At 44.7% G+C, this 53953-nt stretch overlaps 1 protein-coding gene across 1 annotated transcript; it reads right to left on the reverse strand.

The window, feature by feature from the left end:
* Positions 1-1244: 1244 nt before the first annotated feature.
* TFCP2L1 (transcription factor CP2 like 1) lies at positions 1245-39045 on the reverse strand. Its single transcript, XM_005017516.5, has 15 exons — positions 38841-39045; positions 34212-34363; positions 20273-20349; positions 18572-18677; positions 18186-18292; positions 17444-17596; positions 16118-16228; positions 14287-14378; positions 13128-13176; positions 12938-13031; positions 11979-12069; positions 11203-11303; positions 10081-10223; positions 7936-7987; positions 1245-7520 (listed from the first exon to the last, which is right to left on the reverse strand). Exons 1-15 carry the CDS (start codon positions 38900-38902, stop codon positions 7483-7485), a joined length of 1428 nt encoding a protein of 475 aa, XP_005017573.1. The 5' UTR covers positions 38903-39045; the 3' UTR covers positions 1245-7482.
* Positions 39046-53953: the final 14908 nt, after the last annotated feature.

Consider the following 53953-nt stretch of genomic DNA (forward strand, 5'->3'; position numbering starts at 1 on the left):
GCAGCTCCAGTGTTAGGCCTTGGCTCTCCTCACTCATGACCAGCTATTTTCAGCTCCTGTCCAGCCATAAACACGGCTGCTGCTGACTTCTGAGTGTGTTCCCAAGATCTTTTCCGTATAAGCTTCTGTATTGCTGTCTGTACTACAGTAATTAAAATGTGCAGCATTACCTCTTTCTCTGCCATTAATGTCCCTTTATCAGGCAATTCTAGATAATCTTCTGACCATTTTTGCATTTAACAATGCCTGCCAGCACATGGGTTAAGCTTACAGTAGAGGGACGATTTTGCATGGAGCTCAGTTGGAAGCACCCATGCCAGCAGCTGGTGTGTGCAATCCTCAGGTGCACCTCACGTGGGGTGTCAGGGAGGGATTCACCTCTGTAGTCCCACAATCCCTGGGGATGGCTCCTGCAGGGGATAGCCCTCCTGAAAAATACTCATCCACCTGCCTCTAGAAACATTGTCCTTGCTGTTACACTTCGCATATGAACTTACGTTACACAGAGGCACATGCTACATTTTCTAGTTTCGTGATTCAAATATTCCAGCAAAATAAAGGAGCCAAAATTTCTCTTGAAGTCAAGAAGCACCCTGATGTGGTAGAATATCCATTCCCTCTCCTTTACCTTAATGGCAAGTTTGGCTGCTGGAAGATAACATTTTCCAGGTGGGCTCCATCTTCTCCAAGTGGAGACAGCAGACATCTATCTCAATTTCTTGAATGTGTGTATTATTAGAGCTATGTCTTGCCTTTAGAGGATGCTGAAATGCTTTCACCCAAACCTCTGGGAATGTCCAGACCTCACTACCTCTTCTCCGGCATATCTAACAGCATCTAAATAGCACAGAGCATTGCTATCAGGAAGGACATTTTGCTCATCTTTCCTGTCACCAGTCTCTGAAATACCTGTGTCCTCTGCTTAGCAAGCCCACAGCCAGCTGCTACCTAACCCAGTTTGTGTTCTCTCTGTTGCTGCTTCAGTAAGAATTAGGCACTTCTCCCCATGCCCGGACTCAGATTAAATGTGATCTGCTCTCTGCATTGTGTTGCTGAGAAATGAATTCAGTCCCAATGAGAAGAGAATAGCTGCAGGACATTTGGCTGTTGCTGACATTCTCGCACCAGCACTTTGCAAACTGCACTCCCGCTGATTCTGAGAGGGCACTCAGCACCTTACAGCTGCCGATGCACGGCTTTCCTGCACCCATCCATGCCGAGCAGTGCAGAGATGAAACACACACTTCTTACAAACGGGTTTATTTGCATTTTGACTGGAGCACAGATTCTAGATACAGATTTCTTCTGCACAACAGTACAATAGCCAGTGCAAAATATGCTTTTTTTTTTTTTTTAATTCATGTACAAAAAAACGAACAAACAAAAAGACAAAAAGTGTGGCAGTATTTACTCACAACTGGTACGCCTCAGCCTCCAATCTACCCACCTCCACTCACCCTCGCCCATCACGCCAACTTTGGGGTCAGCATCGCCCATCTCGAATGGCTGCATTGTCAGTGAACAGAGGTAACTCCCATAGCCCTTTGAAAGATAAACGCTCACCCCAAGCAAACTGGGAAAACAGCAGGCTACTTAAGAAAAAGTTAGGCACACCAGATGCTTACCAACACATCCCCCCACAGGGAGCAGAAGAATTTTGAGGGAATGGCCAAAAAAAAGAAAAAAAAGTACAAATCGGAAATGCACAAAAAGCTAGGCACCAGCTTAACCCCTTTTTTAAAGAGAGACAAGGATGTTAGCATACACCTCCAGTCTGCCTTCTGCTATTCACCTACAGTAGCTATGATCAACACCAAACACACACTCCCCACTTTGAGTACCCTGTGCTGTCAAGCAGATTATAATCTTAAGAAAATATCTGTAGTACTACCATAAAGTAAAACCATTTAATAATTGGAGGAGAAAGACAAGCTACAGTCTGAATACAAGTATTTCTCTGAGAACAGTCAAAAACAAAAACAGAGACAAAAAAAAACTGTCCCAGTCATCCACCAGATGATTGCTAGAATTACAGCCAATGCTTAAGCAATACAACATCAAGCTAGGAAAGTCACCGTATGGCTATTCAGCTTAGGAAGTAGCTTTGACTAATTTACAAAGCTTTGAGCTATCTATTTCTCTTTAACTTATTTTCAGAAGCCGCACTATAGAGCTGCAGTGCCAGTGCAAGAATATACTCGTCTTCACCAAGGCCTGGAATTTATATTGCAGAAGGTCATCAAATTTACATCACTCCAAGTGGACCATCTCCAAATCACCTAGAGCTGCTATTATGGACTTTTACATTTCTGCTCAAGGAATGACTGGGTTTCAAAGCTTGACCAACAAGAGTTCTTTACATTGAAATGCAATTAAACAAAGCAGAGTACCAATTAAAGCCAAAGGACACAAGTACTCAGCACATATATGTGTTGATACAGTACAGTATGTATGTGTATATATATATATGCATAAATATGTTTATGTTACATTACAAGGAGAGTGCCATTCAGGACTTCTCAACTGCAATAATCCTTTTACTACCTGCAATTCCTGAAAGTTCTGTCCATTAAATTTCACACCAGGACAATTAAGAATTTCAGTGTTTTCCAGATTGGATTATTATTTAGATTTTAGCCAATTAACCAAGCAGGGTGCTGAAAGAACAGGAGCATTAATTTTACAAACACCAGTCCTGCCACCTCAGGCACATGGCACAGATTTCTGTCACCAAATTATTTGTGCCTTTCCTCCCCTGCCCTGAGGTGACATACAATGGTCATTTCATTGTCATAGTCATACTAACTGATCTGTATCAATTTACTTAGTTTTCAGAGAAAATGTAACAATCAGTGAAATAATTCCAAGGAGCCAGTATGGATCTGATAAGAACCCGGGCTTGAGCTTTGCAGCACTGCTTGGAGTCATACTGCTTTTAATCATGTAACAATTCTCCTGCTATTTCATCCCCAGCAAGCCCACTTTTACTTGTAGGTTCCATGCATGATGACAGTTTGGGGTACCACACTACTTAAGTAAGGCTTAGTTAAGATTCCTAAAACCCAGAGCTGATAAAGGTCTGTCCTACAAATTTAACATACAGAGATAAAGTCTAATTTAAATTACTTTGAACAGAAGGTTTCATTTGTTACCTAAAAAAATAATAGGGGGGAAAAAAAGACATAAAATGTAACAGGCACTTAAGAGCACTGTAAATGCAAGATTCTTCTGGGACATTCACATGGGAGGGGGGTAGGGGGGGGGAGGAAGCTACTTATTTCCCTTGCCTTTAGCCCGTCTAGAACTTAGACATCTAGCCCAGATTACTCATTTGTGCTTCCTTTATTCTTGAAGAATGAAAAGCTTCCTTCTGGAGGCTGTCAGATTTTCAAATAGGGTGAACGGGTTTCTACAGGGACACCAGACCCTCTGTAATCACAGGGACAGCCTAAGCCATCAGGTAATCACCTGCCACTTACACAGGTGAGACAAGCCACTCATATGAAGTAAAGCCCTAACATCTGAAGGCTTCACCTGGTTTCTGTACAGACAAACTCACCATCTTCACTAGGCCAAGGGGCTGCTTTTGTGCTTTGGGAGGCAGGGAGGAAGGTTTGTCTGCAGCCCAGTCTCACACTAGCATTGCTCTGACCAATGCCACCTCAAGCACTCCTTCTCAGCCACAACGGTTCATGGTCAATTTGCCCACATACAACAACCTGTTGGTTACACAGCATCATGCAACAAGGGCAAAGGGTGCAATGTGTTTTTCTAACACCCAGAGACAAGTGGAAGTAACTCATCATTCATCCAGACACCCAACTAGCTGGTGTCGAGATGTTCATGGGTGTGTATGCTACTTCAGCACGAGCCCCCAAATTTCTGTTGGGACTACAGAGGTTCAACAAGGACTAGAACTACTTTGTCAAGTAGGCGTTAGCCTTACATACACATTACAGTTATACAGCTCAACAAACAAGCTAACATAGATAAAAACTGTAGAGCCCACCTAGTAGAACAATATTTATAATCTACATGATTGTTTACTCTGGTATACCTTCTTACAACATAGAAAGAAGAGCAAGATATACGGTCAGATTCATCCTTATATCAATATAAAATTACTCAATTTTAAAAATCTAAATATAACAAAGCCCTAACAGAGTTATTTTTGTTCAAAATTAATCAAGCAAGTGTTACAGAAATAGCATTAGGACTTCTGCGTATACTTCTTTATGGGCAAGATTTGTTTCTAAAATAACCAAGAACAAGTTATACTTCATAAAAATAAGCACACGGTTCTTAGTCCCTAACCATGACAGCAAAGCTGCCTCTATCCTTCCTTTGCAGTGCTGTGTTTATCTATTGCTGTGCCCCCTAAATTGCAGGGCTGTCACATGTGAGTGGATCAGGTACTGACTACACTCTATCTGGCAACCCCAATTTAAATCCCTCTCATCAGGCCAGATCCACCTCTCTTAGTTGTATGCCAACAGCAGCAATGCCAGATAAGCAGTACCAGGCCAATATTACAAAATGACATGAAAAAGTGTAGCCAATGCATCTTCTACAACAGAAACCAGACAGCAAGCAGCTCCTGGCACACAGTGGCATGTAGGCCCCACCTATTCACAAACATTTTGGAAGGTAACTATAGCTGTGAGGCCACAACTGGGGTCAGGGGACTCCCCACTGCCCCCTGACACAGGCCGCAGAGCCAGGGGGTGACACAGCTGCCTCTCAGACAGAATAAACCTCTACGACATCATTCAGCCTAGGCCAATAACCTGAACTTCTGTCATTGATGTATTTAATTTTCCTCAGAGTGTAGCGACACAAAAGGGGCACGAGGGAAACACAGATGTAGCTCAGCAGTGCCTACAGTACTTGGTGGCAAGTAGCTGCAGGAGGAAGTGAAGCTTGTCCTCCCATCTTCTGGGGAGTTTTGATCTGAGAGGGTGGCTGCAGGGAAGGAGCCCACCTTCCACCATGACCTTCTCGGGGCTTACAAAGTTCCTAAGTGCCACAAAGGGCAGCAAGAACAACTCAGTCTGGGTGTGAAAACATGGTTCAGCTGGAAACAACATTCAAAGACCATCAGGTCCAAGTTCCTGACCACTTCAGGGCTAACCAAAAGTTAAAGCATATTAGTGAGGGCATTGTCCAAAAGTCTTTTGAACACTGAGAGGCATGGGGCATCAACTACATCTATAGGAAGCCTGGTTCCAGTGTTTGACCAGAAATAAAGGTTTTGGTCAGTCACAAGTTCCCCTTCAGTGGCACTTTCATTTCAAGGCACGGTCAAGTTTCACGCGGCCTCATCTTCCTCAGAAAGATGGCATTTCCCATCTTCCAAAAAGGCATTTCTTCCCCCAAAGCTACTCCCAGCCTCTCTGTTTGGTACCATCTCACTCCAAGAGGCTACTCACAACTTTTCTCACCTACACAACCTAATCCTCAACCAAGCAGCCTCAAGCTCCTTCACTTCACAGGGTGGAACTGCCATGTCCCAAACCCTGAAAGTCTCTTTTGGATAACTGCTACGATTCATGGAGCATCCAGGACAGCCAGTTGTGCAAGATCATGCCTAAGTATGCAATGTTAGTCAATTAGATGAGTTGGCTGCAGGTTTTCCCATTGTAACACAGTTTTTCTATTCTAGTATTATTTTTGGTTTAAAAAAAAAAAATGGTGGGGATGGGTGCTTTTTTTGTTGCTTTTCTTTTGGTAGTGGGGGTTTGCACAAAAGTTCATGCTTTTAGTGGAAAAAAAAATGCTTTTCTCTGTACTTTGCTCTTTATTTCTGTTGGGAAAACTTGAAACATCGTTTTTGTCAGAAAAATTATCAGTCCACGTCTGTCCGAATTCCTCCGGTGTCAGCTGGGAGCTCTAATTCACAGTCTGCACATCCCCCTTTCCCAGAAGGCTGGGCTCCTGGGCACCCCTCCAGCCTTCATGACGCACTCCCCCTTTGACTAACCCGCGGTAAGTGCACCATGGGATCTGACATCCAGCCAAGGAGCTCGGCCCCAGGGGAGACATGGCGCACAAGGCACTTTAATGGTAATTTCTGAGGTCTGCGACAGTAGCTAAAACTGATGCTGCTTTAAGGGTCAAATGGATTTAATTAAACGTTTCCATTCCAAAACGCTAGAACGTTTTATTCAGCGTTTTCCAACTGACAATTTCTCTCTTTTTTTTTTTTTTTTTAAATTTCCATTCCAGGAAAATGTTGGTATTTCAGCTTTCTGTCTCAATTCAGGGAGAAATGAAATGTTCAAGCAGAAGAATTTGATGCTAGATAGCCATTCAGTCTGGGAGACAGTCTTATTAATTAGCTGCCAAAATCATCCATCCATGCAAGAAGGGTGTGATCCAGTTTGCCTTTGACATCAGCGAAAACCACTTTTTCAGCTTCATGGAGCCTGGATGGCATCCCAAGAGACCTGGGGAGGGGTGTGGGGGTTAACTGTAGTTGAGGCTATTTGAAACAGGAGTCCAGAGTGAAACAGCAAGAATATACGAAGCAGCCAACTAAGATGATCCATTACCTGGGCTCAATCTAAACTCAGTTTTACTTACTTTAATGATTTTCGCCTGCTGTTACTCACCAAGATCATAAAACCTAATTCCCAGTTACAGTAAAGACAGCAGTTAATTAACACTTTATAGAGTAGAATAAATCTGCGATATGAATTTCTCATGAGCTCTATGGCTTTCAATGTTCAAAACATTTCCTCCGAAAACCCTCTTATACTCTATGCAAGGAGACTACTCTAAAGCTAAAGATACAAAACAGTACTGAACTGCTTGCTTCAGGTTGCCTGTCCTCCTTTGAACCCTGCAAAAATTGTTCTGTTGGATAAGCATTAAAGAAGCTCTGTCAGGTCAGACTAAGGTCTTGGGACTTCAAGCACATCTACAAATGGGAATCAGCTAATTGCAGGCTTCCAGGGTTGACACTGTGGATGGGGACTGGGCACCAAATCCATCGTCTGCGTTGCTCAATCTGCTCCTGGATTTAGCCCCAAGCCCTCCACCTCAAAGAGTAAAAGAGGAGCCACAGGGAGCCTATGTCCATCAAGAACGGGGTGTGTGTTGAAAGCAAGAAACACTCAGAACTGTAAATAAAACAATTCACCCAACCATGAGGGGTCTAGAGAATTGGTTTTTGTTTATCTTTCATTTCCCTTTAGTACAAGGCAGATGTTTCTAAGCAGTAAGCAGAAACCTCAACAATTTTTAAGACTGGAGAGGAAGGGAGGAAGGAAGAAACATGTACAAGCTTTGAGGATGTTCTTAACTCCAGCTTCAAAGAAAAAATGTATATCTGTAAAAGCAAGTTTTTCTTTAAGCTGTTTGGTAATTCTGAGTTCATAGGAGCATTTTATCCAGAAGGTTCTTCATGTTTCCAGTCTAGGTTGTAGCAATCTCAGTGAGGCACTAAACGTTAGGCTGTTAAAGTCTTTCTGTGCAGCACGGTCATTTTAAAATGATGTGGTAGCCATCATTGCTTTCAGCTGTAATAAAGAAACGCAAAACATTTTTTCATTGCTTTTAGAAAACAACACAAACAAATAACTCCAGGCTTTCTTAGGTAGTTTTCACTAGTTTGCACTCTTGTTCCACAACCCATTCATGACAATCAAATGTCAAAATATTTACAAAAAAATACAACATTGTAACCTTTTATCATCTTACCAGAAGGCCTTCTGCTCATTTATGTCAGTGGTATTTAAGTAATTATGTAAGTTTCATAACAGTGTAACAGAAGAAAACACAGATCAATCAGTAATTTGATGCATCTTCTTGACTTACATCAAATTGGATTAGTTTCCTCTTCGGGATACCAGCACTGAGTTTGTGATAAAGTTTAATCCCATTGAAAGGAGAAAAATATTTTTAGAAACATGTAGTAGGAGCAGCAATGCTTACCTTTTAATGTGCTGATAACAAAACAAGATTCATCTTGGAAGTTCTGCACCATCTGAAGGGTAGAAGAAAAAAGCCAACACAAAATGTTTTTAGCAATTTAATTCAAGATTCTTTCAGTGTCAGTATTGCCTTTAAAGAAAAGTTATCAAACAAATTCTGGTGTCTAGTCCTACATAGTTCTCAGTAACCCTGCCCATAGATCATTAAAAGTATATGAATGGTTAATTAGTGTCCTTACAGCTACTAATGTGCTTAAGAGAAACTTACACTGAAGTGCTTGCCTGGAACTGATCTGGCTTGTTCAGCATTTTACCCATCCTCTTTGCAACTCTTGATCCTACAAATTCTTACAACACTCTAGCTACTTTATTACAGATTATGCTCTTAATTGACTTGAACGGCACTATTCCATTTTAGGCTGGATAAACACAGACCCTCTCCTAAAATCTAGAAATAGTAATACACGCACACATCCACGTATTATACACACACATTCAGCAGAACCATGAAGCTCAGCTGCGTTTGTATTAGCATCTGGGATAATACGTAGAGATGGTCAGCCCTGAGGAATGAACGCCTTGTTGAATAAAGGAATGTTGTTAACATAATGTCATTTCAGAAGCGTCCACCTGGTTATTTTGACCAGAGAGTACTAGAGACGCTGTGCATGCATCTACATTTACCCATTTGTACTGTGTTGAAGCACAGGCATTTTAATGAAACTGCGAAGAGATGAGGCAGATCATGGTAAGATTAGTATCTAAAGCTATCTGAGTTATTGGTGAGAAACTAGCTATTCAGAACATTTGCAAGATCTAGTGAGGCCCCTAACTAAAAGACTCATCTAACTTCAGAACCAAGCTGAACCATTCACTTAAGCTTCATCCACAGTTAATGTTTCATCCCATCCTAGAGCAGCTGTGTGGAAGAGAGGAAGTGAATTACCTTCTGGAGCTGTCTCCTACAGCTACAGCAGAGAGTGGACACCTAACTTCAGAGGGAAGGTGACCAGAACCTATGATCAGCCCAGAAAATCCAGCTTTAAGCAAAACCCTTTCCCTAGCTACTGAACATCATTCAGTACATGCAGTAGAGCTCTTCCAGCTCTAAGTTCTCACATCAAACACCCTTTTCACCAAGACTGATCTCCCTATTCTCTTTTGGGTCTAACAGCCACCCCCTGCTCCCGCAAATCAAACTTGACTGGCCAGTCCATGTGTCCGTGTCTAATGATGCATGAAGTACATTCATACAGTGCCTCACTCTTGCCACTATGCTACTAAAACAAGAAAGAAAAAAAAAAAACACACACACAAAAATAAAGCAATAGACATTGTTAATAATTGACTTAAGTAAATAGTTAAAGCCTTATACCCAAGCTGGTTAAGGCAATTCCCCTACCAAGAGTTGCCTCCAAGCACTTTACATCCATAAAGCATTAATGTTTCAGATTTAATCAGGCTGAAATAGCAAGGAGACTTTAGGAATATGCATTACAGACTTCAATTTAGGCCCCAGTTGAGACCCATGCTCTGCTTCATTTGTTTTAACAATGTTCCTTATATAGGAAGCTTCCTAAGTGATTCTGGTGCATGAATGAGTAAGTCACTTAGTGGGGGAAAAAAGAGGAAGGGCAACTCACTATTAACCTACAAGTTAATGGAATGGACTAAATTAAGCCAACATATAATGGGACACAAACAGCTAGCAGAGGCCCATGAAATCATAGCGTGCATTTACACAGTGCTAACTCTGACCCAGTAGCCAGTCAGTCATTATGTGACTGTAGTCATTGGCTGAGATGTAAGACTAATTGCCCTAAAGATTTTCAAACTTGTCTTCTTCAAAAAGCTTTCCTATTCATTTTTAAAGAAACTCACTTCAGTTCTTCATTTTGGAATTTGTTTAAGCAGCCAAAATGAAAAGGAAACAATCAAGTATTTTTTAATCTCTTCTATAAAGCAAAAATCTTAAGATCACACCAAAATTAATGTTATGCATGAATGATATGCTTTAAATTATTTGTTTCAAGTGTTTGTGATTAGTGACCTTGCAACATTTTCTTGAAAATTCATGTCATACTTTAAAGGGTCATTCTGACTTCAAGAATGCAGACAACTGTTTTAGTTTGCTTTTATTTCTTACCTCATTGCTCACTAATACATGGATCCCTGTGGGTCCCTGCCGGTAGATTCGATTTATCTGCTGTGGAGAAATGCTGTACAAGTTTGCAATCTTCTCAATTAATTCCAAGGTGGTCAATTCTTCCAAGAAAATTGCATGATATACTGCAACAAGTTGAAAGGAATTACAGTGTAATTATAGGATAGTAATGACAGGTAACACCAAGATGCTCAATATCAACAACCGTATGGGTTTAAGATCAAGGTTCAAATCTTGACAGTAGATAAGCAAGCTTAGTACCTTCAGAGCAGGTACTAAGCAACTTGATGATTTGTAGACAAATACCTAACATTTGGGTACAGCAGGCAAATGGAACCCATGTCAGTTTTGCCCAGAGGAAATCATAAGGACTAATGACAACATGTATAATAGGGTACAAAAAATAATAATCCCTTATAAGGATGTCATTATTCTTATATGATATGCTTTACTACTTTTAAATTTTGACATTTTAAAGTAGCTCTGATTAAGCAGTAATACCCATGATAAGATGTTGTACAAAAGCAGTATTTTATTAGATACTTTCCCATTGACACCATAGGCACAAACTAAAGACTTCAGTGAATCAGATAACTGTAGATGACAATATTTTTTAAATCTCATCCAAATGGTAGGAACAGCCAGGTAGAAAAACTGTGTCTAGTTAAAACTACATGCCAGAACTAAGTAGGATCTTCATTCTCATGTAATCCTACTTCTGGAGCGTGTTATGAGAGACAGTTCAGAGCAGTGAGTCCTCAAAAGCTTTGAAATTCCAAGAATTAGAACCCCACTTTAAGACATACCAGCCTTCCATTTCCTACAACACTTTCAAACAAGCCATATCTACAATCAAATTGTGGATAGGATGGCAGTTTTTAATGCTACAGTAATTGTTAAGAACAGAACAGAGCCCTTATTATGTCATTGTTTGGATAGCTTGTGAATGTAGCCTTTTAACTAAGCTAACTAACCTAACAGTGTCAGAACAGCAGTAAGTATGACCTCTTCAAACACACAATACCAAGCTGTGCCATGCAGAAGCTCAGGAAGAAAGCATATTTTCAGACAAGTGCTTAACAAAACCCATACATAAAAACTTACCGCAAAGACTGCCATCTCCATTTTCTCGTTTTTGGTGGAGGTGGGACCTGTTATGCTCTGGTTCTTGACAGACATAAATTGTCATCTTGGGCCTTACATTTCTATAGATTATTAAAAGACAGTAGTGAGTTATTTAGATCTAAAATTGTTCCAGTCAGCCACCAAACAATGAAAGCTGGAATCATTCAGGCTGTGCATAAATAATCAACTAATTCTTGATGCTGGTGACTAAATGACTTAGGGAGGTCTACTAAGAGCCCCCTGGGAGGTGGTGGTAGACTGCAGAACACCTGAATCTCTTCAGGGCCAGATAAGAATAAACAGTATCCAACATTTGCAAAGCAGTTCATCGTACTCTCATTTATTGATTTAAATTCTAAGCAGCTGGAGAATTTATAATGTTATTGCCATCTAAATTAAGTTTTACAGTCATCTGAGACTCCGGGGTTGTTCTGTTTGTTACCTGTGATGGAGATACAAGATGAGGTACTGTAGGCAGCATCACATATGAGGTACATGGAAACTATCATCTGGTAGCAAATAAATCACTGGAAATCCACATTATGCTGCTTCATTTTTAACTCAGGTGAGTTTGGCAGCATTTCTGATCTGCACTTGGATTTGAATACCATTGTGATCTCCAGCCTTTAAGATGACCCTCTGAAGTGTTAAAAGGAAGTCTAAATGCTACAGCTCCAGGATTAACTTCTTGTTAACACTGAAAATATCAAGGGATTCTGCCATAACAAGAAAAATAGGAAGGAAGAAGTACAAACCTTCCTTTGATTGCATTAAAGAGCCGAATTCCATCAGCAGGCCCACAGATTTGAACAAAATCTTCTTTGGACATCTTCAGTAAGTCAGCACCTATGTATTTCAGATATTTTTTTTCAGAAGTTAAGCAAATCTTAGCTTCCAAATTTTGTGTATGGTAAGCAGGATAGGGGAGGCGGAGAGAATCCACAAAGCTAAATCAGGCAGACTTGCCTGGAGAGGTTGCAAATTGAGAGAGGTGACACTGCAAATGAATCATTGTAAAATAGAGTGCTAGAAGAGCAGTGGTCCATAGGAAGATATTCTAGACAATACTGAAACAAGCTAGCTACTTAACACTCTCCACTACTAAATGTCCCAATTTTCTTTTGCTGCCATGTTCACCAGGTTATTTAAGCATAATACAAGCAAGTCAGAGAAAGGTTCCTCAAAGTTTCAACATCTTAAATACTTCTCTCTTCCACCATCTTAATGCCGTATACAACTACTAATGGGAGGGTACAGTAAAGTTGGAGCCAGGCTCTTCTTGAAGGTGCACAGTAACGGGGCAGGAGCCAGCTAACAGAAGTTGAGAAAGATGGCAAATACTGAATAGGTAAAAGGAAGTAGCTTTTCATTGTGAGCATCATCAAGTACTTGAAGAGGTTACCCAGAGAGATCATGGACTACCTCCAAGGTTGGAGATACTCAGAACACAACTGCAAAAGGCCCTACGCAACCTGAGCTAATTGGACTTGTTTCAAGCTAATGAACTCAAGAAGTCCCTTCCAACTTCGCTTATTTTCTTTACTTCTACAATTCATGTTTTGGTAAATGCTAACCTAAGAACAAAGTAACAACCACACCAGATCCGACTAGTGATCCCATCAACAGTGGCCAGCAGCAGATGCTATTGATAGGAAGCATGAGCTGCACTTACAATTGAGAATAAAAACAAAATAATTGGACCATTCAAACTCACCCGAAAAACTTGAGAAGAGTCTACAGAATGGAGAGAACCTATTACGATGAAGCCACTGCTGGGCATCTTGAATAGAAGCAGAAGGAAGGAGATGCTACATTGCAAAAAGAATAAGAAGGTCTTGAAATGAACTGTTCACCAGTGTCCTAAAAAAGAAAAGCACCACATTAACATGATCTCAAATACTTACATCATTGCTGGGAGGCAGGAGCTCCACTTGGTGGGTTGGAGAACTGTTGCTAAAAAAAATTATATAAAGTTGGAAGAGAAAAAAACATTATTTTAAATTTTGCATTCAGTGCCCATCCTCCTCCCCCTTCTCTATTTAACTCAACTGTCACAAGTTACATATTGATTTGATTTTTTTCTCCATCAGATTTTTAAAAAGATTTCAAAAATCTGGACAAGTACAAAAAACAAGCAAACAAAAACTCCACAACTCTGCTTTTGTTGCTCAGTTGAGTTTCTGCTCAACGCTGAGGAAAAACCCCGTTTACAGACCTCATTCAAGATTTTCCATACAGCTGACTTACTAATGTGACCCCATCTAACCAAGCAAGTTGTGACCTACAAGTGTGGCTAAACTCAACCATTCTGAGCCAGAAATCCCCTAACTAAATCCATTGTCTAATAGTGATTCTTCACAAAAACAGAATAATAAGGGACCTTCTAAATCAGCCCTGGTATTATTTTAAACATACTAAACTGTAGTTTATTACACAACATTTCTAATAGACCCTCCCTAAACACTGACGGGACCAATCTTAGGTATTTCATTTATTTCTTTATGATGGCAATATTACTGAATTAAATATGCCTCCTGTTTATCCTTCATTCTTGAATGGCTTCTTAGAAACCTGACTGTTTTGCTCCAGACAGCTTCTTTAAATCCCATTCAATTGGGAATTCAGCACACTGTCCCAAGCCATCTTAAGTCAGAAAAGAAGGGAGAAATACCAACTCAGGGGCTTTCAGCATTCAGCATCTCTTCAAACGCTCTTGTTGGAAGATACTGAGAATTGCTGGAACAGGGCATAGTATGTTGCCTGACCCCCATAAAAAAGTAGGAGAACAAAGTTATGGCCGGAATTGCCCAGGTGGTTCTCTGATGCTCATCTCCCAGCCACCACATAATCAGTGGACATTAAGACCTCTGCACTACAAGGAATTCCTGCCTGTAAGGTCTTAAAACCTTTGCGTAAAATATCTTGCCCCTTCCAGGAAGGGTACTGAGAGGCTAACTGGTCCTTGACCTCTTTCAGGACATGAAATGCATGGATACACAAAACACACACACACAAGGGTTACTGAATCATCGGGAAAAACAGAGCATTTTATTTGTTACATACCCATCTCCAAGGTTGAAGCTGTTGGGAGAACTGTTGTAGCTTGGAGATGGAGCATTGTTCATTTGATAAGGCACATCTGGCCAGGGAGAGCACTGTTGGAAGAAAGGCAGCGGGGATACTTTCATGAGGTTGGAAATAAAGGATTCGATTCTCCTCTCATACCACATTCATGCTGTTGCCACGCCACTAACTTCAGCTCATCACTCCTGCTGGGAGGAGGAGACGGGCCATGGATCCTACGCTGCACTCCAAGCAGGCTGTCAGGGGGCCAGATTGATTCCAGTTGTGCATTCCACATTTCTCCCATTTCACAAAGCCTGTCCCCAAATAACACTGGGCCAAAGTGTGCACAGCTGTAAGTCAGAGCAACGCCAGTAAGTCAACTCAGACTGAAGGCAGCAATGATACAGAAATACCACTGGTCTCAATTATGAATCCCTAATTAAATCCAGGCAAGAGTGACAAATACGCTCCAGTGGCATTGCTTCAGGTTTATACCAGTGAAAAAGCAGAATTTGAACCAGCCTGTTAAAACCTCTGGCTATTAGTTGAGGAGCTCAAGTTATAAATGGATATTACATAGGGAAAATTTAAGACAAAACAGACATGAAACTACTAAAAGCCTTCACAAATACAAGTCAAACTCCATACTCCATCACAGTAGTATCAAGCCAGAGCAACTAGCTAGAATTTGTGACTTTGTTGTGAATTGATGCCACTGTAATCAGTAGAAGAAATCTAGCCCTGTGGAAGCCCCTGCCATCAAGAGCTCAAGAAAATGCTCTGTAGTATCCTTGTTTGCAATGATAAAAAGAAGACAAGCTGTAGCTTTGGAGTTTTATCATCTCCACATAGAGCACTAGCAAATATTTAACTCTTTAGCAACCCACATCTCCCTGTGCAATATGTCAAAGTGTATCAGAGCTAATAGCAAGAGTTTAGGATTTGCCAACTCAGGAGAATTAGGTCTGTGTACACAAGAGCCTTGTTAACAATCACCACGTTGAATTAGAAAACACACTGGTCACTCCTGGCACCTTAAGGAAAATTGAGTGGAACAAGCTGGATCTCACAAATAGGAAGTTTATTTACTTTAAGGAAAAAAAAAATCCTTGTTTTTAGAAGTCCAACACGCCACTTCAAAAATAAAAAAAAATAAAAATAAATCAAACTACAAAACACTCCCACAGGGAGATGGAACGGCACTTTTAAACTATTGTCTTGAGTCCGTTTGGCTTAGCAATTCTATGGCCTAGGGTGAGCTTATACATACATCTTAGCAATGAGGGGACTGAGTGTAGAAACACATGCATCTCTGTACCAGATGACAGTCATATCCACAGAACATAAGACATTCAGATATTCCTAGAGTACAAGCCAGAATATTCTGAGAGCTACCGTAATAGTAGCCTCAAAGGCACAATCACAGAAAAACAGATTGATAATTTAATCAGACAGCCTATTCATCTGTTGAACTGCCCCATCTCCAACATGAGCTTGTGCCAAACATTTCTGAAGAAAATACCTCATACAACTGGCATCTAAGTATCATGACAAGTGCCCAGGAGCATGGCAGAAGATAGAGAAAACATTTCTTTTAAACATAGGCTGTTGAGGACTGGTTTATGCTCTGAAACATAAGAAATTTTGGAAGCTTTTATAAACTTCAACAATGAGAGACACGTTATAATTTCACTAAGCTCTCGATTTCAGTCAGATCTTGGCATAAGAGTCTCCACAAGAATCTCCAAGGCTCAGTTAGACTGCATTTGCTCTGAAATCTGTTTCCCAATATGCTGAAGCAGTACAACATATGTCTAAAACATTTTACCTCTGTGAGAATAGTTGTCTCATAGGAAGGCTGATACTTCTCCTTCTCTTGGGTGGTCTTCTTCTCCATTTTTTCCCTGTCAGTCTTCTGTTTTCTGTCTGCTCCTTTAGGCTATAAGCACAAGCACAAGCTTTCCCTTATGCCAAGTATTAAAAGTTTGGAGACAGAAGCCAACCGATTTTTTCTGATCTGTTCACAGAAGACTCCTTAAGATTTATGGGGACTCTACATATGAGGCAAGACCAGATCTGCATTTTCCAGACAAAAAAAAATAATCTAACATCTCTACTGTTTCTATATCACCTCCCATTAATGCCTACTGCAATTCCAAACGAGGCTGACCACAATCCTGAGATTTGATACCAACAGATTTCAGACCACGAGCATACTGAATTATATACTTCAACTGGTATTTGCACCCTCTCTCCTGGAATAGGAAAGAGGCTGCTCACAGGAGCAAGAATTGGAGCAGCAGATCCTTCAAGACAATAACAACAAGGTTTTTGTAGGCTTAAGTTGCTCCAGGTCTGCCACACCCACATTAGAAGCTTTGGAGATGGACAGAATCATCTTTCTCTCCCCCAGGAATTCTGCAGCAACAAGCAAAGGTTATTTAAGATCTCCAGTTATGTTCACACTGTTCATGGAGGATTCAATCAAAGAAACTGGAGATGCCCATGCTGTCATGATTGCCTAGACACAATGAAACACAGTAGATACCCTGTGTTTCTTGTAATAAGTAACACAGTTACAAGTAACAAGTAAATTCTTGTAATTGTTTATTGTAATAAGTTAACTTAAAATGACTTAAACCAGTATCCCATATATTCCTGAGAAAGTGGACCATATAGGTTTTTTTGTATGGTTTCTAACACAACATCACCTTCAGGACACAAGCCAGTGAAGGGCACTGCCTTCTTGACACTACTTGTCTACATCACACAGAAATTTAATTTTTGCACTGACACCTATCCAATGGGTTTTCATTCCAACCAGTCAAGGCTTGAGTTGTTGGGTGGGTTTTTTTCCTCATTTTTAAGACATCCAAACAGCCCAGATCTCAGCGTTTGTATACTGTTCAAGGTACAGTGGACTGGCATTGGTTTCAGTGTGGCTCTTGGGTCATTTGAATGTAACTAGAATTGCTGTGTAGTTCTGAGGTTATGCTGCTTTGTGCGCAAGAGGCCTGTTTAAGATTTTAAGCATATCCAGTTAAAAGCCTTTGTTCTTTTATTCTGCAGTTAGCACCACTCCTACACAATTTACAAACTGTGCATGTTCTTGTGTCTTCACCTAGTTGATGATAAAGCCAAAACTACTTCATACCTTGAACACCTTGATCTGGCAGCTTGCAGAGTGCAAGTGTTCTGTGTATTCACCATTTTCATTCTGCTTAAAGGTGTCAATTTGCACCCGGAAAGGAACCCCCTTCTCTCCTCCATGTTTCCGTGGAGTAAATTCTGTGCTGATACAATGTACCTGGCAAAACAAAAGCTGGGCTTATCTCTGCAGACTGTTTGAAGCTGTGCAAAACTGAGTTTAGACTCCCTGTATTTGCAGTGTGCCTTAACATGAGGTTTTAGCTCCTCCCTAGAAACTAAAAGAGTCAGAAGAGTTCAAAATATTTTCACTTCTGTTCCCCAAGACAAAACAATTAGAAGAACAAGAAGCCTACAGAGAAATAGGACATCAGGAAAAGCATCCTCTGACTTAAGTAAATCCCACACACAGATTAAAAACACATAGTTGGCATTTGGGACAAGAAACACTCATGAACAAGGAAAGCAAGCAAAACTAAAAGGTTGTGAATGGTTTCCTCCAGACAAAACTCATGCTTAGAAAGCAACATCAATGTGCTTGGGGGGGGGGGGGTGTACTTTTTTTTTTTTAATAACCCAGATAGAGCAGATATTGCTTCAAAACTAGCAAGTAAGTAACTAGCAAGTGTCGTATAAACGAGTTATACATAACTGATTTTTTCCTCTTCTTCACATGCCATCTCTCTCTTCAGGTCTTTATAAGATACCTCACCTTTGTATTTACCATAGGAATATCACTTTTCTCTTACCTGAATGAATGCTGAGGCTCTCTTTGATGGATCCCACAGAAATTCAACAGTGTTCAGCTGTGTGGGGCTGGCCCTGGGATCCAAGATGCCAACTGACAGCGGAATATCTGTAGAAGAAAACCCCTAAAATTTTAAAAATATTACATTGAAGAAGAGAAAGCATTTCCATACAATTACAAGAAGCATGTGAAAAGCCAAGCCACCAATGATATCTGTTTGAATGAAATCATATATCTAGGACCTATAGTCCTAGATCTCCTTTCCTCTCAAGGATATACAGATTTTTCTAAGAGAAGAGGATAAAAAAAAATAAAATAAACACACCATACACCACGCAGCACCTCACTTCCAAACACTACACAGGAGCCATAATGAAATAGTCTCACCTATATCAAGGATGCGGTCCCCAGGCCGACTCCACCTCCAGCCCTCCAGTTGCTGATGCTCTGTGTACTGCAGGCGTCGATCATGGAATACTACACGAATTATACTCTGTTAAGAAAAGATGGCAAGGTGAACAATGTGATCTAGAAGCCCTTCTCTCGAGATGACTTTGGCTTTCCAGTGTAGGAGAAAAAGCTCATCTGTTCCTCCTACATGTTTCTGACCCCCATTCAAGAGGGGAGCAGAGGTTTCCCCTAAGAGACCCATTACCATGTTTCTCAAATTCCTAAGGGACCCCTGAAGCACGACATCAGCACACTTTCCCCTTCACAGGGCACATTTATACATCATAACATAGCCCTGTACAGCTTTCTGGGATTTGGTCTGGAAGCACTATAGCAATGTCCACCTCATCTTAGGTGTCATGCCAGGTAAACATCACTACATTGCTTCCACACCAAAAACGGCTCACGTGGGGGGGGGTGACTGTATTTAATGTATCTGTACCATGCCCCAATCCCAGTATATCCCACTCTGATGAGAAAATGTGAAAGCCAGCTCACCTGTCCCTGCACTGGTGGAGCTGACATGCCCAGACACCTTGTCAGTGGGAATTAAACTTGATTCCAGCCATTAACCATCAGCCATTGACACTGAATTTGCCTTTAACTTGTGTTTCTTTCAGTAAAAGCATGGATAGCAAGATGGAAAACTTGTAGTTAAGTATAGAATTGAAAAGCTACTGTAACAGGGGAACCTTGCATCTCTGGCCTGCAACGTTGCAGCCATGTCAATAACTGGAGACAAATGGCTGGAATAAAGGCAATCCCCATGGCAGACAAGTCCAAAGTATCCCTAAATAATAAATCCTGCATGAGTTAATAACCCCTGATCTCCCAGTTTCTCAATTCCCTGCTCCTACTGGGGACTTCCGTATCAAACGAATGAGCAATTTTTGCCAGTGAACCCGAGAAGGCCCAAATAAAACCCTAGCTCCAAAGCAAGCAAGCCACAGTGGGAATGCCTGCAAAATCAGAATCTAAATCTCTATGCTTCCTGAAATGGGCAAAAGCCAAATGTGCCTAAACTTGGGCAAAAGTTGAAGTCCAGATTGGAATCCAAATGTTGCAATTAAGTCCCAACGTCTCAAAAGAAATCCTATGGCAGAACAGCCAAGAATTTGGTAGAGGAAGGCCTGAAGGCTGGATCCAGAAACAAGATCTGGATCCAAGTTTTTGAATTTGAACTGAAACAACCAAGTTCTATATGTTCAAAATCATGTATATTACTGAAGTAAACTGGAGCTATGCAGAACCTGTGTGGCAGAGCGATGTAAACACCAGGGTCCTCCGCATGACACGTAACAACACAGGCGTGTTGCTCGGGTTAAGAAGGGAGACAAGCCTGCCTCTCAGCAGTTTTGACCATGTTCACCTCTGAACTTTGGGATTCCCCCGAACCCAATATTCACAGTGAAACTCTGGGGTCAGGATCACAAACAGAACAAGGATTCCCTTGAAGCCCTGTAAAGCCAAGCTGCAGAGTCCCGTGGAACTCCAGCATTCAGAGTAACTCCATCAACCCTGCTCCCATTAAAAACAATGGCAAAGTATTTTCCATTGCCTCAGTGTGAGCAAGGTCAGGCCCTTCAATAGAGGCTGTATGTAGTAGCAGGAAGAAAAGAAATCTATGTTTCTCCTTACCTTTACATATTTTGTGTTTAAATCTTGAAACTCTCCCAATTTCCTATTCTCAAGTAGACGGATTTCATAAGACTGACCTAGAGTTTAAGGAAACATTTCCAAGGTGTTTAATATGTTGTAGCAATGAGAGAGTCATGCTGGCATTTATGTGGCTAATAAAGCATACGTCTGATCAGGGAAAGTTCATTTTTGGTAACATAATGCATTTGCCCCAGTAATTGAGTAGGCAATAAAGCACAGCAGAAATCTGAGGGGGAGGTTTGTCTTTTGGCTGCTAAAAGCACTCAGTTAGGCAATCGCAGGCTGTCTCCAAGGGCTGCTCGGACTTCTGGTCACCCTCCACAACGTCACTGAGGTGTTCAAGGCCTTCCCCCCACCCCGTGCCACACAGCTTTAACAGCACTGCCTTCATCCGCCCCTTCTACTGCAGCAAAGGTTGGGTGAAGAGCTGCTGCACAACAGGTCCAGGCACTGTTCTGCAAAGGATAGCAACTTGGGCCAAATACTGCCTTCTTCAGAGCGCAGTCAGGTCTGCGAGGTGTTCCAGTGCACCAGCAATACCGGGCCTTAGGTGTGGCTGCCCACTGCACAAATACTCCTTCAGATGTGTGGAGCAGCAATGGATCTTACAGTATGTACAAGGGCCAATCCTGACCACTGGAAGGGATTCAGACTCAGGCACCCCACCACCACCACCCCTCAGCATAACGCTCTTAGTCTGTTCAGTAGAATTCGGCTAACTGGTTTGTGAAGCATCATCAAGTATCAAGGCTGACGGCAGACAAAGGAGATTGCTGTCCCAAAACCTTAGGCACAAATGGCTAAGACAGCCCAAAAACTCATTGAGTAGCACCGACTATACAATAAACCCACAGCTGGTACAGAGGCAGGACAGGAACATTAGGATTAACAAAGCATATATATACTTAATAGTTAGGTTAGCTTTTCTTGTTCATCTTGCTATCCCCCCATTACTGAAAAAAATGCACAGGTACAACAAGGCAGGCACCGAGAGGGCGATCAGTTTGGATCTTCTCAGTCAACCAGCATCTCCTCCAAACTGGCCCTGCAGAAAACTGCAAAGCAGATATATCTCCCATTGAGTAGTTGTTATCAGCAGACAAAAATGCTACAGTTCTGAACCTGTATCTAGAAATAAAAGACTTTTGGCAGGTGATGTATCAACAGGGCACAGCATTTCAGTCAGGTTCCGTTCTTCTGGGTGCTCCTGTGAGTGACCATATCACTAGAGTACAGAGATACATGTGCATACTCGGCCGGCTGGGGCGGGGGGTTGGAGGACAAGAGGGGCTATGTTGGAGCCTCAAATGTTTGCACAACACTCCTACTGATGTCAACAGGAGTTCTGCAAACAGGAAATGACCCTTGAATCCAGCACGCGGCTTAGGGGATGTGAAGGAAAGAATAAACCATATGAAGTGCCAAATTAAACACTGAAAATGAACTCAGATCTTAACCCATCTCTTTGCACATAAGTAAACCAAAGTAGAAAGTGACCTCCCTTTCAAGACTGCTGAACAATAGAAGCTGATGCTGTAAACCATAGCACTGAAATTGAGGTCTTCCACACTAACTCAAGAAACTCTCTGATGTTCCCTCTGATAGTGGTTATTATTCACTTGGCAATTTTAAGAGAGAAGTACATTATCTCCCCACAAAATCAATACTATTGTATTAGCATAAAAAGATCAGGCTCAGGTTCACAAAATCAGTGATACAGTTCATTGCCTAAATGGATTTACACAGCCAAGAATCTCTTGCACTTGCAATTTGCTCCCAAGCAAACATCAGGCTAATTAAACATTACAGAAAATTAGTTTAGGATTCAAGACCATGAGCTTCCAAGAGACAGTAGAATACATCTATGACTGTACTCAGATGGTGTAAAAGGACAGAGAAATGCCATGAACTGCGCTGCAGAGGCAGGCAATGCTAGAGCCACAAGCACTTCCAGACATTCAGTAAGCATCTCGGGACTTAGCAGTTTTTTGGGACAAGTTGATGCTCTGCTATACTCCTACTCTTTGGGCAACCTGATTTGCTTACTTGAAGTTCCTAGGAGACAGAAGAAAATAATCAGCATGAAAACATCGACCACATTCCCTTCAAACTAGCATCGAGCACTCAGAAACTCCTCAGCGTGCATCTTCCAAGCACTCACATGGGACGGGAGCAATTCTGCAACCCAGCGAACAACAAGCACCACACATCTCATTCTGACAGGAGTAGTTCTGCTTGGAATAAGTTAGAAACAGATTCTGCCCACTGGTAAGAAAGAAACTGTTGTGGAGACAGAGTTAATATTGAATGGAAAGCCAAATAGGAAGTAAAATGCTTTGATGAAAGATATATGGGTCATCTGATGTAAGCCCTGGAACTCAGTTTATGCCATGAAAAGCCTCATTCAGAATGGTATTTCATGCTAACTGCTTTCCCTTTAGCATCCCAATGTTCAACTCCAGTTACAACACAGGACCGTTATCAAAACAACACAGCTCCCAGCTGAACTTTAAACAGTTTATTTCACTCTGTGGAACTCTGAGTGAGAATTTGGTCCTAATTCCTCATACTTCCTTTGTATAAAAATGTTCCAGTATTGATTTTGAAAAGCTCATTCTCCCTATAAATTATTCCAGCAAATTCATTGCTTCATGGCTAATGTTACATGTAATTCATAACTCTAAGCTGTTTGGGATTTTTTCATTAAAAGCACTTTCCAAACCTTCCAAACCCTATGTTTCGCCCCCATCGCTACCAGCAAAACTCTTGAAATGGTAAAGTACAATGCCAATCCTAAAACTGTAACAACTGCAAGGAAGGAGAAAAAGAAAAAAAAAATAAAAATAAAAATAAAGAATCAGTGCTTGGATTCTGGAGAACAAGATTGCTTTGCAAAATCAACGGAACAACAGTGACCTAACCTGAAGAAAGCTGAACAGAAGTTGCCCAAGGCTCTGGTACACAGATCATCTATGAATCCTGCACTACTGACTCTGCAGCCCTAAGAGACACAGGCTGACAGTTTTCTGCACAGACTAAATCATTGTTACTTCAGTATCTAAATCTGTAAAGAAAAATGGATGCTAGCGTGACTAAAACCCCATCTTTCTGTCTTCAGTTCCAGACTGCAACTGGCTAAACTCAAAACATGGTGAGTTCCCCTATGCTGAATTTTTCCATCTGCCTCATTCATTAATACAGGTTAGACTAGATATTTCCAAGTCAAAGCTTGGTGGTAAAGCTGAAGTCAGGTGCTGATGCTGAGACTTTGCAATGATCCAACTGAACAGTCTGACCTTGAGCAGGGCAGCAGCCGGTCCTCAGCCGACGAGGGTTTGGTATCCACTGTGCTCATGTGGTAGGAAGAACCCTAAGAAAATGTCTGTGGTGATGGAGAGCAGTGGTGGCAGTTTCACAGCAGTCCCCCCTTTACCAGCATGATATTCACTACTGAACATTCATCTTAAACCCAGTGCTAAAGGTCAGCAACCTGCCGAAACCCTTTCCCCTCTGTGCTCTCAACACTGGCCAAAGCTGCACCACCAAGGGTTCACAATGGCCCCAGAGCTGGTGACCTACCTGGTCTCAGACACCTAAAGCCTGGTCTCGGTATCTTTATCACTACCTGAAATGAAGAAGGTGTTTTGAAAGCAAATCCCCAGCACGAGTGATGCCACAGCAGCCTCCTGCCTGCCTTCCTGCGCGACCTGGTGCGCCTCGCAAAGAGCTTGCCACAACCCTTCTTCCCTACCTCAGGCAGGGAACAGAATGGTAATAAATATTTGGATAACCACATTACATTCCTGAGATGCAATTTGTCTCCTGGCTTCGCTGAAAGCTTTGGGGGCACCAATAAAAACCTGGGCGGGTGATGATACAGTGTAATTTGTATTTTGAGCAGACAGTCCCTGAGCAACAGCAAATTTATGCAATCACCTCCTATGCTAGATTTGAGCAACTCTGCTTCACAAATACGAGTAATATCCAGCAAAGTAGTAACCACCCAGGTCCACAGAGTTCCTGCTTGGTGATTCATAAAGCAATTGTATCTATTCTAAAGAGACTATTTATTCTATACACTGCTTATTTTCTTCACTTCTATTGTCTGGCAATTAATGTACATTAAAAGCAGGTATGACCAATTAGTCTAGGGAGAACTGAAAGTCAACAATTTGCTGCAGCTGACAAATAATTTGGTTGAAAAAAGGAACGTTTTCACATACTCAAAAGGTACAAGACATAACAGTTTCAGACATCAGCAACTCTGGTCAGCTTCTGACCTTAAAAGATTATCCTAATTTCAAGCTCAAAAGTTACATTTTGTTCAATGATTATTTGCTACACAACCACAATATCCTGCTTTCTTTTTGTGTGTTTTGGTGTTACGTTTCAAGAGTCACTTACACTATGCATTTTGCGGTTTTCTGCACAATACATCAGTACGATACACTAATTTTCTATTAGGCAGCTGATGTTCCAGACCAGTATGACTCAAGCCTTACTTAACCTAGCCAAGTAGTCTGCTTGTCTTTCCAGCAATTAATTAAAACCTAACCTTATACTAAGCAGTATCTGCGACAAAAGTCAGTGGACAGAAAAAAAAAAAAAAAAAAGAAAGGAAAAGAAATGGTGAGTCCTCTTTCTCAGAACGGATCCACACAGCACTAGACAGAACCAGCCTGGAAACTGTTTGATTATTAAGCCAAGCTGACCAATAAAAATTCCATTTAGCAACTTTATATGGACATCCTAAACAGTGCACAGATAAAGGCAAAGGAATGCTGACAGCTGAATGCAGCACACAGAAGGAGGGGGGAGGAAAAAAAAAAAAAAAAGGGCAAAAAAAAAGCTTTTCTCCTCCCAGACCAAAGCGCATCCAGCAGGCAGGAGGATCACCTTTGAAACAACCAAATGCAAGTATTCAGGGCATTGGGAACACACAAAGATTCTTCTGACAAGAAAGATTAATGAATCCACAGAGTAAACAAGACAAGAGTGACTGAGCTGGCATCTGAGCTTGCATGCTTGATTGCCCACACCTTCTTAGCCTGACAAAAGCAGAAATAAAACTTAGCCTAAGACTTGCCAAAGTGTCCCGTGTGTGGACACTCAGCACGAGGAACAACGGCAGAATCCAGAATCCTCCCTTCCCAGGCCACAAATGGCGTTGGATATTCTGCAGTTGCTACAGCCTCCTTTGACAAGATGCTCTAGGAGATGTTTATCCAGAGGATATTGTGAATTCAGCAGCTACACAATAGGCCACCCTGAAAGCTCCCGCTATGCTAGGAGCATGGAAATCCTGCAGAGGAGGACCAACTGTGGGCCAGGCAAAGCAAAAGGAACATAAGAGTCATCCTGACACACCAGATCCATCTTGTCCCGCATCTCGTCTTCAGCAGCAGGCAGTTATAAGGGCCCAGGGCTGGAGCAGGGTGAAGACAGCGAGCCCTTTCCTGGCCACAACTCCCCAGTTTCTGGTATCCAGTGTCCAGTTTGTATCCGTATCAAGCTGCCCAGTCAGACCAATGCTCACAAACTCCTCTTTTGCATGATCTCCATCTGAACTGGGGCTATAAAAAAATCACAATTCATACATGCCCTGCTTTAGTATTTGCAGTCTGACCCATCCCTTCACCTGCCTCCTGCCTGTTCCTCTTTGCAGCAAAGCTACCGGGGCCCCACTGTGTTTCGGTACCCGTGCGAGTCCAGCACCAAAGAGACTTGCCCTACTTGCCATTGCCACTAGAGCAACGCAACAGCCCAGTCCAACAACACTGCTGGTTCTACTACCACACCACAGAGCTGCACTGCCATCATGCCTTTTCCTGGGGTTCTCCTTTTACAATCTACCCCCAGCTCGTGTAGGGGGGGGGGTTCTTCATCCCCTTCTTTTCTCTTTCTGTGCCTCTTTCTTGTGGGAAAGCCCAACACATGCCTCAGAGCCGAGTTTGCTGGAGGAAAACTTCAGTGCTCATTTACTATATGAACATTTGGCTGAGCCCTCATCTTCCCAGACTTTTGAAGATGGTCCATTTTACAGTGGTGACACTTCATAGCTAACAGGCATTAGAAGAAACACTCTTCATTTAGAGTGGTTTCCAAAGAGCGGGATGTATATTTAATTCCTCCAAGACTAGTCTAACTTGAATCAAGGACGCAAAACCAGACAATGAACACAGAAACACTCCGAGTTTCTAAATTCATTGTGTGTGCTTGGTCTTCTCTTGCACAGACCTCACCTACTTTGTTGGAGCTTGGCAACTCATTCCACCTAATCAAAGCCACGGTACATGTTGAGATTTTTAATACTTATTAATTGGTCAAGGAATGACAGACTTCTGAGAGAAAATGGAAAAAAAAATCTGTCCTGTGAACATAATTTCTTCCTGTATTTCAACTTCTCTAGCATGTACTTGAAACACCCGGGACTATCTGGGTCACATCTGTCCAGCTCAGAAATCCCCAGCCCCCTCTGTGTAAGTAAAAAAGGCAGGCTTTTTCTGGTTTCAACCTGTTCTGAGTCAATTTGGACAACAGGTTTTATAGCTCTGCAAGACTAGCTTTGTGTGTAATATTTACCTGAGTCCCAGATAACTAAGAAGAATGGTCTCAGGTGAGGGTGCAGAAGAGGGATGCAGAAGAGCTGAGTACAACTCCTGACCCCCTCCAGCCCTCAGGTAAGTCACTTCCTCCACCACATTTCTGCAGTAACGTAGAGAAAGGTGCAGCAGAAAGGAAGTCCCACAGCACCTGGCTTCTCATTGTGCCTTCTGCACAGTGGGGGAGAAGATGTGATTGACAAATGCCCCATCAAAGCAGGCTGTACCTTTGGTATGTGTCATAAACGGGACACCAAGCCAGGACAAGAGAAAGCTTGCTGCTCAAATACGTGCTGTACAGTTTCAGAAACATAAATGCTTGGTATGAAGCAAAGAGGAAAAAGGGTATTTTTTTCCAGCCTCTTTAGAAACAAGGTGTCATACATACATTACTCCTATACAAACAGCTAACCACATCAAAGCTGAAGTGCTTTCTAAGTTTCTGATTGCTACGTAAAATATGATCTTTTAGGACACCACAAGTTGAGAAAAGGTAGCTGGAAAGCTTACATATCCCCTCAGGCTGCCAAGAACATTGATACAGACATCAAATGTAGAAACTCAAGCAAGCTTCACTCTCAAAACTACAGGAATCTCGAAGTAGATATGGATAATGGAGGAAAGTAAAAAAAATAAAATAAAAAAGCAACATGGAATAGTAGGAAAAAATCTTGGCTGTATTATCTGAGTTTTCACAACACTTGTAGCAACTTCTGAGCACTTCCTTCACGGATATTGAAGATTTATGGAAGCAGGAGAACAAAATGCAGTCTAGGGGCTTCCAGTAGGAGTTGTGCACAGCCTACAATCCAGCAAGTTCACAATCCCACTTGAATTTCATCCAGATGTTAACAACAGAAGTATTCCAGAAAGAATAGAAAACAGGCTCTTGATTAAAAGACAACTGAGATTCTAGCTTCCTAGGGACAACAGAAGTCAGATGCTCTACTTATGCAGAGGTGCCCTGTCATCTGAAGCAAGATTCATAGTGAGCTTAGGGATGGTGTGGTTTGGAGACAGGGTTGTTTATCCTGGGCTGCCAAGCGAAAACGGAGCTGCCAAGCATATGTGGAAATAGCTGCTAGCACGATTCATGGCTTCAGCTGAGACATCAGAACCTATTCAGAGCTGTCTTCAAAGTAAGGTAGGAGACAAATTGTTTCTTCAAAACCAAAGAGGTGCACCACGAGAACCAAAAATGCCAAATAGCCAGCCTCAGATGGGGAAAAGACAAGCTTTGTTAGCCATTTCTTGAAGCTATCTGAACCCAGAAACAGAGTGGTAAGAGGTGGAGCAAGGAGCAGTACAGCATCCCACAAGGATCAGGGATCAAGGATGGGCAGCCACCAGGGAGCACCTCACATGCACAGCCTCAATGACACAAAGTCACATATGTGCCTGTGATCTCAAGCAAAGGTAAAGTGTGTGTTCACACAGGACAGGTCACCAACAGCAGATGTCCTTGAGATACCCATCTCTGGTCAGTGGCAGCACCAATTGATAGGAAGAGAGGCAATTCTTCGGATGGGACACAGCAAAAATATCCTCACAAACAGAGCTATAATTAAACCAGAAGCACACCCAGTCAGAGCTGGTCACTCAGCCTCCTCTACACTTCATTTAGGCAAATAAAGAATTGTTCCAGGAAAACTACAAACATTCAGACAGTTGTGACCCCATAAAAACTCAATTACGTACGAGTTAACGTCAATACAAAACAGCTTTTTTCATTTACTGTAAATCTCAGTATTTAAAACTGAGTTCTTTGGCTGCAGAAGATTAGACAACTGTATTTGAACTTTAGACTTTTTAAGGGAGACAAAGGTTCTCTTCTGCCTCCTTCTGCTGTAAGCAACTTCATCTCCTACCCAAGCAACCAGCAATCATCTTCCAGATGTCCTCTTCAGCTGCTTGCTGCCCTGTGCTTTCTGCACCTTTCTTGGAAGGGAAATCGGAGAATGTCTGCAGTGAGCTGAGGCAAGACAACAGCCAGCAGATTTTAATACAGCACAGTTTACCAGTTAATGCACACGCATATTGAACCTGGACACATGCCCAGAGACTGATATTTGGGGCTTTCATTCATGTGTGACAGAATGCAGCTAAGTCCATCTTTAGCTTCATGAGGCATCTGTTGCTCATGCACCACTACAGCAACGCTCCCAATATCATCACAGGTCTTCTCGGATGTTAGTGGTTTTCTCTCATGGTTTGGGTTTTTGGCTTGTTTGTTTTCTGAACTGTCTAGGACTGGCAATAAAGATAACTCTTGGAAGACACTGCAAAGCAGAGATGGCCAGCCTTCCTAACCCTAACCATCTGCATGCTGAAACGCTCCCATGGCTGAGACCCACAAGTCACATACCACAGGTCTGGAGAGCCAAACAGAGCCCAGGAAAGCTTTACAGGCAGGTGATGGCTGGTTACTCTGAAGGACCACTGGGGGCCAGGGTTGGGTTTGGCACACAGCTGGGTCTTGGTGACCATGGCCATCAGCCCGAACCACCCTCTATTTGGAGCAATTTAGATCTCTGGCTCTGAGCCAACCCAGCACTGGGCACGAAACAACATCATGACTTGAGCAGCTCACAGTCCACATGTGGTTCTGGTGCTACAAGCCAGTTCCCTTGGGCAACAATTTTTGCTTTGTGCTTTTTTTTTTTTTTAAATGAACAATTTTATTTCCTCACATTTATTAGCATTCAGATCTGCTGTGCAGTGCTCGTTTCCCCTGCATTCCTCCTGGTGCAGTTTCTGGAACCACCTTCATTGCTCCCATTTCTGTCCATGTTTGAAACTGGTTTCAACCAGCCTTGGTCAAACCACACCCCATATGACTGCAGACCATGGAATATGCAACTGCATCAAGACCTCTTGCTAAAGCAGTGGTTTGTAATATGGTCGCTGGTTGATTGTTTGTCTGAAAATCCTTATCCACAAGAGACACTGAAATAGTGCTGAAAGGCGGGCTAGTTCCAAAAACGTTAGGCGATGTTTGTGCTGCAGACTTCTGGACAGTGTAGCTCTGCTGACAGATGTGCTCCCTGACCAAGGGAGCAATGCCAGCAGCAGCAGCTCCTCGTAGGAGGACACAGCACCTTCACCAGTTTTCTGGATCAAAAGGGTAGCGGTTTACAACACCATACCAGCACACCTATACTTCCTTTTTCAGATGAATAATCCTCTTGTGGTCCACTAAAGATCTCTTACCTTATAAACTGCCTTCAGGATTAGCAAACTAAGATCATGTTCAATTCAGACTTACAGGGCTCTGGCTCCAATTTCCCAAGGAATGTGGAACACAGGGGGGAAGAGATCAGGAAAGACAAGTGTAATGAGTCAGTCTTTGGAAACCAAGCTAAGGATTTGACTCTAGATACTTGATTTACTGGCTAGTTCTAGAGCGGCAGCCAGTGAGCATTCATGGTTTCAAACTGGCACAGACAAGCCTGGGAGCCTGCCACTGCTGAACGTCCCCAAGTCAACTTAACACAGCGCTCCTTAATGCCCCCTCACAAATGCCCCCCACTGCCCTTGCTGAGAACAGCTTCTCCAGCTCAGGAGTCCTCTTGGATTTCTCCTTTATCCCTGTGGGAACCCAGTACCACTGACCATCTGTCTGGGTCCACCCAGCAAAAAGCAAGGTTCACGGGATGCCATGCTGGTCCACAAGCCTGGAGCCCTCTCCTGTTTGCACATGAATGCAGCCACCGGGCATCCCTTCCTCCTCACCCCGTGAAACCTTTTCAGACCTTATTTAAGGTCTCCTCTCTCTACTATGCAACTTTACCTTCAATTTGCTGCCATTTTTTTCCAGCTTTTCCCCCTCCAGTGCTCCATCAGAACTGAGCTGTCTTCTATCCCTTTCTGTACACGAGCTACCTCCTGCGTTGGTCCACTCACAAACCAGCACTGAACTAGTAACTAGTTGTTAGTAACTAGTTGTGCAGAGTGAGCATGGGCACACAGCCACTTCAGTGACAGGAGGTCAGCTACTGAGGGGTGAGAGCTTCAATCAGGAAGGAACATTTGGACAGCAGGTGGCAAAAATCACCCAGCCAAAGTGCTAGGAAGCCGAAAACCCCAACACAGTCTTCATAGTTTGGCTGTGTAATTGCACTGGATGTGAATGGCTTTGTTGGAGCTGGGACAGCCACTGTTCCTTTGTATCTGTGCAACCAGAAGCCAGCTGTAACTGCTAGAGGAACAGGCATTAATAAAGTCACATATTTCCTCAGGTAACCTGATTCAAAACTCATGCATACAGGGAAGAGGGGAACTTTTGTGTAACTGGCCAGATGCAACAGGACAGAGCGAGGGTAAGATGCAAGAAGTGTCCCTATGCTTACAGGGAGCATAAGGCAGTGAGATGTAGGGTAGCAGTCCTAACTGCTTCATGAGATGGCATGGTCACAGCACACCGGGGTCAGCTCTTCTGCCATGCCATGACCAGCAGCTGTGTCAGCCTGAGCTGCCTTGAGCTTCCCTTCGTGTACCTCCTCAGGGTCATACAACACAAAACTCACAGAAACTTCAGCACCATAATAAATTAACTTACACATAGCAAGATCATTGAGATCAGTGTGGCAGCACCTGTGTGGCACTCCCTGGCTTGTGCTGAATACATTTCAAGCCATAAGGAGTTGTAATAGTCTCCTCTGGCTTCAGAGGAGTAAGGGGAAAGAAAAAATACCTATGCAAAAGGTACCTACTGGGTAACTATACAGCTCATGAAGCAGAAGTAGTTCCTACAGAAGAGTTTGTTCTGCCTCAAGCACTTTAATTTTTTAATTTTACACAGACATCCTATTTTTTATTCCAGAGGTCAATAGACAAAAAACATGCTTTTGACACAGATGTTAAGAAAAAACACTAAATACCCTTTTATGTAGATGTTCCTGAACACAAAAACATCTTGCAAGACAAATCCTCATTGCTTTTTAACCCCAGGCCACATCTTCACTAATACTGCACCAACAGAAGTCAGACTTCCCAGTTCTGACCGCAGCTGACTGAGATGTGTGCCCAGCATCTCCTTCTCCCCATATGTAACCATCCTCAGTGATGACAAACTTCTCACAGCAGGCCATATCCTCATGGAAACAGACTCCAGTCTCTTCTTCCTAACTAGCACAGGCAAGGGATTTTGGTCTAAGGAACATAGCATCAAGGTAGACTACAAGTCAGATGACTTTAGGGCCAAGGCTTGCCCTTGTTACCAGACAGGGTCAGTGCTGGGAAAAGAAGAGCAGCTGCTGGTGTGGAATATGAGGCAACCCGCTCAAGTAGAGTAGAAAGGCTTTTACAGTAGGCACCCCACAAGATCTCCAGAAAACAAAACACCACATACAGAGAGCCACTACATCCATCTACACACAAAGAGCCTTGGCTTTCAGCTGAATTTCAAGAGGATCTCAAAGAAACCCAGAGGATCACAGTATAAGATGAAGATGAGTTGCCTGGGAGCTTAAAGAAATGAGGCGAGGATGCTGATGAGAAGGTGGCAGGCAGTTGTGGTGCTCCTGCCAAGAAGAACAAAAAGCAATGAGACATTCAACTCAGAATGAAGGAGTAGAGGCACCACCTTTTACAACTAATTACCCCTAAGACTCCCTAGGAAAGTCAACAGCACCAGAGTTCCCATACTTCTTACCCCAGCCCCTTCCCAGCTCTATCCCACCACATGGCTTCTGCCAGCCTCATGCCTGCTTCGTTCTTCCAGGCCTGTTCAGCCCCGAGGACACGTTCTGCAGGGGCACATCCCCGCTTTCCCCCTTGAGGTATAAAAGACAGGTGCAGAAGATACCTGAACTGGCCTACCAAGGAAATAAGTCAGTATTGTGTCAAGATGGAATAGGAAATAACTTTTTGCTATAATAAGCCTAGCACAACACAATCTTACCTACAAAGGCGGCAATAGTCTTTACTATTTTCATAGTAAAACCTGAACTGATCTAGTCACATGGTTCCATTGAAACTCATTGTATTGTGTAGAGTTATATATTTTTTGCCCTTCCAAGGTTTAAAAAAATAAAAAGGTGCTGCCTGAAGTATGCTAAAGTATTTGGCAGACAACTGCTTTTCACAACAGATCTTTTACTCTGAAACTGGAAATAATTTTGTGTTCACAGAAAGATTCATGCTCATCTCACTCTTGATATGCCCCATGCCACCTCCTGGGGTTTGCTTTATTTGGATGGGAATCTGAACTGGGAATACATAGGCACGAACCCCAAGCATCTTCTGATGTACAAGACATCTGGCTCCTTGGGTAGAGCCTGCAGCACGTGGCAGATCCTTCTAGTGGGGCTCTATCGATCTACCAGTGAGCAACACAGATCCAGCAGCCAGACACATCTGTGCTAAGAGCCCCATGGAGGTCAGGGCTCTGTTTTGTACGAGCATTGAGAGAAATCCATCCTGAGACACTCAAGTGAGCTTCATGCTCGGTGTTGAGCTTGAATAGCTGGGACAAGATTCAGAAGCAGGAGAGGACATTGATAACATGGGGCAGATAGCCTTCAGCTCATTGCTAGTCTAATGCCCTTGTTTACAACCTGGCAGGCAGCATAGAAAGTTTTCACATAATCTGTGCCTGGAGAGGTCTGAACCCTCTGGGACCCACACGCAGGAGGTACTGCAAAATAACAGCCAAACTCCAACCACAGATGTGTACGCACAAATTCTGCCAAAGGGGAAAAAAAGCATAGAAAAAATGCAGCGTTGGTTTATCCAGGAGTAAAAATTAGTCTATAAAGTCATTTATGGATGACCTAACTATGGTGAACCCCAGCAATTTGTCAAGCTAGGAACTCAGCAGAGCAGAGCCACACCACCCAGCCAGTAGGAACAACATCACGCCCTGCCCAGACCACTGAGGAGCCCACAAGTACTCCCTATAGTTCATCCTCTGTAGCAATACCCTCCAGGAGCACTTGGGGACTTGCAGTGTTAAGGACCCTCCCCATTCCAAAGCTCACCCATCTGCTAAATTCATCTGGCCTGTCAAGATGAAGGTAGGAGGCTGTATTCCAAATTGTTGAAGATCAAGCCAGTACCTGGCCACATGGTGCATGCTATAAAGCTGCTTTAAGTCAACAATTAAAAATCAGTGGTACTTCATCTTACATCAGTAGACAATCTGGTATACAAATGTGAAAAATTAAAGATTCCTCCTTTCCTCCATCCCCCTCCCCATATCTTTCCTTCTTTTCCCCTTCCCACTGCCCGCCCAGTGAGGTACAAGTATTGGATTCATTCTCTTTCATGAATCATTCCCAGGAAATTTGCCCTCCTTCATGTAGTACAAACCCTACCTTGGTTGAGGTAGGTCAGGGTTTCTTCATGCAGTTTCACAGCAGGTGATGTGGCTGTGCAAAGGACGTACTGAAACGGAGGCAATTTGGCTTCATTCTCAGGAGACAGCTGAGGTTCTTCCTGCTTGAAGATCGGCAGTGCAAGGACATCTCTGAAACATACAATTCACACACATTTAGTTACAAAGCCTTTATGGAATATTCTACTCTCAATCTGGATTTGATTCTCGTGCTCAGCAATAATGGAGATGATCTCTGGAGAAACGCTGAGTTATGATGGCTAAAAAAGAAAGAATTTGGCCTGCAGAATGTAACAAGGCAGCTTCTGCCTCTAGGATGTCAACACTGGACACAAAAGAACACAGCATTAGCAAAACAGTATTTCTGAAAATTAAAATGTTTTAAAAACATAAGTTAGATTTACTTTTTAGTTAAGCAGTTTCCCCTGACAGAAGTATCAGAATGAGTCCAGAAGAGGGCCACAATGATGATCTAGGGGCTGGAGCACCTCTCCTACAAAGGCTGAGGGAGTTGGGGTTGTTCAGCCTGGAGAAGAGAAGGCTCCAGGGAGAGCTTACAGCAGCCTGCCAGTACCTAAAGGGGGCCTAGAGGAAAGGTGGGGAGGGACTCTTTGTCAGGGAGTAGGGATAGGACAGGGGGCGATGGCTTTAAACTAAAAGAGGAGACATTTAGATTAGATATAAGGAAGAAATTCTTTTACTAGGAGGGTGGTGAGGCACTGGAACAGGCTGCCCAGAGAAGCTGTGGATGCCCCAAGGCCAGGCTGGATGGGTCTTCGGGCAGCCTGGGCTGGTGGGAGGTGTCCCTGCCCATGGCAGGGGGCTGAAATTAAATGGGCTTTAAGGTCCCTTCCAACCCAAACCACTCTGTGATCTGTGAACCCACCTCTCTGATAAACTAAAGTCTATCAGAAGAAAAAAAGCAAGAAAGGACGCTATTTTGACAGCTAAATGTCCGCTTAGTAAAAGTTCTGCAAGTACTAGCAAAGGGTCAGAAGCCCACATAGGCCTGTTGTAAAAAAGGAGCTGTGCAGGTACCTGTCATGGACTGCTGGATTACTCATCTCCTAACATCTCCTCACACCTTCATAAACCTGGTCCTGAGAAACAGCACAGCCCTTCAGACAGACTACCCTCACGAAAGCCAACAGGTGCTCAGCAGCAGCTTCTCAGGGAGCCGTGCAGTCCCAGCTCCCACTCCCTTACAAGCTGTTTGTGCTGCCTTACAGCCACACCGATCCCAGCCCGTGCTAGTCCCCAAGCAGAGCGGATGTCAGCGAGGCTGGCAGCACAGCAGAATGATTAGCACAGAAAGATGCCAGGAACAAGCACCCTCATCTCAGCACGTCTAATGCTGGAGAGCCCCATTAGCCTTTCCTGCATCTCTAGCATTTCAGATCACTGTATCTAGCTACTTAAGACATTAATACCCTTCCAAATTAGGAGGATTATATTGAACACAGTTCAGAATACGCAATCAGGTTTCTTTTCCTCTGCTTCCTCCATATGTGTGAAGACTCCGAATCCCCATCGCATCGGCTGCAGTTCTGCTCCTTTCAGTAATCCCCATACACCAAAAGCTTCCAGAAAAGCTGCTCAGGAGAATGCCAGTGCATACAGGCATGCTGCCTATGGAAAGAGCGTCAAGAATTTTTCCTTGCCTGTTCAGTTAATGATCCACCTCGCATTCACTCATAACACCCGCGACCTTGAAGGCTACCCAGGTCAGCAGTGAAGTGGTGCAGCAGTTTATAGCAAGCTGCTGAAGTGCCTGCTTCAGGTGCTCCTGTTTATGGAGAAATAAAGCCAGAGAGCAAACCGTGCCACTTCACGAGAAAAGAAACACCCATCTATTTCCATTCCCTCTTCCAAGTGCACCCCCTCCGTATTATCACCAGCTTGAAAGCACCCAGCCCCGTTCGCTTACTGGCATTACTGACATAACCACTGCTCTTACCCAACTGCAACCATAGAGAGGTTGCATTTTTTTCCCCTTAATGATGATTTACTACAGTAATGAAGTGACAGAAATGCCTCCAGTAGATTTCTGAAATAGATACCATTGCTCCACACACATGCAGGATCTGACACTGCTCCAGCCATCTCGCTCACCCCGGATGCCAACATTTGCTCCCAACGCACTCCTCTGCGCAGCGCTAGAGGAATGCACGCTGCCTCACGGATGAGAGCAGACCAAAAGCTCTCAAGCCTGAGCACTTCAGCAGCTCTGCAGAAATAAAGAGCATGCAAAATCTGACCCAGGGTTAACAGCGAGGTATACCAATTCCTCCCCTTCTGCTGAAACGGTTGAGAAACTTAGACAAGGGGAAGTCGAAATCCAAAACACTATATTTCATGTCAAGCTCTTAACACCCCCACAGTCACCAGAACAGCTGTCTGATAGTTGATGACTGTAAGCACTGACAGATACGTGATTTAGTTGCTGGACAGCTTAACCATATGAAAGCACTAATGAAGCCGTGCAGATAAGTCACCTTCTTATTCCTGTAGCATTTCAGCCACTGGTATCCCGAACTTTGGATCAAACCCTCATGAAACATTTCATGTTACTAGAACTGTTTGGAACATAGAATACATGAACAATAGGTCAAGGGTTAAAAGGATTTCTAATGTGTAAGCAAATAAGACACCAATATTTGTTCAACTCCCTTCACAAGAGCTACAAATCAAGTTTTGGAAAAAGCAATTTAAAAAAAACAACATCCTTTTCCCCCTGAAAAATCCCTTAAAAATAGGGCAGGGGGAAGGAGGAGAACCTTAAAACTCTCCCAAGTTTCATCTTCATGCTAAAGCTTTAGTGTTCTCATCTTCACTAAAGGTTGGTCCACTTACCTGGGGAAAGGGAGAAGGTTTGCAAGATAGATGGCTCAGCCAGCTGGCAGAGCAGAGATCAAAATACATACATTTCTATGAAAGTGAGGGAAGACTTGCAAGAATTTATCTGTAGCGTTGTCTTGCTATAATTACAAATACCAACTGCAACCGCATCACACTGAGGTATGCCAGAGTTTACACAGATGTCTCAGATATGCACAAAGCCCTTGATCCTTACAAAATTATAATCCACACAAACTTTTCCCATAGCTACCTCAAGGACTGTACCAGTTCAGCTTCCCCTGCACAGTCTCAACCGGAGGGTACAGACAGCCCTCACAAAGTCACAGCCCAAAACAAAGCGTCCCTCTCCAGAAACATGCCTTGACATCCTCCCATCAGTTAGTCAGAATTAGAGGTCTCCACAAAAAAAAAAAAAGTGTTTTGTTCAACTGACCTTCCCCGAAATGCCTGAGGCTATCACTTAATGCTGCCATAAATCTGGTTGTAGGGCTTTTAGCCCCAGATCACAGTGGCAAGTGCTCACTAAAGGTGACACTTGTTGCTGGAGCACCGGCAGGTTACCTGTACACCAGCAGCCTTCCTGCCAGAGCACAAACCCCACAACTGCTAGCATCAAGCAGAAATAACCAGATGTCTTTCCTGGCCAGTTCAAAGGAAGCTGAACTGTGGGCTCAAGCCTGACCCAGACTCGATGATCTTGTAGCACTCGGATGCTACAAACCCATAGTGTTGGATCAACCTGAGCAGCACAAGAGCTATCACAGCAGCTGTAGGCACAAGTTGCAGGGCTGAGGCTTGCCTGCTACTGCTGCTCTCACTGTCCTCACCAGCTTTGCAAGCACAGAGCACAAGACTTCTGCCCCAAGCACACTGTTAAAATATTCACTGGGGTAGAGGAAGGAGGCAAAGCACCCTGGATGAAGAAGCGAGGAAGGCTGCTGGCAAGCAAGAACCTCACGCTACCCTATCATTTGATAACGGCGAGTGATTATTAGGTTGAAAAATTCCTTTGCAAGTACTGATAAGGAGCAGGAATTGTAACGATTGCATGTCGCATTGAAAGAGCAGCCTTATCGGTGTGTGAGGTGCTTCGCCAGACAAGCTGGCCATCTCTCGGGAGCAGCTATTTGGGGTGCCTTTGGAAAGCACAGCTCTTGGGCCACCACAGAGCCTCCACTGCTGCCCATCAGTGCAATGGGGCTCCAGCAGAGCAGCAGCAATCGACACCAGCTGAGAGCCCGGCCTTATACATCCCGAGAAAAATAATTCGTAAGCACCCAGCAGAAAGGAAACTCCCAAAGTTGCCTGCTTTGTTGTCTTCTGGAGGGAGGAAATACGAGTTTGCGCTAACACATGTTGCGGACTATTGTTCGGCGGCCCTTGTGCTTAAATTAGGCACATTTAATTAAACGCGCCTGTGTGGAGGCAGGAAAAAGCTGGTTTAGACAAGTTCAGAAAGTGAAATTAAGAGCTTTTCGCTCCTGGTCCCAACAAGAAGAGGCGGAAAGCCCGTCCTGAGCAAAGCGGGCGCCCTGCGAGCCCTTCTCCAGGCTCCCCCCCGGAGCCCAGCCAAAGCCCCCGGGGCGCAGGGAGCCGGCGGGGGGCTCGGGGCGAAGCTCCCGGCAAGTCGTCCGTGGCGATGTTACCGTGGGAGGGAGACAGGAGCAAGAGGAAGCCCACACCTCCCAGAAAGAGCTTTTTTTTGTTTTTTTTTTCCTGCGGGCAAAGCCGCGCTCACGCCGGGACTCACCGCAGGTAGCTGCCGGTGGAGTGCTGGTTGTAGTGCTCCGGCTGCGTGTGCCAAAACAGCATCTTGGGCGGGGAGGGGGCCCGCTGCTGGCGCTGGGGGAAGGCGGCGAAGGCTGGGGGCCAGCCGGGCTGCCCACCCCGAGACACCCCGGGCACCACTCCCGCCAGCTCCGGCCGCAGCCCCGCCGGCTCCCGGCGCTTTTATGGCCCGGCCCCGGCCGGCGCGGGTTGGCTGCGTTGGGCGCTGGAGGGCGGCCGAGCCCTCCCCCGGCCCGCCCCGCTCCGCTCCGCCTCGCCCGGCCGCAGGTGGCTGAGGGCGGCGGCACCGCCACCGGCAGCGGGAGCGGGAGGAGCGGCGAGGGCGGCCCTGAGGAAGGCGCTGCCCGGCCGGAGAGAGCGGCAGCGGGGGCCCGGGGCAGCCCGCTGAGGGACGGGGGAGAGCTCGCAGCTTTGTCGCGACATGGCGGCTGTCATCCCTGCCCTGTCACAGCGACCGCGGCGATGTCCCTGCTGCCCTGGTTGGCCTCAGTGAGGCCAAGTGTGAAGTTGAGGCCCCTGAAAGTCCCCGTGCTTTGAATTAAGGACAGATGATGGGTTTCACTCCTCACTGCCTCATGCAGTGAGGAGCCTTCACCTCATGTTAACGTGAACTTGCCTTCAGCAGGCAAAGCGCTGGTGCAGGACCAGCCTCATGGCCACAGGACTCATCTCAAGGCCTGAGCCCAAGCTATGTGGCACCACAGCCCCATCTTCCCATACCCATCACGTCCCTCACTCACGGTGCCCGCTCATCGCACTTTCCTGTCCCACCGATCCTTCGATAGCTGGGACAGGGGGAGCCAGAGGGTGGAGGGGGTTTGCTGTTTGGCCATGTCCTATTGTCTATCCGCCAGCAGAAATGGAAAACAAACTCTTAATTACTCCGAGTCATTAAACATCTTCTGATCTGCTTTGTGGAAGGCTTCCTGGTCAAGTTTCAACTGAGAAAAAGGCAGCTGACGCACGTAACTTGCTGCTTGCAGCAATTTGCCAATGTAGCTGTCGGCATATATCATTGTGGACTGCCATGCTTCACAGCCGAGCTAGCAACGTTTCATTGTCAGGTGGAATTTGTATTATCCTGCCATGATTAGAGTATCTATATTGTCACAGCACCCATAGATCATCATTAGGTCCAGCCCCAGAAAGTTAAATGCAGTGCACCTATAGTCATGAGCAACTGATATCCACGCGCATCACAAGCAGAACGAGGTAACCTGAAGGGTAACCAAGCAGCTTCACAGAGGTGCTATGAGTCTTCAAGTATTTAAGAGATATTATTTAAATCTGCCAATCTTTGCCAGTATCACTGAGAAATAGCAGAAATAAACATGCCTTTAAGGTAGTTTCTCTTTCCTCTGCTACTATACAGCTAGACACACACCTGCTTCTTTCAAAGCAAGATGGCTCAAGTTATGTTGTAACTGTCTCATACCCTTAAAAATACTTAGCTCTGCTCACACAACAGCTGTTTGGACCTCAATTGAACAAAGTGCCTAAATTTAGCTCCTGGTCAGAGAAGCAAGACAAAGTTTGTGGAGGTGTCCAAGGACTCTCTAAACAATAAATATTCTTCCACAGTTCTGAGCATTTTGCTGTGCCGACTGGAGAAATATGCAGTCCAATTGAAGAATAAATGACCGTACTGTTCCAAATGAAGGATCCCATCAAGTCTGGCATGTCAATATTTTCTTTGCTCTCTTTCTAGAAAGTAAATGTGTTGGAAGGAAAATGGCATTAAAATGGCTTTGTTTCCTCTCTGGTCTGTGCTGAATGTAGAAAACAAGGTTAGGTCTGCTAATTAATTTCACGAAGTCTCCACCAGCACCCCCATCTTCGAAATCTTCCTGTAAGGACAAATCTGTTGATAAAATTACATCTTTGTTCTTTGTCTACCTCTTCTGAAATAAATCTCAGCCCTCTTCTGGTCTAACTTCTGCTCCTTCTCCAGTGTGGAATTTTGCATCGCAGCATCAGGAACCCTCTCCTTATTTTCAAAATCCACCACATCACACGGCCCAAGTCCTTCTCTGCTACCCTCTGGGGCTCCCTGAATCACCCAGCACCAGCTCTTCCTCTTTCCTTACTACAGCCCCTAAGGAAAGAAATCTCCTTTGCTGCAGCTTTCTCACATGAACCTCCCTTCACTCTCCTGCACACTCCCAGATAAAGTCTTTCTTTCCCTCTAATGTGCTGTCTGCTCTTCATCTCTCCTTTTAGATGCATGTTCAGTTGGCCACAGTAAAATGCTTTGTTCATATGAATAAAAGTGACTGAGTGAATATTTTGTTTGATGTACTTTCTACTTGAGGTAATACTGTGAAGACACTTTGGGGTATTTTTGCATGAAAAAAATATTTTAAAAATAGGTATCTTTTTGTGTGGACATTTGTGCCTGGACACACAATTGCCATGGCTGTTAGTTCAAGCTGACATAAAGATGAACTATGTTTTTAAGTCTGTAAATCCTTTTGATTTAAAACAAACAAACAAACAAACAAACAAACAAAAGCTTCAAGAATTCATATGTGCACTTGCAGTTTAAGATGTTATTGCCCCCCAAATTTTGCTCTGCTACTTTGCTAGTCATTACAGTCCCCATAGCTGAGCACTGAGCAAAAAGCACCTATGCCCTTCATCTGCTTTGCTGGAAAGTCGAGAGACTTAGATAAGTTTCTTGGCACTTTGAGCCAAGCCAGTAGACCTTGTGCTGAATTGACTGAGATACAGCCACATATTCTTCTTTTTCCCTCTAGGAAAAAAATAAAAAATAAATAAGTGTGTGCGTGTGTGTGTGTGGGGGGGGGGGGGGGGGGAGGGCAGAATCCTTTATCCAAGAGCCTAAAGGGAGGTGAGCATGGGAGCATTATAACACCACAGAGATGGTAAGCAAAAGCTCAGATTGGTAAAAGTAATTAGGCCCTTAACTGCCACCAAATTCAAAGGAAACAAAGCATCCAAATACCTTTGTGGATCCTACCACAATTATTTAAATTCCTTCTGAAAAATCCACCATGAGCTCCTACCTCAGGTAAGCAATTTTGTATTCAGAAAGACCAAAATAAACTGAGTTGAAGGATCAAGGTTAAACATTACACTGTCTTGAAGAGCTTCCAAAAGCTTCCATTAGCTTATTATGGCATTAGTCAAGGTTATTCAGGGATTACTCCAACTCTCTCCTTATGCATGGGCCAAACCGTCTGCTTCTGCGTGGGCCCATATGCTCACATATATAAGCTTGTACGTAAAGAGGAAGAGCATTCCCTCTCCGCTCACTGTCCTCAGGATCTCTGTATGACCGACTCTTTGTTTGCCAAATACATCCTTAATAGCTTTGTCCCTGGCAAAGCGCCTGTACAAGCAGAGAAGCTCCCTGCCTGTAGGCAATGCGGTGCAGGTGAGGACAGCTGCAGGACTGCTATGGTGCGAGGCAAAGAGTTAATCCAGGCCAGTGTCTGCCAAGGGAAACCAAAAAGGAAAATGTGGCCCTGTTCTGCTTGCCCACCTCTGAGCCACCATGCCCAGACCTTAGAGCTGGAAGCTGTCTGGATGAACTGCAGGGATCCGCGATGATCTGCAGAGCCTTGGGAAGGCTTTCTGGGTGGCCACCCAAGCACTGAATGTGCTTGAAGGAAAAAGTGGCGTGGTGCCTTTTGTGTTGCGTGTAGTTTAGCTCACAGGTGTCCAGCTTCTGCTCTGGGGATCTTTGAGGGAACTATGCGCTGTATCTAAGTAGGCTCTGCAAGATAACCATGAAAAGCGTCTGGTTTATTTCCTCTACTTTTCCTGGAAAACACTGAAGGCACCAGAATCTAGAAAAGATTGAAAACCCGTAATTCTAATCAGCTTTGATATGTAGTTATTGCAATGAGCAAGCTAGAGAATAAGAGGTCATTTCCCTACCCTCTGCAGAAAGGTGAGGATTATCATATGGCACTTTCTCCATCCCTATTTTCTAGATGTATTAAGACTAGACTTTTCTCCCTAAAAAAAAATATGTTCTGTCCTGAACTGCAAGGAATTCGTTTAAGTCCTGTGGCCTGTGTGACAGAGAAGAAAGATGCTCGCTAGGATCCTTTCTGTCTTTATGATCTCTGACGTTGTCTTGCCAAAGGCTTCCAAACTACTTCCTATTACAATAACCTCCCTGTTCTGCCTTTGTGTGTCTCAGGTGATGTATCTCCTTCCCAGACAGCCAAACACCCTGCAATGCTCATATGCCATGATGCTTTGTCAACACAAACGTCATGACACAATGAAAACTGCATTAACTGGACTTAATAGCAAAACAAATATCAGAAAGAATACTACACAGAGTGACTTATTTATTTTCTTATTCAAATAATTCATTAAAACTCTCACCATTTTCTCGCTTATCAGAGGTCACCATCAAATTTCCAGTTGCCACTGAATTTCCAGGCACAACCAAGCACTGATGAATCCATGAGTTTTTTGTTGTTGTTGTTGTTTTGTTGTGTTTTTTTTTTTTTTCCACAGAAATTAAGCCTCATTTGCAAGCTTTCATCAATGTCACATTAATCATTTTGACTGTCCTGATTTTATCAGCAGAATCAATTTTTTTTTTCTTCCTGGTGAACATTTCTTTTAAAGTCATTTTGTTGTGGAAACAAAAATATTTACACAATGAGGATGATAGACGATTGGATGACAAACTAAGAGCCTTTTAAATGCTCATTATACATCTATTGGCATTGGCTTTCTCATTGTGAGCTACAGGCTGCAATTACCAGGCCAGGCACTCTCCGTGTGAGCAGACACAGTAGCTGTGTGTACATTGCAGCGAGAGGTGAGCGAGGACTCCAGAGCCGCCAGCCCTGGTAGGAAAGCAGCACACGTCTTAAAAGAGAAAAGAAAATAACGACAAAAGAAGAGCATGTACTTTTTGGCCAGCAGCAGACCCTGACCCTGCTGACTCTCCGGGGTTAGTTATGATCCCGCTGCCTGAGGTCACTGCACGGAGCCTCCAGCGGCCGCGTGGGCTGTGCGTGAGTGTTTGCTGTCTGCTTCTTGCAAAGGCAGCTGGCTTGGCTTGCACGACCTAACTGCATGGGGTGCTCACACACCCCATGGTGAGAGAGCGAGGGGATGTCACCACCCGGCGCTGTGCGGGGAGCAGAGGTGGGAGGCGAAGCATCTTCACCTAGAGCCAAAAGCAGCCCAGCTCTGCTTACTGCCAGAGGCATTTTGCTTCACAGCAGAAAAATGTGTAGCCGGGACAAAAATATCTGTGACGGCTGCGTGCATCCCACATCCGCCCACCAATCTGGTTTGCCAGCCTGCCCCCAAACAGCTGTGTCAGCACAAGTGGGGAGGGAAACGGGAGGGAAGGAGCGGCCAGGGGCCAGGCTGCAGCAGGGACTGCTTAAACCAGCTTTGCCAAAGAGAAGTGTGTGTGTGAAAGCACAGGATAAGGTGCCAGAAGATGTCTAGCCTTAGATCCCACAGACCAAGGCTGTGTCCGCTCCTCATGGAGAGAGAGTCCTAAAAGCCTGAGCAAGAGATGGAAGGCACCCTCTGCAAATGTTTAGGTCGTTGCGAGGTGAGCATCAGCACTTCAATAGAGCAGGACCTTGGAAAACTTCAGGCCGATAGAAAGAGCATGAAGCTGAGCAGAGACATGGGAAGTACTGCAGTGGGTTGAAATAACCCATGTGTCAGTTCAGGCTTGAAAGCAACTGGCTGAGAAGCAGCCCTACAGAGAAGGACCCATGTGTTACCTTGAAAGCCGGCTTAAATAGCATCCAGAAGGATGTGGAGACGCTGGTCAGGATCCAGCAGGTGAGCTGCAAAAACATGCAGGCCCTAGAGCACTAGTTTTGGAGAGACTGAGGGCATTGGGCTTGCTGGAGCTGCTGAAGATGAAGTGAAGTCAGGACCTAATAGCAGCCCACAAGCTACGCAAAGACAGTTAAAAAGATGATGGAGCCAAACATCATCAGCAGCAGCGACCGACACGATGGCCACAAGCTGTGGTTTGTGGGGGTAGATGGAACACTAGGAAAAACTTCAGTAGGAGTAAGTGGAACACTAGACCATGTTACCAGCCAGGCTGGGGCATCTCCATTTGTGGAGTTATTCTAGATTCAACCAGACAGAGCCATGGTTGACTTCCCAGTGTAGACTCCAGCCCTCTTTCGAGGTGCTGGCTGGATTGGAGACATCCAGAGGTTCCTTCCCACCAACATTTCTGTAAGTCTGTGAAACCCCGCTGCAAGGGATACTATGGTCCTGACAGGTTTTGCTGTACATGCCCCCCCGTACCACTCCTGCTCAAGGCAATATCCAGGTCTCACCACACAGGGAATGTGCGCTAGGTGACCCTGCTCAGCAGGGGGGTTGGACTAGATGATCTCCAGAGGTCCCTTCCAACCTCAACCATTCTGTGATTCTGCAATGCCCAGGCACGTGGGATTGATTCCCACAGCTTCTGAAGAGACTCACAGTCTACATGCTGCTCTACTGCATGCGCTCTCCTGCCCTGTTGAGACTTCTAAGCAAAAAACATCTGAAAAGTTTTTGTTGTTGTTGTTGTTGTTTTGTTTTGACTCTGGAGAAAAGACGTTACTATAATTTCAACCTGGCAAGGCAAATCAACAAGCAGACACATCCTCTCCAAAGTAAACTCCTCAAATGCGAACTGATTCCAGAATAGTAATTAGACACAGTTGAGCATGTAGAAGGATCTGAAATGCTCCACCCCAGGGCATTTATCTGTTGTAGGACAGCATTAAGCCTGAAAAATTACATCACAGAGCCTTTCATCTCCCCTTAAACACTTTAGAGACAGTTTAAATTCCTTGAAAGGAAAACATTTTAAGACCCTTCATTTACTTAAATGTCTTTCAATAGCTCCTCAGAGAACCCTTTGTACCTTAATAGTATCACAGTTGACAGCTCACACGACTATTAGTCCTTCACAAATACTACAACTTGTAAAAATTCAAAATATGAGAAAACAATGAGCATTGCTATTATAACATTTAGTCTTTCCTTCAAAGCGCTCTTCCATCAAATTATGTTTTCCATATAGAAATGCTCTAATTAGATGATTCACAAAACAAATTCATAACGAAGAAGAAGATAAACTGGAAAAGGAAGTGTGGTTTCTGCGTATTAGCTACATATAGTCTGACTGTCATTATTCTCAACTGGTATATCCATACATAAATGCAATTTACAATGACAGTAATTTGTACAATTATTCTAATAACATGTTATTCCCTTAATTTTTATAAACCAAGTTTAAGACTCTTTTTTTATTTTGTTTGCACAGTGATTCCTAAGTCTGAGTAATGACACCTCCCAAGTCCCCTGCAAGGCAAGGAAAGGTGAGTAGAGACTGATCTCTACTCACAAATGCATTTATTTCCTCAATATTCCTTGCTCTTGCTGGTGCAAGGTGTCACCTCTCATCTCTGCAAGTCCTGTGGGGAAAGTTAATCCACTTGCATTAACTTCATACGGTGGTGAACGCTGTGGACCTTGTCTATACAATAACCTTGATGAGATCTGTAGAAATTTGCTTGACTAAGGTTTGACAAATTTAACTCATTCCCACACAAACTGGAGCAGGCATCCTTATGGTGGTTTAAGACAGTTATTTCCAAATCTTTTAAGATAAATCAGCACCTATTTCAAGTCACTTTAACACACAAATCACCTGATTGCTGAGGTTTCCCTCTAGTGTTTGTAAAATTTCCAGGAGCAGGATGGGATGGCAGTTTGAGGGCATGAACCACAATGAGTATCCTCAGATACGATGATCTAAGCAATCAAAGCTCAGAACTGTCCCAAACCAAGGCTTGCTGGTTTGTTTTGATAGTGAAAAAGCTAACCTCACTGCAAAATCCTCCTGGGCACCAGCGCTCTAGCTTCTCACATGATGTAGTCAGGCAGGGTCAGCGGCAGTTCAGATGCACAGTATTCAGTACTGGTAACTCTATCATGGCAAAAGCTACCTGCTTCTTGTCTCCTTTTTGTCCTGTCTCCTTGTTGCAGAACAGCTGATGGACTAGTGACACGCTGCACACTGAGGATATAGCCAAGGCACGGTGTGCCAAGCAGAAACTGTTGTCTGTGATAGGACTTCATCTCAGGCTTGAAGTGCTCCCTTATTTCATAGTAAAGGCAAGCCTCAGACTTTCGGAGGAAGTTTTCCTTTGTTCTACGATAATCAGTATCAATTAATCAACATTTAGTTTCAGCTCAAGGAAGTAATAATTGTGTCCTGAGACAGACATCCCACCAGCTTCTCCAGATCCTATTAATGACTTCAGATAAACTGGCAATCAATTAACTGAGATTAAAAAGAGAAACATCTAACACATAGACCATCTTCTTTACAACATTCTGTACTCCCATCTCCACAGCACAGACAACAAAATTACTACCTAGCCTCCTCTGTGTATGTTCATATAAATTCAGTGTTACTTTTTCCACATATCAGTTTTAGTGGTTCGTCCCAGGACATGGGTTTCTCTGACATTAAAATACAACACGGACTTGTTCCAGGCTGTCCCTAACCAAGGAACAGAATAAGATACTTCTTAGGTGTCTGTTCATATGGCATCAGCTAAATATCTGTTTTATCACAATAAAGTTCAATCAATTGTGCTATAGGTTCAGGTTGTCCATTGTAAAAGAAATGTGCAATCCTGAATACAGGCTATTATAGATGGACTAAATAATCAAAGATGTGAAAAATATGAATACTAGTGTGAAATAGGAGGAGAAGCTTGTCTCACCTAGTTTTAGACATTTACAAGGTGTAGCTCTGCTTTTCTTACTTGACCTAATATAAAAATCTATTTAGGCTAGGATGCAATATCCTTGACTCCATGGACTGTGCAAGTGAGATCCCACTGCCTGTAAACATTAGAGGTTAATCAGGTGAATCCTGCCAAACATCTGCTTTCATTTATCACAACAAGGTTAAGAAACTTGATCACAGTTTACAAACATCTCTTGGGGAAGGGACTCACCATAACACAAACTGACCCGGGAGCTGACCCCAGCCCGCAGAGGGTCCAGTTCATAACATCTGGTGCGAGCAGTAGCAATCACAGAGACTATTACGTGAGATGACACCATCATCTTTCATATGAATAAATAGAATAAACCTAAAGTGGCAGTATATATTTGGCAGAGTTAAGGAGTCAGATTTATATCTAATTTTCATAGCTGCATTTCAATGTTCTCCATTTATTTGGAGATCCTCACATTTTGATTTTGTCTTTATATATATAACTGGTGCTTTTTTTTCTTTAAAAAAAAAAAATAAGTTTTGGCTGTAAGGTTCCTGTTTGGGCTTTTCTAACACTAGCAGAGAATAAGATAACACTTTTTTAATCCAGCAAATCCTAGTGCTGACTGCATTGATGAACAATCTGTAACACTGATGGAAAAAAAAAAAAAAGTCACACTCAAGGGGCTATCTGCAGAGGAGCTCATAGGAAATGTTTGGTAATGATGATACAGTAAATTTCAAGATGAGACTTTGGAGGATGAGAAGGGGATTTTGTTTAAAAACAAGCCTGCTTTCATTCACCCTCTTGTACCCACATACTCCAAACCAGAAAAGGTGTCCATTATTCAGGTACCATGACATGTGAGTCCAGGGTCTGCTCCGAATCTCTTGAAAAGACACAGCACAAGGTCCTCGTCCTGGCTCCTTCTGTGGCTGGTGGTCACTTGCTGCTTTGGTACGTACTTTGTGAATGCTGAGGCTGACAACAGCTGCCCCCTTTCTTCTCTCCATCCTGCCCCGCCTCTGTAGGCCAACAGAGTGACATTGACAACTGTCAATTGCTGATGTGGGTGCCATTAAGCCATGCCTGCCTTGTACCCTTCCTTCTGCCCCTGGTGCTTCACAACCAGCTGCTCCCACCCAAACCAGTGGTGACCCTCCTGCTGCAGATTTCAGCCAAATGAGAGTTACCAGGAACACCCCCCTAATGTGCATGGCCCAAATGGAGCTGTGAGCCTTTCCTCGGGTCCTCCTGCCTCTGTCACAGGTGCCATTGCCAGCTCCAGCCCTGGTCTGACTGGATTAATGTGACCAGAGCTGTTACCAGATCACCTGTGGCGATTTAGGCGCAGCAATTACAGCTACGATCCCCTGGCTTCTCCTGGATGGGTGCTCAAACTGCAGCAGAGGACCCAGAGACCTGCAAGGGCCCAGGCTGCTCCACAGGCATCTGTGAAAAGTGGCTGCACTGAGCCAGCCAGCTGGCTATAGATCTGACTTTTTGGGGATCCCCATCTCTACTGGAAATAAAAAAATAATAATAATGTTGAAAACCATAGAACTAGATAATGCAAGAGCCTTCCAGTGGCCCTGAATGTGCTATTCATTGAGGTCGGAAGCTGCTATGGAATTTTTCAATGCATAATTTAATCTCCACAGCCTCAGCTCCAGAAGCAGAGGGAAGGAGCCCAGGAGCCAGCAGCAGCCAGGCCCTGGGGCTAGGAAAGGGAGCAGTTCGGTGGCATTTGGTGGAGGCATTGGCCAAGTCCCACATGTTACAACATCTCACTGGCAGCGTTGTACGGCTGGAAACGCAGCGCCAGGTGAGCTGCCTGAAAGGGCAAAACCGTTCCCTGTAGTGTGCTCGTGTTCAGCCAGCTTTCTGCCCCTCAAGTGCCAGCAGTCTTTTGGTGGTGGCCTTTCATTTTAGAGACTCAGCAGCCCATGTATTTAGAGTTTGCACTCAAAAACACAGAACTGGTGTCAAAGCAGAGGGCTCCATGCTGTGTCCCATAGCTGTGGTGGGCCTGCCGATGGGACGGGACCAGGCCTCAGTGCCATTACATGAGAGCCACCTCAGTGTGGGGAAGGCATCACACATGGGCCTGAGCGTTGTTAGAAAATAACCCCTATGACAAACAGAGCTGAAGGGAAGGCAGAAAATCATTTAAGCATGCCTTAGCAGCAGGGGAAGGCCACGCCTGAATGTGTGCTCTGTCTCCCTGCAGATACGGCATCGCTGCGGAGGGCCCTGAGAGCACAAGGAAACAAGAGGGCCTTGCCACCCTCTGGGTGATGGGGGTGGCCTCGAAGGAGGACACGTGTTGTGTCCCCAAATACCTCTGGGCACCATGGTGGGGCTCCACACGGCCATGCAGGTGCCTGCACTGAGCACAGGGCCACGGCCATGAGGAGTGGAGCCTGCCACAGGGATGGCTGGGGTGACGCCACGTCCCCCATGGGCGCTCTGTCTGCTGCCTCTGCTCCCTGCGCTGCAGTGTCAGAGCTGTGCTGTCACCTCTCTCACCTGCAGGCAGTTTCAAAAATTTAAAATCTTTCAATCAAAAGTTTTTGTGGCATTGAATTGTTTTGCCCTTGCTAACATTGTCATTTTGGGTGCAGCTTGCTTGCACCCATGGGCAAGGCATGTATGGCCTTCCTCAGGGAAGCACCTGGCCAGGCCCCATCCTTTGCCTCTGTTTCCCCATCTGCGCAGCCAGGGAGCTGGGCTGTCCCCACAGGGACACGGGGAAGATGGAGTGGTTAATATTTGCTTAGTGCTCTGGAGATAGCACTATATAAATCTAATTACATTTTGTGCCCTCATGTGATAAGGATGTCATCTTGGATTAGAGGGGATTAGGTGTTAATGACATTCCTGTACATACTGGTCCCCCCCAGGGCTTTGATTTCTGCTGAGAAGGTTTTTCACCCTGTGTTCAAGTCAGCAAGCTCCTACTGATTACACTAATCAAGGAAATCAAGTTGTTTTGGTGGCTTTAAACAATGCTCAGCAGATACCTGGGTATGTCTCAGTCACCTGCAGGCAGGATCTGGGAACGCTGGATGACTGTGGGACTGTGTTGCCTGTGCTTCAGCAGCCCTAAACCCTTAGCAGGGCTGGGGGATGCAGGCTGAGTGCGTCCCCTGCCTGTGTGCTGGGCTTCAGACGCAATGTCAAGTTGTTAAGTGCAAATCTCAGTTAATATTTAGCGTTCACAGAAGACATGCAGATCACGAATCCCAAAGAAAATGAAGTGAAAAAACACATGCAGTCACTGGGGAAAACCCTATAGAAATGACATCCCAGCAACCCCCACCAGCACATCTCCAATCTGCAGCAATGTTCCAAAGTGATGGCAGGGAATCTGGCTCCCAAGCTACATGGTGAGAGGAAAGAACTTCCAGAGACAGAGGCTCATAGACTTGCCATGGTGCGACAGCAGCAGCATCCATCTAAGCAGAAAGATGCCCCCAAAGAGCAAGGTGGACTGCATCGTATCAGAAACTGAAGATGTCAGAAGGGCTTTTGGAGAATGCTCTGTGTCAGGGAGCTGAGGCTACCACAGCTCTGGAGAGCACTAGTGAAGAAAACGAGCTTGTGTGTACCGCATGTGCTGTGACAAGATGCCTGGTCCAAGCAGGCATTAGCGGCTGAAGAACCCAGGTGCCATGGTTTGAAGCTTTCACAGGGATGCTGGAGGACAATTAGAAGCCTAATTAGGCATCTCAGAGATGAGGAGTGAGCTTCACCGTGGCTGCTGCCATCAGGTCAAGCTCAGCGCTCCCTCTCCTTCCAGGGCAGGAGGAGCTGGAGCACAGCCGGAGGCCTCCAGCACAACGTGCGCAGCTCAGGCCAGTCCTGCAGGGCAGAGCTGAAGCATGCCAGGAGACTGAATTTTCACTCAAAAAAAAAAAAAAATGAAGACTTTGAGGAAAAAGAGGTTAGATCAGCGTCTGAAACAAGCTGTGTTCCCTGGAAGCTGACCCGTGGCACAGCCAGCACTGCGGATGCCACCAGGGCTCACAGCCCATTCAGAGCCGCGAGCATCGCACTCCTTGGCTGCCGGGACCGACCTCCTGCCCGGCTCCTTCGGAGCCGCTCCTCCAAACGCAGGGCATGGTGCCAAGCCGGCAGGGTCCCATTAGCAATTTTTATCAAACTCGATGCTTTTTGGCAGAACATTTCCATCTGGGTGAGTCAGCAGCCTTGGAAAGCCGCTGTCAGCTGCAGCGGAGCTGGAGCCAGGCGCGTGGGGGAACGCCGCCGGGACACGCACCTGACCCGGCACACAGCGCTCGGGGGGAGCCTCGCAGGGGGCTGCCTGCCCCACTCATCTCTGCTCCTCGTCCCCCAGCCCCTCATCCTCGCAGGGGGCAGCACGGCAGAGCTCCCCCAGGCTGTTTTCAGGTGAGGTGGAACAAGGTGCCTCAGGTGTGCTGATGACTTCAGGATGCACTCACGGGCTAAGTCGCCCTGTAAGAGCTGCCTCCCTTTCGGCGTGCTGGATCACATCGCAGGTTTGTCAAGATCAGCCCTGGAGATGAGGCAACAAAACCTTCATCACCCCAGGAGGGTTTTGCCCTACCTCAGCCCAAAGCCCTGCAGGAATGGAGTTTTCCCCCTTCCACACAGTTTGTCCCAGCTCTTTATTGCAAGTTTTCCCCTCAGGCACCCTGCCAGCACCGTGTTTGGTCTCCCTCCCCTAGTTTTGGATATTTTTTTTTAATGAGGATTGGTTATGGGGAGGCTGAGTCCCGTGCATGGGCCTCTCCCGCAGTGCTAGGGGAGCGGCAGGGCCGACGGCTGCCTGGGGCTGCAGGCACCTCCCTGCAGGAAAAAGCAGGAAAAAACTGGCAGGGAGTGGAAAGCAGTGGCAAGCAGATTAGGAAGCCAGCTCCTATTTATAGACCGGCAGCGAGAAACTGCCCCGGCGGCGGGGCCACGGGTGTAACCCTTCCAGCCCCGAGCACCAGCCCCAAGCGAGCCCCGCTGGTGCCACGTCGGGGCTGGGGGAAGCAGGGGAGACCCCACACAGTGCTGGGGCTGGCGGCTGCACTTTATGGGGGTCCTCCAAGGGAAGAGTGTGATGGCTGAGGGCTGTGTTTCTCCAGGGACGTGGGGCAGCTCCTGGAAAGGACTGTCCAAGTGTCTTGCTACAAGGTGGCCAGAGCAAGCCAAAAATGTTTCCTCTAAGGAAGAGACAATGAGGTTTTGGGGGCGATGCCAACTTTTCCAGCCTCGTTGAGCTCTGTCAGGGTTGAAGGTAATGGGTGCCAAGGGTTTGAGGGCCACCACATTTGCATCGCAAGCAAGTGGCCACCGAGGCTCCACCTCAGGGGAGCTGCTGCAGCCCCGACCCCGCACTGCTGCTCGCTGCTGTCACCCCAGAGCTCACGGACGAGCTGATAACCAGAAGTTGTCACCAGCTCCTTGCCGAATTCACGGTGTCAGAGAGCTTTCTGAAACAAGGCATCTCTGCTTTTCACACAGGAGCCTCCTCCAAGCATCTCTTCCTGCAGAACAGTGAGTGATTTATTTTGTTTTTGTTTTAGTTTTGGTCAAATCTATTAATGTGGCCAAGGAGAGGTCACACAAACGCCAAAACCCACGGAATTCAGATCACAAGTGCCCTGCACGCCCTCGGGCTGGGACCAGGAGCTGAGCAGAGCAGAGGGTGAGTCCCAGCAAGAGGTGGTCAGCACATCTGTAGGTGTGAGGAGCACACCAGTACCGTCCTCCCAAAGCTCTGCTTTCACTGCTACACTACCTGCTGCCGTTTGTGTGTGCCTTCATGCCATAAATCGTAATTAAATATACAGATTGAGCATTGCCAGCTTGCTCAGCACTCTGCCTTCCCAGGCCTGGATTTCTCTGGGTGCTGTGGCAAGCAGAGGCACGTCTGGGGAGGGAGAAGCTCCCCCAGGCCAGTCTCACCGTGCAAAAGCCCCAGTGCCAGCCCCTGGGGCACCCCAAACAGGACAAAAGAAGAGCTGTTTAGCTCTGCCATACTCTGTTAGACCTCAGTACAGCCCGGTTTATCTACATGAGAAGGCAAAAGGCTACAAAAAGGCATCAAAAAGGCATCAGAGCTGCTCAAAGCTGCCGTGTGCCCCCAGCATGCAGACAGCTGGGGCTCGGGCAGGCTGCACCACAACTGCCTGTCCTGTAAGAACCAACACACCCCCGATCCCTCCAGCTATAGATCTCAACCAGTTGCTGCCTCCTTCCCAACAAGATTTTCCAGCCATTCTCTCACTACCTTGAGTCAATAGCTATTTTTTACAAGATTTCTTTTCTTAATTGA

This window comes from Anas platyrhynchos, chromosome 7 (genome assembly GCF_047663525.1).
Source record: "Anas platyrhynchos isolate ZD024472 breed Pekin duck chromosome 7, IASCAAS_PekinDuck_T2T, whole genome shotgun sequence".
NCBI classification, from domain to species: domain Eukaryota; kingdom Metazoa; phylum Chordata; class Aves; order Anseriformes; family Anatidae; genus Anas; species Anas platyrhynchos.

Coding starts and splice junctions, on each gene's coding strand:
- TFCP2L1 (XM_005017516.5), bottom strand. CDS start 38,902: ATGCTGTTTTGGCACACGCAGCCGGAGCACTACAACCAGCACTCCACC. Junction 18,678..20,272: donor TAAACACAAAATATGTAAAG/GTAAGGAGAAAC, acceptor TTTTCTTAACAG/AGTATAATTCGTGTAGTATT. Junction 18,293..18,571: donor GGACCGCATCCTTGATATAG/GTGAGACTATTT, acceptor TTTCTTCTACAG/ATATTCCGCTGTCAGTTGGC.